Here is a 72089-nt window from a genome sequence, read left to right on the forward strand (position 1 = left end):
AGAGTGTTGGTGCAAGGACTTAGACTGCCGAAATTGTGGCAAGAAAGGTCACATTGAACGTGCATGTAAAAATAAAAAGGCCCAGACAAACAAACAGCACACTGAAAAGAAAAAAGGTGGATTTTTCAAAACCAAGAAAAGACATGTGAATCAGATGGAGCACGAACAAGGCGAACAGAGCACATGTGAGTCTGATGATGAAGATACCGTGCATGTGTTATCTGTTATGGACAATGATGATGAATACTGGGTCACACCACTGTTGGAGAACAAAGCAGTGCGGATGCAGGTGGACACTGGTACACGTGTTTCCATGGTATCAGAAAATGTTTACAAAGAGAAACTACAGCACCTGACTCTTCGACCAACTAAGTTGAAGTTACGGACCTACACTGGTGAGCCTGTTCCAGTGTTAGGAGCCGTGGACGTGACAGTGGAACATAACAAGCAGAAAGTGGTTCTTCCACTGTACATCATTCCAGGAGACCGCCCAGCCCTGCTAGGCCGCAGGTGGCTGAGAAGAATCAAACTGAATTGGCAAGAAGTGTTCGTGGTTAATGATGGAGAGGCAACCCACCTACACGAGATCTTAAAAAAGTACTCAAAGGTTTTTGATGGAGAACTTGGCAGCATGAAGGACATAACGGTTAATCTAACAATAAAAGAAGGAAGCACGCCAAAATGTCTGAAGGCTAGGCCTGTCCCCTACGCCATCAAACCTAAAGTAGAGGCAGAATTGGAGAGATTGGTGAAGAGTGGAGTATTGGAACCTGTGAGCACTAGTAACTGGGCTACACCGATTGTACCAGTTATGAAAAAGGATGGAGCTCTGCGGATGTGTGGTGATTTTAAAGTCACTGTGAACCCCGTCTTGATTCCAGAACAGTACCCTCTACCACTCATCGATGACCTCTTCGCGGGTTTGGCTGGAGGACAGAAGTTTAGCAAAATGGATTTGTCCCAGGCATATCTCCAGATGCATGTTGATCCAGAGTCACAGGAAATGTTGACCATAGTGACACACAAAGGACTGTACCGGTATCAGAGGCTCCCTTTTGGGATAACCTCTGCACCAGCGCTTTTTCAAAGGGCGATGGACCAGATCCTGAGTGGACTACCAGGTGTTCAATGCTACCTGGATGACCTGCTCATCACCGGAGCAGATGAACGGTCACACTTAAGAAACCTGGAAGCAACACTACAAAGACTGGAGGAATATGGTCTGAGGGTCCGGAAAGACAAATGTGCATTTTTCCAACCTTCTGTCGAGTACCTGGGGCACGTAATCGACAGCTCAGGGCTGCACAAGGCACCATCAAAGGTGAAAGCTATCGTGGAAGCTCCAGCACCGGAGAACGTGAGTCAGTTAAGGTCATTCCTTGGCTTGCTGACATACTACGCAAGGTTCGTGTCTGACCTTGCCAATAAGCTAAAGCCGCTGCATGGGCTTCTAAAAATCACAAATAAATGGAGGTGGACAAATAAATGTGAGAGAGCGTTCAAGGCAGTGAAGACAGCCCTCTCTGAGTCAGAGGTCCTCACCCATTTTGACCCCACATTACCACTTCAGCTGGCATGTGACGCCTCACCTTATGGTGTGGGGGCGGTAGTGTCACACATCATGCCATCAGGTGAAGAGAGACCAATCGCTTTTGCGTCAAGGACAATGAGCAAGGCAGAAAGCAATTACGCACAGATTGAGCGTGAGGCACTATCTATAGTGTTTGGAGTAAAGAAATTTCACCAATATCTTTACGGCAGAAAATTCACACTGCTGACAGACCATCAACCCCTCACCTCTATCTTTGGTCCTCATACGGGCATCCCGTCGCTTGCAGCCAGTCGTATGCAACGATGGGCTCTGTTATTGTCTGCCCACCAGTATGACATCAAGTATAGGAAGGCAGAGCTGCACGGAAACGCTGACGGGCTCTCAAGGCTTCCGTTGCCAGTCAAACACGCTGAGCCGAGACAAGCTGAGATCTTCTACTTCAAGGAAGTGACTGCTGCTCCAGTAACCGCGACTCATGTGAAGAAACACACACACACTGACCCGGTCATGTCGGAGGTTATGGACATCGTCACTCGTGGGAGGAGAGGAGAGATGACACCAAACCTGAAGCCTTACATGGTGAGAAGAAATGAGCTTTCAGTACAGTCTGGATGCTTGCTATGGGGCTATCGTGTCATCATTCCACCACCATTAAGAGAGAAAGTGCTTGACGAGCTCCACTCTGGACACTGTGGTGTCGTACGAATGAAGGAAATCGCACGCAGCTATTTCTGGTGGCCAGGTCTGGATGCGGCTATAGAGGAGAAAGCAAAGTCATGTTCAGCCTGCCAGAAAGTGAGAAACCACCCACAGCTGGCTCCATTACACCCGTGGGACTGGCCTGAAGAGCCATGGCAAAGAGTCCACATAGACTTTGCTGGACCGCTGGAGAACCACATGTTCTTAGTCGTAGTCGATGCCCATAGCAAATGGCCCGAGGTTGCCGTCATGAAAAGCACCTCCTCAGAGAGAACCATTGAAGAGCTACGGTCTATCTTCAGCCGCTTTGGTCTGCCACAACAGCTAGTTAGTGATAACGGCCCACAACTAGTGTCTGAAGAGTTCAAGACATTCATGGAAGAGAACGGCATTCAGCACATTAAGTCTGCTCCATACCACCCAGCGACTAATGGGCTGGCTGAGAGATTCGTACAGACCATGAAGCAAGCTCTCAAGTCCTCTCAAGGCACACAGTCCCTCAACAGACGTCTCAGTGCATTTCTCTTGTCATACCGAAACACACCTCATGCCACGACAAAGGTGTCCCCTGCTTCGGCTGTGCTCAAGAGACAACTTCGCACTCGACTTGACCTCCTGAGACCTCAAAAGACAAAAGAGGTTGTGCACCTTAACCAAAGAGCTCAAATGGAGAGACGGGCAAAAGCAAAGCTTCGGAGCTTCACAGCTGGAGACAACTTGCTCGCCCGGAACTACACAAAAGGTGTGAAGTGGATGCCTGTGACAGTTGTCGCAAAAACAGGTCCTGTGTCATACACCGTGGAAACCAGTGATCATCTCATCTGGAGAAGACACCTTGATCAACTGCTCCACACTTCTGGTCCCCGTGATGACTCGCCTCAGCCAACATCTCATGTTCCAGAGCAGGAGGCCGACCAAGAACAACATCCATCACCAGAAGAACCCCAGAACCAGCTTTCAGGAATGGACACTGTTCCAGGCACACCTAAACCTGCTCAGGTGCCTACCGGAGACATCATTTCTCCCAGACCAGGACTCATACCGTCCTCACCAAGAGACAATGTGACTGACATATCTACAGGTCGACCCCGAAGAGAGAGACGACCTCCAGATAAACTGACACTGTAGTCTAGAGACTAACCCTCAACATTGGGGCAGAATAATCCCCAGGGTTCAGTCCGGGAGTAGAGGTAGTCTCACCCTCTCTCCCTAGTTCAGGCAAAAGTTATATTGCTAAAACAAGTTAATTAAAAGTTAATTATATAAATAAGAAATATAGACATTAAGACTGTGGTATAATAATAAAACAAAAAAAGAAAGTATTTGAAGTAAAGAATTTTGAGTTAAAATACTGTGACATAGAATTGTTTATTATTTGTTTAAACTACGTTAAAACTAAAGGGGGAGGGATATGTTGTGTATTGACAGCTTGGGTTTATCCCTTTAAGAAGTACCGTCACGCCCTCTGGTGACGCACACACGTCACTGTAATGTCATGTCCTGAATTAAGCAAAATACAAGCCACATGTGAATACTCCCGGTCTCATGTTTCCTCATTATAATGTTGTAATACCGATGTGAAGTATAGTGAGTATACAACAGGGGCTATCAGCTATTTTACAGTTGTGACATAACACGTTCACTGCCAATGACGAGTTGACTCGTCAAACACAATCCAACCGTTCACTGCCAATGACGAGTTGACTCGTCAAAAAAAAAAAAAAAATTTTTTGACGGTGCTACGTGGATCAATGTCCCCCACGTCTCCTATAAAAATATTGGAAGTATTGAATGTGTATAATCTATTTTACCGACCAACTAAGTGGCGACAGTGCTCTCCCGACAGAGAGAAAGCCAACCAAAAACAGCCGCGGGAGCAAGCCATTCTCAAGGAAATGGCTTGGCGATTTTACAGTCATCAGTCACCAGACTCGCCCGAGAGTGGCCGCGCCAGCAGCAGCACACCGAGAGCGGAGAGCGGTGCTGGCGTGGGGGATTGCAAATTTGCATAATACATTATGGGTGAAACACACTTTGAAACACCCGCAGAAAGGCCAGAATCGCACGCAGGGGCGTCATGCAAGCCAAAAATCTGAGGGGGCGAACTCTGGCGCCGCCCGGAGGGCGGCAAAAAATTTGGGGGGTTGGAAGCCAGATTTAGAGGAATATCTAATTTTAAATTAACAGACTCAGCAGGTGTAACCATAAGGCTATTTTCCAAACTGCTCAGCCTCCTGGAAAGATCCATAATCACCAGACTAAGTACATTGCCACTGCCCAGGCTCAATGGACTTGACAAAAAAGGGAGACCACATGTTTCAAAGCAATGTAACACAATGTTTATTTTGGCTGGTATTGCCTTTTCAGAAGGTAGAAATCTTTCCTCTAGAGCAGGGGTTCCCAACCTTTTTTGTGCCAAGGACTGGTAGATACATGGGAAAAAAAAGTCGCGGACCGGTTGTCAATTCTAATGGTTTTAGTTATATATATTTACTCACCAGGTGGCGACAAAGGGTAAATAACAGCCTTTTGTGTTGTACTGTATGTAGCCTATACAGTATTTATGTTTTTGTTTTAACTACAAACATACATAAACGTAAACTTGAAACTATGTTTCAACTACCATACACAGCCTATAATAATATAGCCTATGTTTATAAAAAAAAAAAAAAAAAAAAAACTTTTTTTTTTTTTTTTTTTTTACCTCTCAAAAATCTGAGGGGGCAATTGCCCCCTCAGTTACAATGGGCATGACGCTTCTGATCGCACGCATTCCGAAAACCCAGAAACGAACGAGCCTCATTCTCATACTGTAGGCGAAAACGCTTTCACGCTGCTGCACACCGGCGCACAACGGTGGGGGGTTCCAAAAATAGACTGGGCATAAAGCCTAGAATCGCACAAAGCTTCATCAAAGCTCTCAACCGAAAACCCAAGAAACGATTGAGTCCCATCCACAGTCCACACTCGCCACACTCGCCGACGAGGGGCCGCCAGAGAGGGAGGCTGCTCACTGCTCAGACAGGCAGGAGAAACTGGCTTGTGACAAACGCCACCAGACACGCCCACGGAGGGAGGAGTTTAAAGGAGAGGGTGTTCAGAACTATATTGTTCAGATGTCTGATCTCTCACTGATGCCAAAAATAAATGGTTAAAGTGACTGTTCTGCCTGTTTGATTGAATTTCACAAAACTGCGATTATCTCAGCTTCCTGTCTCAGACGCTGAAACCATGCTGTACTCAACGGCTAATATCTACATAACTACTAACTCTACAAACTAACTCTTTTAGACAGAGAAAGCACACATTCTATTAGTACTTTTGTGAACTTCGTGTTCACAAAGTCCAAGCAGAAAATTATCCTCGGCTCTTGTAAAATGAGCCAGAATCCTCAAAAAACGGCTTGGCAGAAGCTACCTACAGTAAAAAAAAAAATAGCTGGCAGTGAATGTGTTAAAATGACTTTATTTAATAAAGTCAGTGGTGTGAGTCTGAGAGGAATTCAATCAATAGACAATAACATTGGTGTGTTTAAAATGAGATATTCCACTAAATATGGCTAAAACCGATTCAAACATGCAAAAAAGGCACATTTTTCTTCGCGGCCTGGCAGGCCCGGTTCTATGGGGGTGCAAAAGCATGCATTGCACCCTTATTTTAATTGTCTGCATGCTCAGTTGAAAAGTAAAAAAAAAAGTTTTATAAATGCTACAGCTGCACACTTACTGTTTAAACTTGAATTATAGTTGTTGTTTTTCTTTGTTCTTTGATGTGATTTTATGGCTTTTTGGCACCTATATGTAACCTTTTAAGGTTGAGATAATTGTATTATCATTATATGGTCCAAATATTTCAGTAAAGCACTTGAAACACTTGAAATATTCTTGCTTGGGTGGTATCATTCTACTTGAAATGATGGTCAAATGCATTATTTTTAGTAAAATAACATGGCCGGGCATCTGCACCCCTTCCTATCTAGGATGCACCCCTAGTCATCTTGTTCTGGTACCGGCCCTGCGGCCTGGCCTGGCCTTCAAAAAAAAAAAAAAAAAAAAAAATTGATGGGGCCCCCCTAAGAGCTTCGCCCCCTCTGGGCTGATAGGGTCGCTCCGCCCCTGCATATACATGAAGGAGGCATTTAACTTTCCAATTCTTTTTTTTTTTTTTTTTTTTAAGTTTGATTTCATTTAATAAAGCATTAAAAAGTAAAAATCAGAATTAAAACACATTTCAAAAACTTAAAATAGTTCACTTCATGGAGCAGAAGGTTGTTTGCCTCCCCCCCCCCCCAAAGGCACTTTGAAGAGCCGTCAAACGTAAGCTCCTCCACTGGCTGCCGAGCATGGAGCAGAATATTTGGCCGAGTATCCTCCTCTGTCCTTGCGCTCGGAGCACTGGCAGCAGAGGAGCGCGCTGCCCATCAACATGAGACCGGCCGAGCCCCAGCCGATGAAGAGCGACGCACCCAGCTCCCTCCTCTGCGCGTCCACCATGACGGGGTTGTAGAAGTTCCAGATGACTTCGTTGGTAGACCAAGACACTGGGATCAGGCAGAGGATACCGCCGACGATGAAGCACACCCCCGCGGCGATGGCCACCTCGCTCTTGTGCACCTCGTCCTCGATGCAGTTGGAGAGCAGCAGGAGCAGGAGTCCCAGGAGGGCCACCAGGATGGAGATCACCACCAAGGCCCTGGCCGCCTGCAGGTCACGGGGCAACGCCAGCATGGAGTCATACACCTTGCACTGCATCTGTCCTGGGCTCTGTTTCACACAGTTCATCCACAGGCCCTCCCAGTAGACCTGCGCCGTCACAATGTTGTTCCCGATGAAAGCGGACACCCTCCATATGGGCAGGGCGCAGATGATGATGTCTCCCAGAAAGCCGATGACCGCCAGGAAGATGCCGAAGACCTGGAGACCAGCAGACGCCATAGTGTTGCCTCAATTCAGCTGGGAACCAGTGGATGCCTCAGGTCTTCTAGTCTCATATGATAGCAGGAGCCGTATATTTGACACCCCTGACTTACACAGTTTCACAGCAGTTTCCTGCGGCGGCGTCACTATGATGATCAGGTGTGTGTGTGTGTGTGTGTGTGTGTGTGTGTGTGTGTGTGTGTGTGTGTGTGTGTATGTGTGTGTTGGGGGGGGGGGGGAGGTGGACATTGTGGGGTTACTATTTGCAGTGGAAAACCAACAGGTACTGTATGCAATTCAATTCAATTCAATACAATTTTATTAATCCACGAAGGCAATTAGGTTTAGGCCATCATAAAAGCAAAAGTAAGACGAGATGAGATGAGCCGTTGAGATGTGTTTTTCCCACCATCACAGATAGTCCATGGGCCAGACCAGATATCGGTACCATATGGGTGGGCAAAACTTTACCTATACTAAATTGTTTATAGGGTCAATATAAGTAAATTAATATATGATAGCCTTTCCACAGGAGTAGCTTTTCATATTTTTTGGACATTTTCTTATTTTCCCCTATTTAGTCCATGGGCCAAACACAAAAATTGCACATATCGGTACCACTCAAGTGGACAAATTCTAATCATGATTTTTGAACAGGTATATATCCATAGATGATATTTTAGTATGATAGCCTTTGCAGAATGGCAGCTTTGTCACAGTTATCGGCTCATGAAGTTAGCAAACCCCTACAATAAATTTGATTCTAGGTGCTGATCCATAACCTATTTTAGGCTCAGGACCTTTAACCATGTTCTATGAGAACATGTTTGACAACATTTGAAAGGGTAGCTTCTTAGCTTTCATTTGAGCTCAGTTGTGAGTCTGTCTGACAAATAAAGAGCTCACAGGGGCTCTTCAAAGTGTCAGTGACATTCATTTTTCCACAGTTTTCGCCTAAATTATAGTCTTTATTTCAGCACTGTGGCATCTAGGAACATCAGAGACACAAACAACAAACACTGGAATACTCATATAGGACTATAAGGATTCAGAAAAGGTATAATGAACCCATACTATCCCATCGTGAGGGGTGAATTTTGCCCTTTGAATTTGGTAGAAGAATGCCTTCTCGAGGGAAATGGGCCAGAACCCAAAATGTAAGATATCGGTACCATCCGGGTGGAGAAATTCTACTTGTGATTTTTTTAAATTCCTATGACCATAGTAGCTTATTAGTGCTTAACCACCCCTCTGAAATTATGGACTTATGGGAATTATGGGAAATCATCTTTCTTTCATTATATCCTCTCCCTGGGGTGTCTGGACTACTAACTGTTAATAGTACATGTCTAGATATAGGCATGCTATCCTATGATACTATACATACCATACCATACTATACTATACTAGATAGATATATGCTATACTTAATTGTCTACTAAATTGGCACATTTCCCAGTCAAAAAGAGGGTAAATTGGCACGCTTTTCAGTCAGAAATTGTTTTATTTGTGTTACGGTATATGTACAGCTACTTTCAAAATGTTTCCAGTCTTTCAACACAATATTAGGACAATCTACCCTTCCTGAGACCATGTCATCCACGAGGGCAACACCATCATCGTCATTCACATCTGAGTCTGTCAGCTGTGCAGCAAGCTCTTCTTCATTGTGTTGGTTGGCACATGCTTGTAGTTTGCACAGGTTTGTGCATTTCAGACCGTTATTGAGACATGTGCACTCTGGTGGTTTGCACAACCTCACACACTTGCAGGAGAGCAACTGCAAGACGGCACCTGGTGCTGGGGAACTGTGCATCCACTGGATTTCAAGCTGCCCCTCATCATCTGTGGTCCACCTATGGTCCTTAAAGTACAGTCCATTGTTGATATCATGGGAAACTCCTTTGTGAATCCACTCAGTCCAGATCAATATGAGTTTGTCAGCTTGTCAACTGCAACTGTTGCCCCGCCAGATGTAGCCAACCTGCATGATTCCATCCACAAAATCCAGCAGTGGAGGAAACTGCTCTACAGCGCTGCCAGCAAAGTCAGTCTGATCAAATTCTTGTTTGAGGAATGGATATAAACTACAAGACAAGGCCTTATATGTTACCTGTGAAGTAGTCTGCTTCAAAATCAACAAGAACCAATGGGAGGAGGTAACACAGCTCAAATCCTCTCAGGAAGAAGCGACACCTGCATGCTAATGCATGCTCTCCATGTAGCAGAGTCTGGCTTCAAGGCAATGATCATCATGGCAGACACAGATGTCCTGCTACTGACTCTGGGTTGGAGCAAGGACATCCCATGCCCAATGTACCAAAAATGTGGAACACAGAACAAGACAATGTTCCAGGACATCACCAAACTATGCAAATCACGCGGCGATAGTATTGCTGGCGCCTTGATTGGCATGCACATGTTCACTGGCTGCAACACTGTCAGCGTATTTGCAGGACACGGAAAAGTGGGCACCCTGAACAGACAGGACATATCAAGAAGCCTTCCTTGAGCTCGGCCGTGCTTGGGATGTCTCTAATGAGCTCTTCAAGAAGCTGCTGGAAATCATGTGCCACATGTATTATGTATATGTGCCCTCTACACACATTACAGATGTCAACCTCCTCCGATACCAACTTTTCTGCACCAGACGTGGGGAGGTCGAGTCCAGCCAGCTTACACCATTTGAGGATTGGCTATTAATGCATTCCATTCATGCAAAAGATTAGACTGCAATCTCTAGACGGTCTCTTCAAACCCAGCCATCTGTACCAAGCCCCAAGGACCATGGGTGGACCACAGACGATGAGGGGCAGCTTGAAATCCAGTGGATGTGCAGTTCCCCAGCACCAGACCGTTTTGCAGTTGCTCTCCTGCAAGTGTGTGAGGTCGTGCAAACCACCAGAGTGCACAGGTCTCAATAATGGTCTGAAGTGCACAAACCTGTGCAAACTACAAAAATGTGCCAACCAGCACACTCAGATGTGAATGACGATGATGGTGTTGCCCTCGTGGGTGGCATGGTGTCTCAGGAAGGGTAGATTGTCCTAATATTGTCCTGAAAGACTGGAAACATTTTAAATGTGGCTGTTCATATAATGTAACACAAATAAAACTATTTTTGACTGAGAAACGTGTCAATTTACTCTGTTTTTGACTGAGAAATGTGCCACTTTAGTAGACAAGCATAGTATATCTAGTATAGTATAGTATAGTATAGTATAGTATAGTATGTACAATATCATAGGATAGTTTGCCTATATCTATGTAATATTAACAGTAGTCCAGACACACCCTAGGCAACGGATAATGAAAGAAAGATGATTTCCAGGGAGGGCACTTTCCTAGTTTTGAACGACAGCAGTCCATAATTTAAGAGGGGATAAGCACTAATAAGCTACCAGTCATCAAGGTCTATCATATAAAAACATAATCTAGGGATGTACGGTATATGAATTTAAAAAAATCACAAGTAAAATTTGCCCACCTGGCTGGTACCGATTTGTTAAATTTAGGGCTCTGGCTCATTTCCCTTGAGAAGTAATTCTTCTACCTTAAGGGCCACATTCACCCCTCACGATGGGATAGTATGGGCACATGATACCTTTTCTGAATCCTTATAGTCCTGTGAGTATTCCAGTGTTTGTTGTTTGTATCTCTGATGTTCCTAGATGCCACAGTGCTGAAATAAAACTATAGTTTAGACGAAAATTGTGGAAAAACGAATGTCACTGACAGTTTGAGGAGCTCCTGTGACCTCTGTATTTGTCAGAGAGACACACAACTGAGCTTAAATGAAAGCTAGGAAGCTACCCTTTAAAATTCTATCAAATATATTCTCATCAAACATGAGTAAAGGTCCTAAAAAGAGCATAGAATAGGATATGCATCAGCACCTAGAATCCAAATTATTGTAGGGGCTGGCTAACTTCATGAGCTGATAACCGTGAGAAAGCTACCATTCTGGAAAGGCTATCATACTAAAATATCATCTATGGATATATACATGTTCAAAAATCATGATTAGAATTTGCCCACTTGAGTGGTACCGATATGTGAAATTTTGGTGTTTGGCCCATGGACTAAGAGGTTTAGTTCTGTGATGGGAACGGAAACCACCCACCACACCCTTTACAACGACACAGGAAGAAGTTCTAACCACATTTGTTCTCTTCAGCACTCTCAGTTGAAATTTCAACATTATTTTGAAATAATGTAAAAAAAATGAAAGTAAAACAGGGAGGTAAAAACACACAAGAAGCAACGATAAACAAGATCCATACATGATAAGCTACAGCTTCAGCCTACACCTTTTCGTCCTTTTATGTATAATGTACATTATTACTGCAGTGCATCTATGTGAAACTGACAAATGTACCGAAATAAATTGCTATTACTACTTACTAGTTCCGTTTTGTTGCTGTTATGATTGATGTGAGAGATAGATGTGAGGGGGGGTGTGGCTGACTGGATTTAGACTTAGAACTACATAAAGCTCTAACTGCCCAAACTTTGAGCCACTTGGATTCCAGCCGCCATGCATCTGATTATTCTGATCCTTGGGAGTGTGCTTCTCCCCAAAGGCAAGTATTATTTTATTTTATTTATTTATTTATTACATTACATTACATTACATTACATTACATTACATTACATTACATTACGTCATTTGGCAGACGCTTTTATGCAAAGCGACTTACAATAACACATTTTTGTCAGCAATAGAGCAATCAACTATGCAACAGTCTATGACAACTACAACTTCTGAAGGAATAACGTGGTAAAGGAATAAATAAATCAATAAATCATAAATATATATATATATATATATATATATATATTGCACCTGGTATCACTGCTATCATTTTTGGCAGTTTGTACGTGAAAAAACTACTACAATTACGGAGTTAAGCGGAGTATTGATCATAAGCAAATAATTTAAACAGGATGTGTATAGGAATGATTCGGGACCAAGCTTTTTGATCAATATAAGCGGTTGATCACTATAACCGTGATCACTATGAGCAGATTCCACTGTGTGTGTGTATATATGACTATATATGACTTCACCTGTTCTCTCAGCCTCCAGCCTGACATGCCATGAATGCATTCCTACTGGACCTTCAGGAATCTGCACAGACACAACCAATGATTGTTCCTCGCTCGATCAATGTGGATCTTTAAGAGTCGTTACATACCTTGGTATGTAGCAGGCATGGTTTTTATTTATGCAAGTAATACTCTTTTGTATTTGACATCATTTGACAAAGGCTACTGTTTGTTGTGCAGGTAATATAGAACCTCTCACTAATGTCACTATAAAGACTTGTGCTACGGCTGCACAGTGTCTGAGTGGCTCGGTCAACTTTGGATTCACCAGGGTTTTAATAGACGGCAAGTGTTGCTCCACTGACCTCTGCAACTCCCAACCTGCTCCTGGTAACTTCCTTAATGTGTTTTGATAATCACACGTGCACCCCGCAATCTCCACCCATGCCTCTAATCTGTAAAGGTGTCAATTAAGACGCTGTAATACGAATTTATTTGTTATATTCTCAAGATGCATTTTGTTGTAATTAGGGATGGGTATCGTTTCATATTTTTCGATACCGGTGCTAAAACGATACTTCTAAAACGATACTTCTAAAACTGTACCGGTGCCTAAACAGTGCCTGAAACGGTACTTAAAAAAAAGAGTTAAAGCATATTTAAATCTATTTTTTATTTAAAGAGGCTGTAAAGAGGATTTCAAACAATAATTTGATGTGTTTAAGAAACTTTAAGCCCTAGAATGTTAGTGAAGGTGCCCGTTTCGGAGCACCGGAGAGCGGATATTTCACTCAGCAGCTCGGGCATGGCACCTAAATGAGGCATCTAAACCTGGGTTGCAATTCGGTACCGGTAGTATTGGTTGTAAAAGTACCAGTACCATATTGGTACCTTGTTTCGGTACCCAACCCTAGTTGTAATGTGTTAGAGTGTGTGTGTGTGTGTGTGTGTGTGTGTGTGTGTGTGTGTGTGTGTGTGTGTGTGTGTGTGTGTGTGTGTGTGTGTGTGTGTGTGTGTGTGTGTGTGTGTGTGCGTGCGTGCGCGCGCGTGCGTGCGTGTGTGTGTGGCTCTGTTGAATTGTTCATGTATGGTAGCACTATAAACAATGTAAGCTTTATCTTACAGCGGCCCGTGATGACACTTCTCCCAATGATAAAAAGTGCTATGGCTGCAATGAGATGGGCAACTGCACCAGTGTTTTAAACTGCTTGGGGGATGAGGACCACTGCATCTCAGCAACAAGTAACAGGCCTGATATGGCACCAGACAACTCACTCTATTTCATATGACTCAGTCAGCTCATAGGAATGTTGAGTGATTCAGATAGAGAGACATGGTAAAGCAATAAAACAGTGGTTCCCGAGAAGGTTGAAAAAAATCAGAGTTCACTCTTGTTGCCGTCAACATGTTTACGCATTCTATGACCACACTGAACAAAGTTGAGTAATTACAAATTCATATATCAGACACCTTAGAGATGATGTGTGCCAAAAATATTTGTCCTATCTTTATGTTAACATACTTTACTAGCCTTTTGTTTGGGAGCTCGCTCTTCTCGTGGTGCAACCAGGAAGTAAACAGTTCTGGTCATGTGACAATTTACACTAAACATGTGACACTGCACATATTTCATTTCAAAAAATGTGGAAATGCATTGATACATCATTGAGTAGGCAACATGTTTAGAGCCTTATAACTGCAAATGTTTTACGGGCACTATTATGACCGGTGGGATTGACCAGTCACTAACATTGTTTTGGTTCTCATAGTGTCTCGGGCAGGTCAGGAGGTGACGATGAAGGGCTGCGCCTCCAAGTCCATCTGCACAGGTGTAGCAGCTGCACCAACTGCAGAGGCAATGGAAGCTCCCTTAAAACACATTCACTGCTGTGATGGAGAAATGTGCAACGGCGCCAGCAGCACCGGTGTTAGCCTCCTCCTCCTGGTGGCTCTGATGGTCTCTTTTGCCCTGTTCTTTTAACCGACGGCGACCAAATAACACCATTCAGTTCCCCTCCTCCTCACATCTGTATGCAACCCAGTCGCAAGCCAGGCCAGATTAGTACCCCCATTATTATTTACCCCACCCTAGTGAAATGTTATATGGTCTCTCCTCATTCTAAATACAGTTGAATCGCTTGCTTTGATAACTAAGAAAGAAAGTGTGCCATGCATTTGTCTCCAAAGCCTGATGCTGTTGATTTTGATCATGCCACTACCAACATTTCCTCCATTTTCTTTGTTTAAAACCGACCCGACGGCAGAATAAAGACCGCCTCTATTTTCATCTGATTGGACAACAGAGAATGACAGTGACAGGGGGGCGTTTTCACAACAAAACAGGGTCATTTTAAACTCGGAGCGCCCCAAGAGGAAGTGAAAATAATTACAGCTGCAGAAATCACATCCTGTCTGGTCAAGGCCAAACAAACAAACAAGCCATTTCATAGCAACAAGCATTCTCTCTTCAGACCATATCACTTTTGTTCATACTGTTGTTGTTGTTGTTGTTGTTGTTGTTGTTGTTGTTTTAAGATGTATAAAGGTCAGTGTGTTTACTTTTGCAAGCTATGTTTTTGCCCCCCATTAAAAATGTTACCTTAATAAATGTCAACTCTGAATATTCATTTCACTTTTCACACAGCTCAGATAAAGACAATCCAAAATAATGGAATACTTTTAAATAATTCTGCTCACAACAAAGCTAAAAATCAATGTGTTATTTGTATGACCGCTCGAGGTCTGTAGGCATTGATACACGTACTGTATCTCGAAATGTTGATATGTAAAGTATTTCTGATTCACAAACAGTGACATTCAACCAATTCAGAACATGCCAACATATTATTCTGGGCCTGGGAATCGTAGGAAACTGTGTTCCAAGTCTGTCATTTTTTACTTTCTTTTTTAAATCAGTGTCTGAGCTGCATAATGCAACATATAGTTTAACTGAGAAATAGGGACACTATAGGTGATACTAGCCAATAGAAGTACTGTCCATGTAGCAGTGAGTTTCTGTCAGTTGGCTTCCTGTACCTTGTGCTAAGGCTCATATTCTTGTTAATAATGAATAATGTCCAGAAAGTTCATTTTAGAAGGGCCAAGGTGAATCTCAGATGTGCATTGTTTTTTTTTATGAATTTTTTTTTCATTAAAGGGCATGGTGCAGGTTGGAGACCACATTGCATTAATATGTGGAAGGGTATAGCAATGGGATTTGGGTGAAAAAAACTTTTTTTCAATCACACATAGCTGCGGCCTAACATGGCCTGGCGGGGAGACAGAGATGGGCAGTATTTTAAATACATGTATTTCCAATACGTATTTCAAATACGATTGTGTTTTTTCTCATTTGTATTTGACTAAACCGAGAGGAATAACATGTAATTAATTTGTATCAAAATACTTTCAGACCTTGTATTTTGTGTATTTTAAATACATAAATACATTTTTTATTTCATGTCATTTCATTCTCAAATCGACACATTTTCAACATTGACACGGTTTCAACTGTGGTGCAATGTGAGCTGTCACTTCTACTCTGCCTCTGATTGGCTTACCCTGAGAACAAACTCAACCACATTCAGAGGCAGAGTAGGGTGGGTCTTGAATCAGGGCAGCTTGTGGCTTGCACGTCAGGTGGAGACATGGATGGAAACATGGAAGTAAGAGGTATCGAAAAACACCTGAACTGAACTGAAATCTCAGCTGACGCAGGCACCTGTGAATGTCACTCAGCAGCTCAATCTGACTGGTTTTCCTCTCCCTGTGGAGGGAGAGATAGGTAGGACTTGAGAAGAACTTTGCTTAGAAAAATGGTTTCAATACAATTTCTCAGGGAAGTGAATATCGTGGTTCAACAAAAGAGCTGTCAAAAGAGCAGTGTTAAGTGAAAAAGGCTGTCTTTACAAAATAATCAAAAGATGAAGGTGACTATTTTGATGACTATTGACTATGACTATGACTATTTTTGCCTAATAATATGCAACCGTGTATCCTATTAGAGAGACAACTAATATACTATATACATTTAAAAAAAAACATCAGTGCCCAGCTGAGCTCAACTCTACAAAACGAGTAAATATAAATACTGCTACAAAGCTGACAACCTCCCTGTTTCCATACATTAGCCATGGAAGTAGCAAGAATGAACGCCATACTGCGGCACTTTAACTAATGAGAAGAAGTTCCGTTTTGTGTCACACTGTTGAGTTTGAGGAAGTTGTGGGTCAGCCAGGTTTTTATTGCAGATGCTATTGCAGACATGCAGGTTTCGATGTGGTTGAGGAGTGGGTTCAGACAGAGATGGTTTATTTAGATGGTCAATCATCTCTTTAGTCCTCTGTGACAGTATTCTCCTTTGTACCCTCAAACACACTATAATTCTTCTGCTGGCCACTGAGCAGCTCCACGGCTCCAAGGCCTTGCTCAAGGGCACCTCACTGGTGGTAATGAGGGAGGGGCAAGCACTGCCTTTTCACTTTCTCACTGAGGCTATAACCTGGATAAATAAAGGTTCAATCAAAAAATAAATAAATGTTTTCCCCACCCAGATTTATCCTGCCGGTCCCGGCCGGGGATTGAACTTTGGATGATTTTGGATGATTTGAGCATCTGAAGTTCAGAAGAAGAAGTTCTAACCACATTTCTTCTTTTCAGGAGAAATGTTGAAATTTCAACAGGAAGACATGAAACCATAACGGCATACGTTTCACTTCTTGCTCTGTCATTTTCTGCTTGGGGGTAACTTCCACATTCAAAGGAAAACAGAACTAAGCAACTCCCTCCTCACCGGCATCACCTCCCGCTCCCTCCATAGACCCCAGATGGTTCAGAACTCAGCCGCCCGCCTGCTCACTTATATCCGGTCCGGTGACCACATCACTCCTGTTCTCCACTCTCTCCACTGGCTCCCCGTCAAAGAACGCATCAACTTCAAATTACTCCTCCTCACCTTCAAAGCCCTCCATAGCCTGCCCCCCCCTTATCTGACTGACCTCCTTCTCCCCCATCGCCCTAACCGAACCCTCCAATCCTCATCCACTGTTCCCCTCACCGTTCCACCATCCAAACTCAAGAGCTTTGGAGATCGAGCATTCTGCAGAGCTGCACCCCGACTCTGGAACTCCCTCCCCCAGCCTGTCAGAGACTCACCTTCACTCTCCACTTTCAAATCCAAACTAAAAACCTACCTGTTCTCCCATGCTTACAACCTCCCCTACCTACCCTTAACCACTTCCTCCACCCTCACCACCCCCTCTTTCCCCTTCCCTCACTCCCCTGTCCCTCCCTCATGCCCCCCCCTCCACTCTGTTTTCCATATCCCTGATTAGACGTGTTAATTGTTATTTGTATCTGTTGCCTGTTGCTCGTTTATATTTTTCTTGTTTTCTGTGGACTCCTATTCAATCAGGAGAGGCCAGTTGGTAGGATTAGACAAACTTTATTTAGCAATCGGCATGCATGGCAAATGCTTTGGCGCTTGACTCCATTGGCCAGTGGCGCTGCTCTTGAGGCAGAGGAGGGCACCTGCATAGGCTAGGAGATCCCCCCCCCCGTGGGGGATCAGGAGTCAAGACTCGTTGGTGGCGGACTGGGGAGGTGGGTGGGGCAAAACAACGCTTCGGAGGCCGGCTTCAAGGGAGATGGGCTGCCGTGAGCTGCTGCTGCTATGATCGGCCAAAGAGAGAGAGGTGACGTAGAACCCTTGCTATATATATGAGGATTAACTGACGTCATGTTTGACGTCATAGCAGACGTCATGCTAGGACTTTTGACTGACCACGTTATGCTAGAACTCGACTGTCGTCAGGGGATGATCGGATTATGCGTGAGTGGCCTTCTGCTTGAACTATGGTCTGGAGACCTCACTTGTAAGCGTCTTTGGGTCATTGAAAAGAGCTTTATAAAATAAATTTATTATTATTATTATTATTATTATTATGTTGTTGTTGTTGTTGTTGTTGTTATTAGCTGGATTCACTATAGCAGGGGTGTCAAACTCATTTTAGTTCAGACAAAGAAAATCAAAGCATAATAATCAACCTCAAAATGTAAAGAATTAGGCCTACATGTACATTTTGTATTGTGATGAATCTTTATAGTTCCCCAAGACCTAGCCCCAAACGCACTGGGAGTGAAAATTGAAAATTGACGCGCGTCAAATGACGCCCGTCAATTTCTGCCCCTATTCACCTTATGTTCATAATGGCCAAATTCTTCCGGGTTGTGTTAACACTTCCGGCGGTCGCGACGCGAAATACAAAAGAACGTCAGAAGAAGAAAGTTGTTTTTGTAGCGGACAGTGCAGGGGGTAAAACAAAGAACGTAGCCTACTACTTTGAGCTCGGTACACAGCAAGCAAGCGGAGTACCCACTGTCAGATAACGTCAGATAACGTCAGATAACGTCAGATAACGCTATCGTCGACAATGACGAGCACTTTCTTGTAAAACATACCTGGACTCCAACAAAGAAAGCTTCAGATGGTTTTCTCTTTACGTCTATAAGACCTGCAGACGTTAACGTAATTCCCTTGAATGCGAGAATTAACGAGCCAGTTACATGGCGTTGCATTCTTAGACATTGCCGTTTGCTTCTATTTGGTATGTTACATACAATTGGCTAAATTATTAGTTCATTCAGAGTTAGATGATATTGGAGCAGCCGGCCTTTTTCTTTTTCTTTTTTTTAGCCGGAAGTCGTGACACAACCACACAACCGGGTCAAATGGGCATGGCTACATAAGGTGAATAGCGCACTGCAAGCATCTGAAATGTATACACCACAGAATGACAGAACCATCAGTATTATATATATTATATATATATAATAGGCAGGCACAATGACCGATGAAAAAAAGTTGTTATACCGTCGTTTTGAACCCGTCATTCAGAGGCTGTTGGATCATCCTACCTGTCTGCCGGAAAAAAGGCAGCGCTGCGGGAGAAAATGACGCAATCCATTCTGTCCAAACTTTCACCAATCTAATCTCATCGTGACCTCCAGGGATAGGCTATATTTGTCTAGCCGATGCGTTTAGAATATTATTTTCACTTTGTTCAGACAGTCTTGCTATATAGTGTAGTGTATTTACATGCTTGTTGTATTTAAACTGTTGTGAGATTTGTTTGAGGAGCACAGCGAGACAGACGGGGATGAAAGTGGGCGGGGGGGGGGGGGGGGGAGCTCAGAGTACTTTGGTCGCTGCTGGAACCTCATTTGACGCTTCAAAATCGAAACAGGTTCGGAGTACGAGCGTCAAGGCAGTTTTAAGCGCGTCAGAACGCTCTTGGTGCATGTTCGGCCGTTTCAAACAACGGGTGGACTTCCAAACGCGAGTGTCTGACGCTCCCAGTGCGTTTGGGGCTCTACACTCCTATGGAGCTTCCCCATGGAGCTATTTTTTCACATAGGGTTATCTCAGCTACCATAAGCCCATCATATTAAATCTACTGTTTGTAACTGTGCATTACAATTGATGGCAACTATAGGCAATTCTTCTCTATAGGCTATAGGGGGTAATGGAAATAGTTTAGCCTTCACAAGCGCATCAATATTAGGTGTCAAATCCTGAACTTAATTGAATTGAATTCACACTTTGCAAAGTCATTGGACTGTTTGGTGGGCCGGTTCTGGCCCCCGAGCCGTATATTTGACACCCCTGACTTACACAGTTTCACAGCACAGCAGTTTCCTGCGGCGGCGTCACTATGATGATCAGGTGTGTGTGTGTGTGTGTGTGTGTGTGTGTGTGTGTGTGTGTGTGTGTGTGTTGGGGGGGGGGGGGGGGGGGGGGGAGGTGGACATTGTGGGGTTACTATTTGCAGTGGAAAACCAACAGGTACTGTATGCAATTCAATTCAATACAATTTTATTAATCCACGAAGGCAATTAGGTTTAGGGCATCATAAAAGCAAAAGTAAGACGAGATGAGATGACCCGTTGAGATGTGTTTTTCCCACCATCACAGAGGTTTAGTTCTGTGATGGGAACGGAAACCACCCACCACACCCTTTACAACGACACAGGAAGAAGTTCTAACCACATTTCTTCTCTTCAGCACTCTCAGCACAGTTGAAATTTCAACAGAAGAAGAAATGAAACCATAAGGACATAAGTTTCACTTATTGTTCTATTTATTTTCTGCTTGACAGTAACTTTCCACTCATCATGCTGGAAAGCCAGTGAATCGTTACTAATGTACTGTAACAATTTGGGGTCATCTCTAACAGCGCTCTATAACTGACTGACTGAAAAAATATGAGTGATGGTGAACCGCCAGACAACCACTTGGCATGTCAAGAAAGTGGATGAGAATCGGAGGGTTCGGGTGGGGCGATCTTTGGGTGATGCGTTCTTTGATGGGGAGCCAGTGGAGAGGTGTGATGTGGTGATTGGACCATGGTGTTTGTGAGCAGGCGGGCGGCTGAGTTCTGAACCATCTGAAGTCTATGGAGGGATCGGGAGCTGATGCCAGTGAGCAGGGAGTTGCAGTAGTCTAGGACCTAGTTCCTCAAAGCACGGCTTGCGAGAATTTTGCGGCTTTGGCGGCTCGATAAATATTCCTTTAAGAGCGCAGTGCATCATGTGTGTAATCGCCTACTGTGGCTAATGTTAGCGGCTAGCTAGCTATGTTACATGGCAGTAAAACACCACTGAATGACCAAATTGATATAACTTTTAACCATTTCGAGTAACACTGTTTCCATATGGATCACCAGCGTTAGTTTGTTGTTTATAACCATAACGTGGCTACCGTATATTTGTCACGTTCTCTATCTAACTCTGATACACTGAAAATACTGGGAGGCCAGTGGCGCCGGAACGAGTTTGCAATAAGGGGGACACAATTTTTTTTTTTTTTTTTTTTCAAAATTTATTATTTAGTTTTTATTTTATTTTTTTCGGCGCCCGTTAGGGCGCCGACGAAAAATTTACGTTTTTATGGACGTTTGGATGATTTTTAGCCATATTTAGATGAATATCTCATTTTAAATTAACATTAGGATTATACTGTAGTAATGTAATTATTCAGTATTTTTCCTTTTCTCACTCACTTGGTGACCTGCTCTCCCTTTAGGTAATTTTATAATTACACTACAACAGACAGCAACACAGGCAGAAACACTAAACTTATTATTATTATTATTATTATCACTTCGAAACACAGTGCAAAACTTGTCATCTCAACACAAAAATAAAATAACAATAACCGTATACGATTATAGCAGCAGCCCAATGACAGTGAGTGCAGTACAGAGTCCAGGTCTGTCTGTCTCTCAGGTGTAATAATCCCACAATGATCATGGCTTTAACAAGTGTCACAGGCTGTGTAAACAGTGTAAAGTGGGCTCTCTGTAACTTGATCCCTGGGTCTGTCTGTCTCAGGTGTAATAATCCCACAATGATCACGGCTTTAACAAGCATCACAGGCTGTGTAAACAGTGTAAAGTGGGCTCTAAGCGTCAGGGGCAGTTGCCCCCTCAGATTTAAAAAAAAAAAAAAAAAAAAAAATTTTTTTTTTTTTTTTAGGGGGACCAAATTTTAAGGGGGACAAAATGTCCCCATGTCCCCCTTGTTCCGGCGCCAGTGTGGGAGGCGGGCCATAGCCATAGCCATAGCCATAGCTCTGTTGATGATTTGATTTGACAGTTCTGGGCACTGGCGTTGGCGTTGGCCAATCCTGGCGTGTTCCACCCCCAAATCGATTGTGTTCTGGCGCAAAGCGAGTGGCTTCCAGGACGAACAGGCTCTCTGAGTCACGTGCCACTAACGTTATTTTAGAGCAGTGCAGTAAATACAATATTCCTGGAACGCGAGTTTAACGAAACAGTTACATGTCCTCTGCATTAACATCATATAAAGACATTACTGTTTCTTTTATTTGGTATGTTACATACTTATTGGACAAGTTATGTTAAATTCAGCCAGGGTACAAGGGAGTATAGGCGGCCATCTTTGCACCTTTCACAGCACAAGGTCACAAAGTGCTTCACAGAGAAACAGAGCAGAAATGAAAGTAAAACAGGGAGGTAAAAACACACAAGAAGCAACGATAAACAAGATCCATACATGATAAGCTACAGCTTCAGCCTACACCTTTTCGGTCCTTTTATGTATAATGTACATTATTACTGCAGTGCATCTATGTGAAACTGACAAATGTACCGAAATAAATTGCTATTACTACTTACTAGTTCCGTTTTATTGCTGTTATGATTGATGTGAGAGATAGATGTGAGGGGGGTGTGGCTGAGTGGATTTAGACTTGTCAGAACTACATAAAGCTCTAACTGCCCAAACTTTGAGCCACTTGGATTCCAGCCGCCATGCATCTGATTATTCTGATCCTTGGGAGTGTGCTTCTCCCCAAAGGCAAGTATTATTTTATTTTATTTATTTATTTATTACATTACATTACATTACATTACATTACATTACATTACATTATGTCATTTGGCAGACGCTTTTATGCAAAGCGACTTACAATAACACATTTTTGTCAGCAATAGAGCAATCAACTATGCAACACAGTCTATGACAACTACAACTTCTGAAGGAATAGTGGTAAAGGAATAAATAAATCAAAAAATAAATCAATAAATCATAAAATATATATATATATATATATATATATATATATATATATATATATAGATATATATAGATATACATACAGAGACAGAGATGCCGTGATCTCTCCATATAGACAGACATGCACCTAGTATCACTGCTATCATTTTTGGCAGTTTGTACGTGAAGAAACTAATACAATTACGGAGTTAAGCGGAGTATTGATCACTATAAGCAAATTATTTAAACATGTGTATAGGAATGATTCGGGACCAAGCTTTTTGATCAATATAAGCGGTTGATCACTATAACTGTGATCACTATAAGCAGATTCCACTGTATGTGTGTATATATATATATATATATATATATATATATATATATATATATATATATATATATATATATATATATATATATATATATATATATATATATATACGGCTCTGTCTATGCGAGACAGCTGTGTTTGAAACAGCTGGAGGCCATAACTTACTGTATGGCTTTTTTTAAGTCAATAACATTAATTTACTTTATATGTACTGTATTTGTGTAATACATACATTGGACGATTGGATGATTATGTTAGTTTGTCCAATTACTTTTGGTCCCTTAAAATGTAATTTTGGTCTCTTAACATGAAATGTAATTCCTACACTGTTCACCTGATTCAGATGTAAATGCCCTCAAATTAAAGATGGAATTCTGCAATGAAAGCACATCTTCTATGTCTGTGTGTGTATATAGATTAGATTAGATTAGATGTTCCTTTATACTCCCATACATCACCTACTGTGTGGAAGTGTGGGGAAATACATACATTACTCCAATCTTCATCCTTCAAAAGAGAGCCATAAGAATTATAAACAAAACCACTTCTAGAGAACTGACAAATCCATACTTCATCAAATTAAAAACACTAAAATTTAAAGACCTGGTTGCCTACAGAACGGTACAAATCATGTACAGAGCCAAAAACCAATGACTTCCTAACAGTATCCAAAAGCTGTTTCAAATGAGAGAAAGTCATCATGACTTAAGAGGAACCTGTTTGTTCAAAAAACAACTAGTCAGGACAAATACAAAATATCACTGTATCAGCGTTAAAGGAGTTAATCTGTGGAACAACTGTAGTGAGGAATTGATGTTATGTAGATCACTTAATCAATTCAAACGGAGGTTTAAAGACTTGATATTAAATAGATACAGAATGGATTCTATAATGTAACTATGTACGATTCAATTGTGAATGTTTGTAAATGTGTATGTGGGAGTGCGTGTGGGGGTTGGGGTTGGGGGGGTGGGTGGGGGGGGGGGTGGGTGGGAATCTGTGTGTGTGTGTGTGTGTGTGTGTGTGTGTGTGTGTGTGTGTGTGTGTGTGTGTGTGTGTGTGTGTGTGTGTGTGTGTGAGTGTGTGTGTGTGTGTGTGAGCGTATAAACACGCAAGTGTTTTAACATGTGTACATGCTATGCTACAAATGTACTAGGAACAACTCTAAAGTATGTGTGATATTATTATGGATATAATGTGAGTATGTACACATCTCTTACAGTATATATTAATACAGTAGTATAACATGTTATTACAGTATAATACTGTCATAAAAAGCCTATAGATATAAAACAGGGGGTAGGACTTGATAAGTATTAATTTCTTCCTACTCCTTTTCGGGCATGATAAACAAATGTAAATTGATTGTGAATTTGCTGTCTATTGTATGCTGTGAATTCCAATTGACTATGATTGTTTGGCACTTCTTGCCTATATATATATATATATATTTTTGTTGTTGTTGTTTTTACCATGTTCGAAATAAATCTAATCTAATCTAATCTAATATATATATATATATATATATATATATATATATATATATATATATATATATATATATATATATATATATATATATATATTAATCGCGATTAAATATTTTAATCGATTGACAGCCCTAATATATATATATATATATATATATATATATTAGGGCTGTCAATCGATTAAAATATTTAATCGCGATTAATCGCATGATTTCCATAGTTAATCACGATTAATCGCAAATTAATCACATTTTTTTAATCTGTTCTAAATCTACCTTAAACCGAGGTAGGCTACCTTAAACCTGAGAGCTTTGTGCAAAGATGCACTGTTGTATTAATATGGGTAGCTATTATCATTAGTATGGGTAAGTATTTGGCCATTGGTAATATTGCTATTATTGCTACTAGTTACTGGGAATACACATCTCTCAGGCTGCACTGTGTGAAGTTAATTGGTGCTATCCTCTACATCTCTCCAGCCACAGACAGGAGAGGCTGCGTGCATGCTCTCTCCCCCCTCTCTCTTTCTCTCTCGGTATCTCTCTCTCGCGTTCCCGTTCTCCGTCGGTCCCTCTCTCACTGCCTGTCTGCCTGTCTCGCTCGCTTTCTCTGCCTCTCTCCCTCTCTGTCTCCCCCCCCCCCCCCCCCCCCCCGTTCTCCGTCTGTCTGTCTCTCACTCTCTCTGCCACAGTGAGACGAGACAGACGGGGAGAGCTGACGCGCTCCCTCTCTCTCTCTCTCACCGAAAATGCAGGACATCTTTCTCAATTTGAAGCTGCTGAACTTGCCAATATACCCATTTTATTCCTCCTTTTCTGCTCACGGAGCTTTGTTTCTGCTTGGTATCAACGTTAATGCTTCCTGATTTCCAAAACTACGGCGCGGACCAAGGCTCAAACATCACAGAACCTGTGTTTGAAACAGCTGGAGGCCATAACTTACTGTATGGATTTTTTAAGTCAATAACATTAATTTACTTTATATGTACTGTATTTGTAATACATACATTGGACGATTGGATGATTATGTTAGTTTGTCTAATTACTTTTGGTCCCTTAAAATGTAATTTTGGTCTGTTAACATGAAATGTAATTCCTACACTGTTCACCTGATTCAGATGTAAATGCGCTCAAATTAAAGATGGAATTCTGCAATGAAAGCACATCTTCTATGTCTGTGTGTGTGTGTTTATATATATATATATATATATATATATATATATATATATATATATATATATATATATATATATATATATATATATATATAATAAAGGCAGGAGCGTCTGTACTATATGTATGAATATACTATGTCTGTGTACTTTGTGTATCTCGAGAACAGTTCGTCGAATCGACTTCAAACTCTGACTGACAGAGTGCACTGCCAAATTTCATGCAATTTGGACATGTGCATAATCTTAGTGCTACCTACTGGCAACACAAAAAGGGGTTTGACTCAAGAACTGTTTGTAAACACAGGTGCAAGCAAAACAGTAATGAGGGTTTCCAACTTCCGTAAAAAAGGCCCATTTGGCATAGCGCCACCTACTGGCAACACAAAAATGGGTTTATCTCAAGAACCGACTTTTGACTTCAAAAGTGGGGAGTGTGCTGCTGGGAACCTGAGAGAGAGCAGTGCCGAATGTCGTGCTATTCGACATAGCCCCACCTACTGGCAACACATAAAGTGGTTTATCTCGAGAACCCTTTGTCCAATTGTCTTCAAACTGGGGGGTGCGTAGCTGGGAACCCGACAGAGTGCAGTGCCAAATTTCATGCAATTCAGACATGCCCATAGGCATAGCACTACCTACTGGCAACAAGAAGAGTGGTTTATGTCGAGAATCGTTGATCCGATCGACTTCAAACTTGGGAGTGCGCAGCTGGGAACCCAATGGAGTGCAGTGCCAAATTTCATGCAATTCCAACACGTGCATATAGTTATAGCGCCACCTACTGACAACAGAAAAAGTGGCTCATCTGGAGAACCGTTTGTCCAATCGACTTCAAACGCCAGGTCCCGTATTCGAACCGACGTCTGTCGTGTCCCAGGTCCTTTCTGTGTGGAGTTTGCATGTTCTCCCCGTGTTTGTGTGGGTTTTCTCCGGGTGCTCTGGTTTCCTCCCACCATCAAAGACATGTATGTTACGGTTAATACTCCTGTCAGTGCCTCTGACCAAGGCAATGGCAAAAGAACTGGAGTTGGTCCCCGCGCGCTGCACTGCGGCTGCCCACTGCTCCTAGATCTAGGAAGGTTCCTAGTAGAGGATGGGTCAAATGCAGAGGTTGAATTCCCCCATGGGGATAAATAAAGGATAACTAAACTAAAATAACTATAAGGGAACCCAACAAAGTGCAGTGCCGAGGTTCATGCAATTCAGACATAGTGATCATCAGAGTGTATCACGTTATAAAGTATGTTATAAATATAGCCATGTTATAAACAACTAAGCAATGCTGGTGGTCCGTATGGAAACAGTGTTACTCAAAATGGTTAAAAGTGATATCAATTTGGTCATTCAATGGTATTTTACTAGCCTGCAGGGATAGCGGAACGCATCTGAACTTGGGGGGGCCGGGGGGCGTGTCCCCCCGTCGGGGGGGCGGTGCCCCCCCCCCCCCCCACACACACACACACACACACGTCTGTGAACCACCATCATTGATTATTATTATTATCATCATATAAAGATTTTGGTCGTTTGAAGCCAGATTCATATAGGAATATCTCATTTTAAATTAACATTAGGATTAGACGGTTGTGATGTCAGTATTCAGTCTTAACAATCATATATTTGCTCCTTTTCTCACTCACTCCTATGTCACCACCTGCTCTCACTGCAGGGTTTGAGATTCAACTTTTTTTTATCACCAGCCAATATGGCTGCTAGATTTTAAAGTTAGGAGCCAATTAATTTCAACTAGCCAAAATGTTTTTCTTGAAATAAACCAGAATATGAGGGCGACTGGGTTTTACAGCAGGGCTATTCAACTAAATTGTTCAGGGGGCCACATTGTCAGAAACCTAAGGGACCGGGGGCCGGACCGTTCCCCGAGCCAGTACACTTGACACAATGCGCCACCATATTTTTGCAGCCGCGCTGGAACTATTATTAATTAGGGGGTGCTGTAAGGAATGGAATCTCGGCAGCGCCGAAGAAAATTTTATGTTTTTTGGACTTTTATCCATATTTAGAAGAATATTTAATTTTAAATTAACATTAGGATTATACTGTTGTGATGTCATTATTCAGTATCTTCTCCTTTTCTATTATTAGTATTAGTATTAATATTAAATACTGAGTATCTCATGAAAAACTATTAATATTGCATCTTTTGTGTTTAGCTCCGTCTCACAGCAGGCCCGGCTCCAGAACCAAATTACAGAGGGGGCCTGCCCCTAGCTTGGGGGGGGCAAGGGGGGTCCGGGGGGATTCTCCCCCGGAAGAAGATTTTGTACATTTTAAAGTAAAATTCGTCAAACTGGTGCATTTGAGAGCAAAAGGAAGAGGCTAAATCTATGAGGAACTACAGACATCTCTAATGTGTTGTGACTTTACAAATAGGCCTAAACAATTAATATTAAATGTATTTACACATTGTGCACAAATTGCATTCATTGTGACAAATTTACAATAGTTAATTAATATCCAGCCAGAATCATTGCAAATGGAGGTTCAAAGTAACAGTTAGCAATAGCATTCAGTTAATCAATGCCTAATGACAGCCAGATTCCGTTTTAAACTTTAAAACAGAAAAACGGAAAAACGTTTTTAGCACACACACAAAAAAAAAAAAAAAAAATGAATGGGGGGGCCAGTTTAGGGAATGGGGGGGCCCGGCCCGGTCAGGCCCCCCTCCAACGCCGGGCCTGTCTCACAGAATTGTAACATTGTAGTGCAGCAAGAAAGGAAAACTACTGTAAACATTTGAACCACATTTCTTGTTTAGAACCTATAGCTAGCAACATCGCCATCTCCTGAAAAACATTAATATTGCACCTTTCTTGTGGCTACATCACAGCATCTACTGAAAAACATTTATAGTGGATCTGACTTGTTTAGTTCACTTTAGATTCACATCACATCTGAAAAACAACCAGTCGAGTGTAATAAGTAAATGAGGTTTAATTGTAAAAAAAAAAAAAAAAAAAAAAAAAATCTAAAAAAAAAAAAGATTTTTTTTTTTTTTTTTTTTAGGAACTGAAAAGTACACGGGCCGCGGCCCGGGTGGCCCGGGCGGTTCCGCGATCCCTGCTAGCCTGGTAAACCAGCCTGTCACTTGAACTCACATTTCATTTGGTTCTGCGTGACGGTCTGGCCCCAACTCTTCACCCAGTCCTTAGCAGGGGCGGGAGCATGGGCGGATGTAGTTGCCTTGACAGACAACTCCTTCAGCCAATCAGGGTCGGATCCAGTCACACCCAAATCCACTCGGGAGAATGGCAAAAACAAAAGCCGAGAAACTCCGCGGTTGCGGCGATACTCCTGTTCTTGTTTATTCAATCAATCAATCAATCAAACCTTTATTGTCAGATGCTTGGTCCATAGATGACACATACACAATTACAAAATAAGGGCATAATAAAAGAACAAAAGTACATTATAAAAGAGAGTCATACCAGAGTTTCCACATATGTGACTGGTATCTCACAGTGCTTAGCCCAGGATCAGTGAGCAACTTAATGATAACATTCTGAGACACGTTCAATCTACAGATGAACCTGTACCTCAGATTTCTCAGGAGCGCCTGGAAAGTGGCCACCCCCACCTTACAGAACAGGTCACTAGCACTGCTCCACAAGGGCTTTTTCAGTAAGATGCGCATGCAATCATTATAGGCAACCTGAAGTTTATGCATGCTTGTCTTCTTAAACTTAGCCCACAAGGGGGCAGTATAGAGAGGGGTACAGTAAGCCCTAAAGAGTGTGATCTTTATAGCATCAGAACAGGAGTGGAATTTCCTGACCAACATGTTAGCCTGAATGTATAACACACGCCGCTGTCTATACATATCATCATCATCACCCATATGGTCAGTGATGAAGTGGCCCAGATATTTGGTTTTGTCACAGACACATAGAGCATGCTCAGACAAAAGAAAGACAGGAAAAGCAAGATCCCGGTCCTCTTTCGTTCTACAGATCATAACAACACTCTTCTTAGCATTGTATTTAACATCAAATTGGACCCCGTAATCAGAACAGATATTCAGCAGATGTTGAAACCCAGCGCTGCTGGGGGAGAAGATTGCCAGGTCATCCGCATACATAAGGTGGTTAATCAAGGCGTTACCGAACATACATCCTGTTCTGCAGTCTCTTAGCTGGACAGAGAGATCATCCATATATAAATTAAAGAGGACAGGGGAGAGTAGCCCCCCCTGCCGTACCCCATTACCAACACAGAATATTGTTGTTATTGAGTCTATTTCTGCAATAACTGCACTTTATGGCTGTTTAAACTAGACAAACGCTGACATTACTTCTCGAGACGATCAGGCAAGGAGGCGGCCATTATTGTTTTGTTAGTGCAGTGCTAGTAGCGTTCCTGATTGGCCAACTTGCGCTGTCAATCACAGCGCAGTCGCTGATTGGCTCTTCCGCTCTTCCGCTTCTGCTAAACCCCCCCACTGGCTTTGGGGCCAGACCGTCACGCAGTATTTTACTGCCATGTAACATAACTAACGTTAGCCGCTAGCATTAGCCACAGTAGTCCATTACCCACAATGCATTGCGCTGTTAAAGGGCTCATGCTAAAAACGGGTCCATTGGAGTGAATGGAGATGTTGCAGCTCTCCTATGATGGCTCTGGCTCTACAGTAAATTATCACATGGGAAAAATAATTAAAAAACATTTTTCACATGAGTGGGAAAGGCGGGAGTTGGCCGTGACGTAGGATGCAACCAAATCTGACATTTTAGACGGCCCAAAAAAATCAACCCATAGATGGCACATTTCCTGCTGAAAATGATACAGCTGGTACAACTGTAACAGTTTGGTCTCAAATGTGGAGATTTTGACCAGAATCCTTCACACACCACACCAAAAGCCACATTGTTCTAAACCTGGGAAAAAAGTGTTTTGGGGTTTAGTCCTGCTTTAACTTGTCTGACTTCACCTGTTCTCTCAGCCTCCAGCCTGACATGCCATGAATGCGTTCCTGGACTTTCAGGAGTCTGCACAGACACAACCAAAGATTGTTCCTCGCCCGGTCAATGTGCATCTTTAAGAGTCGTTTCATACCTTGGTATGTAGCAGGCATGGTTTTTATTTATGCAAGTAATACTCTTTTGTATTTGACCTAATTTGACAAAGGCTACTGTTTGTTGTGCAGGTAATAGAGAACTTCTCAATGTCACTGTGAAGTCTTGTGCTAAGGCTGTACAGTGTGTGGGCGGCTCGCTCAACTTTGGAATCACCAGGATTTTAACAGACGGCAAGTGTTGCTCCACTGACCTCTGCAACTCCCAACCTGCTCCTGGTAACTTCCTTACTGTGTTTTGATAATCAGACGTGCACCCCGCAATCTCCACCCATGCCTCTAATCTGTAAATGTGTGAATTAAGACGCTGTAATACGAATTTATTTGTTATATTCTCAAGATGCATTTTGTTGTAATTAGGGATGGGTATCGTTTCATATTTTTCGCTACCGGTGCTAAAACGATACTTCTAAAACGATACTTCTAAAACCGGTACCGGTGCCTAAACAGTGCCTGAAACGGTACTTAAAAAAAAAAATTAAAGCATATTTAAATCTATTTTTTATTTAAAGAGGCTGTAAAGAGGATTTCAAACAATAATTTGACGTGTTTAAGAAACCTTAAGCCCTAGAATGTTAGTGAAGGTGCCCGTTTCGGAGCACCGGAGGGCGGATGTTTCACTCAGCAGCTCGGGCATGGCACCTAAATGAGGCATCTAAACCTGGGTTGCAATTCGGTACCGGTAGTATTGGTTGTAAAAGTACCGGTACCATATTGGTACCTTGTTTCGGTACCCAACCCTAGTTGTAATGTGTTAGTGTGTGTGTGTGTGTGTGTGTGTGTGTGTGTGTGTGTGTGTGTGTGTGTGTGTGTGTGTGTGTGTGTGTGTGTGTGTGTGTGTGTGTGTGTGTGTGTGTGTGTGTGTGTGTGTGTGTGTGTGTGTGTGTGTGTGTGTGTGTGTGTGTGTGTGTGTGTGTTGAATTGTTCATGTATGGTAGCACTATAAACAATGTAAGCTTAATCTTACAGCGGCCCGTGATGACACTTCTCCCAATGATAAAAAGTGCTATGGCTGCACAATTGCAAACTGCAACAGTGTTTTAAACTGCTTGGGGGATGAGGACCACTGCGTCTCAGCAACAGGTAACAGGCCTGATATGGCACCAGACAACTCACTCTATTTCATATGACTCAGTCAGCTCATAGGAATGTTTAGTGATTCAGATAAAGAGACATGGTAAAGCAATAAAACAGTGGTTCCCGAGAAGGTTGAAAAAAACCAAGTTCACTCTTGTTGCCGTCATGTTTACGCATTCTATGACCACTAGGGGTGTCACAATATATCGTCCCACGAAATTTCGCGATAGTAAAACGTCACGATATGTATCGTTGAGATGAAATCTCATATCGCAAAAAAAAAAAAAAAAAAAAAAAAAAATTCAAAAAATAGACTAAGAAACGTCTTTGTTGTTGAAGTTCAATGTGTGGAAAGTAGTTCAGTTGAACAAGTCTCTGAAGAGACACATGAGAAGTTATACAGGAGAGAAACCATTCAATTGAGTTTCTGGCAAAACTGTTTACTTGACAGGAAAAACTGAAGATGCATAAAAAATAGATTAAGAAAAGTCTTGTTGTTTGAGTTTGAAGAAAAACTGAAGATGCATAATGAGAATTTATACTGCTGAGAAACCTTTTAGTTCAAAGTAAATCTAAGTGACGGTGTAACTCATTCTATTTCAAGATAAGCCTTATCTCCAATCTCATGTTTTTTCTAGTTGTTATTGTAATAACAATTTCCCACAACAGCATGTTTTGTATTTGTGCATTTCAAATAAAATACTACTTTTCCAGTCATATATTGTCATTATTCAAGTTTAAAAAAATATTGTTAAAATCGTATCGTATCGTATCGTTATCGTGAACCCAGTATCGTGATACGTATCGTATCGTGAACTGAGTGTATCGTGACACCCCTAATGACCACACTGAACAAAGTTGAGTAATTACAAATTCATATATCAGACACCTTAGAGATGATGTGTGCCAAAAATATTTGTCCTATCTTTATGTTAACATACTTTACTAACCTTTTGTTTGGGAGCTTTGATGCAACTACGCTCTTCTCGTGGTGCAACCAGGAAGTAAACAGTTCTGGTCATGTGACAATTTACACTAAACATGTGACACTGCACATATTTCATTTAAAAAAATGTGGAAATGCATTGATACATCATTGAGTAGGCAACATGTTTAGAGCCTTAGGCTGAATTCACACGCCTTGCCTTTACCCACGCTTTTTAATAGGCGTCCGTTTTAGTCAACGAGGCTGTGTACACCGTGCGCCTGAGCGTGAACCCTGCGTGTACCCACGCCTTGCCTGTGCCTTGCCGATTTTATCGAATAGGCGTGAGTTCTATTTCGCTTAGTTCACACAGACAATCTACGCCTTGCCTTGCCTCAACCCACGCCTACGCCGAGCTGGCCGTGAACCTGTTACACGCTTTTGCGATCACACCGCACGCCGAACCTGGAGCCGAGTCACAAGCGCCTCTCCTCTCACCCGACTGTATTTTTTCACGTGTTGTCCAGAATTGTCATGGGTAGCCTCTAGGTAAAATAAATCTGATATATTTAATGTTCTATTGATGCTGGATATGTATAACCAGGTCTGACTATAGTCGGACATTTTAGAGAGGTGATCTTGCAAGAATATGTGCTGGCACAACAACATTGTCCATCTTGCTTCTTCGGTCGCTATTCTCTCTCATGAAGATTTGTTTGCCGACAGGGAGAAAGCCCCACGTGATAGCCACCCGTCAATCTCTCTCTCGCTCTCTCTCTCTGCTCAATACTGTTGTAGAAACTCAATTTTATTTTGAAATTCAGTTGACTTCGCCAGTTCCCACGGATATTGTCGCGTTTTTCTTTCATGGCTTGACAGAAAAGCCTGCCTGCACGCGCCTTGTCGGCGTGAAAATAGAACTCTCGCCTATTCGATAAAATCGGCAAGGCACAGGCAAGGCGTGGGTACACGCAGGGTTCACGCTCAGGCGCCCGGTGTACACAGCCTCGTTGACTAAGGCTGGTTTCACACCGACGACCCAAGCCTTGCCTTGCCTCAACCCACGCCTACGCCGAGCTGGGCGTGAACCTGTTACACGCTTTTGCGATCACACCGCACGCCTTTTGCACGCCGAACCTGGAGCCGAGTCACAAGCGCCTCTCCTCTCTCCCGACTGTATTTTTTCACGTGTTGTCCAGAATTGTCATGGGTAGCCTCTAGGTAAAATAAATCGGATATATTTAATGTTATATTGATGCTGGATATGTATAACCAGGTCTGACTATAGTCGGACATTTTAGAGAGGTGATCTTGCAAGAATATGTGCTGGCACAACAACATTGTCCATCTTGCTTCTTCGGTCGCTATTCTCTCTCATGAAGATTTGTTTGCCGACAGGGAGAAAGCCCCACGTGATAGCCACCCGTCAATCTCTCTCTCGCTCTCTCTCTCTGCTCAATGCTGTTGTAGAAACTCCATTTTATTTTGAAATTCAGTTGACTTTGCCAGTTCCCACGGATATTGTCGCGTTTTTCTTTCATGGCTTGACAGAAAAGCCTGCCTGCACGCGCCTTGTCGGCGTGAAAATAGAACTCTCGCCTATTCGATAAAATCGGCAAGGCACAGGCAAGGCGTGGGTACACGCAGGGTTCACGCTCAGGCGTCCGGTGTACACAGCCTCGTTGACTAAAACGGACGCCTATTAAAAAGCGTGGGTAAAGGCAAGGCATAGGCAAGGCTTGGGTCGCCGGTGTGAAACCAGCCTAAAACGGACGCCTATTTAAAAGCGTGGGTAAAGGCAAGGCATAGGCAAGGCTTGGGTCGTCGGTGTGAACGAAGCCTTTTGAAGCCGACAAGGCGCGTGCAGGCAGACTTCTTCTGTCAAGCCATGAAAGAAAAACGCGACAATATCCGTCGGAAATGGCGAAGTCAACTGAATTTCAAAATAAAATTGAGTTACTACAACAGTTTTGAGCAGAGAGAGAGAGAGAGAGAGTGATTGACGGGTGGCTATCACGTGGGGCTTTCTCCCTGTCGGCAAACAAATCTTCATGAGAGAGAATAGCGACCAAAGAAGCAAGATGGACAATGTTGTTGTGCCAGCACATATTCTTGCAAGATCACCTCTCTAAAATGTCCGACTATAGTCAGACCTGGTTATACATATCCAGCATCAATAGAACATTAAATATATCAGATTTATTTTACCTAGAGGCTACCCATGACAATTCTGGACAATACGTGAAAAAATACAGTCGGGAGAGAGGAGAGGCGCTTGTGACTCGGCTCCAGGTTCGGCGTGCAAAAGGCGTGCGGTGTGATCGCAAAAGCGTGTAACAGGTTCACGCCCAGCTCGGCGTAGGCGTGGGTTGAGGCAAGGCAAGGCGTAGGTTGTCTGTGTGAAAGAAGCGTTAGGCTTCGTTCACACCGACGACCCAAGCCTTGCCTATGCCTTGCCTTTACCCACGCTTTTAAATAGGCGTCCGTTTTAGTCAACGAGGCTGTGTACACCGGGCGCCTGAGCGTGAACCCTGCGTGTACCCACGCCTTGCCTGTGCCTTGCCGATTTTATCGAATAGGCGAGAGTTCTATTTTCACGCCGACAAGGCGCGTGCAGGCAGGCTTTTCTGTCAAGCCATGAAAGAAAAACGCGACAATATCCGTGGGAACTGGCAAAGTCAACTGAATTTCAAAATAAAATGGAGTTTCTACAACAGTATTGAGCAGAGAGAGAGAGCGAGAGAGAGATTGACGGGTGGCTATCACGTGGGGCTTTTTCCCTGTCGGCAAACAAATCTTCATGAGAGAGAATAGCGACCGAAGAAGCAAGATGGACAATGTTGTTGTGCCAGCACATATTCTTGCAAGATCACCTCTCTAAAATGTCCGACTATAGTCAAACCTGGTTATACATATCCAGCATCAATAGAACATTAAATATATCAGATGTATTTTACCTAGAGGCTACCCATGACAATTCTGGACAACACGTGAAAAAATACAGTCGGGAGAGAGGAGAGGCGCTTGTGACTCGGCTCCAGGTTCGGCGTGCAAAAGGCGTGCGGGGTGATCACAAAAGCGTGTAACAGGTTCACGCCCAGCTCGGCGTAGGCGTGGGTTGAGGCAAGGCAAGGCGTAGCTTGTCTGTGTGAACTAAGCGTTATAACTGAAAATGTTTTTACGGGCACTATTATGACCGGTGGGATTGAGCAGTCACTAACATTGTTTTGGTTCTCATAGTGTCTCAGGCAGGTCAGGAGGTGACGATGAAGGGCTGCGCCTCCAAGTCCATCTGCGCTGCAGGTCTAGCAGATGCAGAGGCGGAAGCCGGCATAAAACACATTCACTGCTGTGACGGAGAAATGTGCAATGGCGCCGGCAGCACCGGTGTTAGCCTCCTCCTCCTGGTGGCTCCGATGGTCTCTTTTGCCCTGTTCTTTTAACTGACGGAGACCAAATAACACCATTCAGTTCCCCTCCTCCTCACCTCTGTATGCAACCCAGTCGCAAAGCCAGGCCAGATTAGTACCCCCATTATTATTTACCCCACCCGCCGAGTGAAATGTTATATGGTCTCTCCTCATTCTGAATACAGTTGAATCGCTTGCTTTGATAACTAAGAAAGAAAGTGTGCCATGCATTTGTCTCCAAAGCCTGATGCTGTTGATTTTATCATGCCACTACCAACATTTCCTCCATTTTCTTTGTTTAAAACCGACCCGACGGCAGAATAAAGACCGCCTCTATTTTCATCTGATTGGACAACAGAGAATGACAGTGACAGGGGGCGTTTTCACAACAAAACAGGGTCATTTTAAACTCGGAGCGCCCCAAGAGGAAGTGAAAATAATTAGAGCTGCAGAAATCACATCCTGTCTGGTCAAGGCCAAACAAACAAACAAGCCATTTCATAGCAACAAGCATTCTCTCTTCAGACCATATCACTTTTGTTCATACTGCTGTTGTTGTTGTTGTTGTTTGAAGATGTATAAAGGTCAGTGTGTTTACTTTTGCAAGCTACGTTTTTGCCCCGCATTAAAATTTTTACCTTAATAAATGTCAACTCTGAATATTCATTTCACTTTTCACACAGCTCAGATAAAGACAATCCAAAATAATGGAATACTTTTAAATAATTCTGCTCACAACAAAGCTAAAAATCAATGGGTTATTTATATGACCGCTCGAGGTCTGTAGGCATTGATACACGTACTGTATCTCGAAATGTTGATATGTAAAGTATTTCTGATTCACCATGTTGGTTAAAACTTTTGATCTCTCAATCGTGTCTGTGTGGGTCGGTCGCTGATGCTGACGCTGTTCATGTTCTATGTTGCTGAGATGAGTGTGGTTTACAGCATGCTTCGGTCGCTTGTTCCTATTCTGTCGAACTGAAGTGGTGTGTGTGTGTGTGTGTGTGTGTGTGTGTGTGTGTGTGTGTGTAGGTCGCTGTTAAATCTCCTATGGTGCGTTTGCGTCACTACAGCTTTATCGCTTTATCGGGGGATGGGTTGGGCGACGGGCATGCGCAAGCATGGGCACGCACTGGCACAGACATAAATCGGCGCCCCTGATTCCATTCAAGTTTTAAGACAATGTGCAATACAAGTGCCAACTTCTTAGAAGGAAACCGCAAACAGCTGGAGAGATGGCGGAGCAACCGATGGAGCTGTATGGGAAGATGGCGTGGCGAAAAAGAATGGCGGCGGCAATGGCGGTTGAGTGTGCGAGTGAGAATGAATCAGAAAGTGATGAGGATACAAGGGATCTTGAAAATAAACGTAATCGTGTATCAAGTAGTAACTCAAGTGACGGTGGCTATCAGGAAGTGAAGAAAGTGAGGCAAGGGAGTGAGGGTTCGTATATTGTAGGAATGAGAGCGAAGTCAAAAGTGGATGGAATTTTCAGTAACCTGCATGAGTTGGGAAAGTTTATGGAAAAGAAAGTTGGTGTGGTAAAAGCGATAAGGGTAACTAGAAGTGGGTTGGTAGTAATAGATTGTGTGTCACAGGATCAGGGAATGAAAGTAATTGAGATAGGTAAGTATAAGCAGTGTATGGTTGAGTGCTTTAAACTAAGCAAAGAGCCGATGAAGAAAGGAGTAGTCAGTGGTGTGCCGCTTGATGTGGAGGTGGAGTTATTTGAGGAACAGGTAGAGAGTGTGTATGAGGCCAGAAGGATGTTTAGGTTTGTAGAAGGTAAGAAAGAGGATAGTTTATCTGTGTGTCTGTCTTTTAGTGAAGGGATTCCGGAAAGAGTGTTCCTGGACAGTGTGAGCTACAGGGTGAGGCCCTATGAAGGGGCGCCGCTCAGATGTTTCAGTTGTCCAGAGTATGGTCATGTAGCTGCGGTGTGTAGAGGAGATAAAAGGTGTGGTCGGTGTGGGAAGGAAGATTGTGATATGAGGTATGGCAATGAGTGTGAACAGCAGGTGAAATGCCTGCATTGTGAGGGAAAGCGCTATACAGGATCAGCACAGTGCCCAAAAAGAATCCGAGAAGGAATAGTGAGTAAAGTCAGAGAAAAGAAAGGGTTGTCATATGCTGAGGCTGTCAAAAGTGTGGAGAGGAAACGTGAGAGGGTGGAAAGAAATGAGGATAGCGTGGGTGTACAAAAGGAACCGAGAAAGGAAATGGACAGATCGAATCAGAGTAATGTTATCTGCATGGATAAGAAGCGATTCTTGGCCTTTATTGCTATGGTGTTGAACTGTGCTGCAAGTATAACTGGGAAGACTGAGAGGACTGAAATGGTGGTGGATGCTGCAAAGAGATTCCTGGATGTGGTGGACGTATCGGGAACAGATATCGATAAAATACTGAGGGACGCATTTGCGCAAACTCAGACAATTACGTCTGAGTGTTAGTATGGACAATATTTATGAATGGGAGCATTTTGGGAAGAAGAACTATAAAGAAGACATCAAATTCCATTTGACCTGTGGAGGGCAGTAATACGCCGAGTAGCGTCTACACTGCCGGAAATCAAAAAGAAGAAGAAGAAGAAGAAGTGCCAACTCAAAGAGCATGGAAGGAAAGAGAGGACACTCCAGCCATTTTTGGAAACAGAATGCGCCTCGCAGTGGTCAGCTGCGGTAACGCGGGCCCCTATAATCAGCCTCTCTAAACAGTAACTCAACGGGAGAACACTCTAAATTTCGTGGATTCACATCTTTTCTGGGCGTACTGTAAATCTTGATTGAAGTGGTGTAGTGCAGGGATGTAAAACAACAACCATATTGTGGAAACTAAGCAAAAATGTTCTTTTTTTTCTTTTAGTTTTTTCAAGATAAATAGTAAATGCAAAGGACCCGAGGTTAAAACCACGGCAACGCACTTCTGACGGAGTGGACGACAGCCGCATTAGCTATTTATCTTGAAAAAACTAAACAAAGAAAACGAAAATTTTTGCTTAGTTTCCACAATATGGTTGTTGTTTTACATCCCTGCACTACACCACTTCAATCAAGATTTGCAGTACGCCCAGAAAAGATGTGAATCCACGAAATTTAGAGTGTTCTCCCATTGAGTTACTGTTTAGAGAGGCTGATTATAGGGGCCCGTGCTACCGCAGCTGACCACTGCGAGCCTGTGCGAGGTTCTTTTGGCGCTGTCACGCTTCCAAAAATAAAAAATGGCGGAGGCTGCTGGGCGCTGATGTTGCAATGGGGCAATATGGAGCTGTCAGTTCTTTCCATAAAAGTTCTTTGGCCAACTTCACGCAGCATGCTCGCACAAGGCCGCGCCGCGCAGCGCACTTTGCGTGTGCTCGCACCTCGCACGTGCACGCGCACGCACCTCACACGTGCACGCGCAAAGTGCTCGGCGCGGCGCGCAAGTCCGAGGCTGTTTCTCAATACCAAGAATGCATTCTTGTTCTTGTGTTCTTGGGGAGAACGTTCTTGCTAGTCGTTCTTGGAAGAATGAACTTGCTAGGTCACAAGCACACATGACGCTGTTGGCAGTGAGACGATGCGTTCTTGAGGGTATTGCGCAATACCAGCGCAGAGGCAGCCTGCAGTCCTACACAAATAAAAAGCTCAGCTGATGTAGATGCAGCCAAATGTGCTCTGGAACTTTTTGCCATTTTTCGCCATAAATGTTCGTAAAGTGGCACTTATTGAAACCTACTACCCTGCTTGTAGGCATCAAACGTCATCAGAAATTAATTTAGTGATGAAATAAAACTTTAAATTGTAAAAAACTTTCCGGAGCTTATGGCGTCTTCTCTGCTGCGTTCTGCCTCTGCTTATGCCGAAATGCATGCTGGGATATCTGCCTTGCCAAGTTGACACAAGACACCAACCAGAGCATCCTCGGTAAAGTGGGCGAGAACACATCCGGGAATTTTAAGCGTTCTTGGCGAAATGTGAACTTTGTATACAATCCATGATTGGAACAGTACTTGGGGTGCGACTGATGACGTTTCACGGGGACACAAGAACGCAAGAACACACAAGAACGCTTACTGAGAAACGGCCGATCGTATGTGCTTCAGCCCCCCTCGTGGGAGATAGCTTCCCGCGCGTCTGGAGAGATAGATGTGAGGGAGGGTGTGGCTGAGTGGATTTAGACTTATCAGAACTACATAAAGCTCTAACTGCCCAAACTTTGAGCCACTTGGATTCCAGCCGCCATGCATCTGATTATTCTGATCCTTTGGAGTGTGCTTCTCCCCAAAGGCAAGTATTCTTTTATTTTATTTATTTGTTTGTTTATTTATTTATTTATTTATTTATTTATTTATTTATTTATTTATTTATTTATTTACATTACATTACATTACATTACATTACGTCATTTGGCAGACGCTTTTATGCAAAGCGACTTATAATAACACATTTTTGTCAGCAATAGAGCAATCAACTATGCAACACAGTCTATGACAACTACAACTTCTGAAGGAATAGTGGTACAGGAATAAATTAATCAATAAATAAATAAATAAATCATAAATATATATATATATATATATATATATATATATATATGAGGGCAGCTATGAAGAGGATGAAGAGAGGGAAGGCGGTCGGCCCAGATGACATAGCAGCGGAGGCCTGGAGATGCTTAGGAGAGTTGGCAGTGGACTTTCTAACAAGACTGTTTATCAACATCTTGGTTAGTGAGGAAATGCCAGAGGAGTGGAGGCAAAGTGTACTAGTGCCTATTTTCAAGAACAAGGGAGACGCACAGAGTTGCAGCAACTACAGGGGCATAAAGCTGATGAGTCACACTATGAAGCTTTGGGAAAGAGTAGTGGAGGCGGACCAATGACTGGGTGAGGGCGAAAGTGGGAATAACTGTAGAGCAAGGAATGCTGGAGGAAGTAAAGAAGAGGAAGCTGAGAAAGTATGACCACTGGAAAAGACGAGGCGATAGCCTAGTGTTGGCAACAATAGAGGGAGAGGTGTGCGCGAAAGGACGGCGGGGGAGAAGGAAGACAGAATGGATAGACAACATCAGAGACTGGAGAGGAGATTTGAAATCTGCAAGAAAGGCTGCCATCGAAAGGAATGCCCACGGCCCATCATAGGACTAAGGCAAACTGAGCTGAGCTGAGTGGAGGCTAGATTAAGAGGAGAGGTGAAGATTAGTGAGGAGCAGTATGGGTTCATGCCAGGAAGAAGCACAACAGACGCATTGTTCGCCCTGAGAATGCTGATGGAAAAGTATAGAGAAGGCCAGAAGGAGTTACATTGCGTCTTTGTAGACCTAGAGAAGGCATACGACAGGGTACCAAGAGAGGAGGTGTGGTATTGTATGAGGAAGTCTGGAGTGGCTGAAAAGTATGTGAGAGTAGTGCAGGACATGTATGAGGGCAGTGGTGTAATGTAACTAAGTATAAATACTCAAGTACTGTACTTAAGTATTTTTTCTGAGTATCTGTACTTTACTTGAGTATTTATATTTCTGTCAACTTTCACTTTTACTCCACTACATTTCTCAAATAAAATGGATACTTTTACTCCACTACATTTCCCCCAAGCATCTTAGTTACAAAGTAAAATCAGAAGAAATTGCGTAGCCTGCAAGCGATCAGGTTTGGCAAATCAGTGCTCCTAGTTTGCAAGTTACATTAATCACGATCCACACGCCATTCCATTTGGTGGCTGTAAGCCCATGCAGATCGATGGCACCACCAAAGAAGGTGAGTGAAACCCTCAGGCAACATGGTTTTTGCAACTGTCACGTGATTCGTACAATTGCATAGATGTGACAAATGTTAAAAAATACATCTATTTACTGTTCTTTTAGACCAGGATCATCCCGCTAAGCTCTCACACGGCAGGATATTTGGGTGATTCTGAACGAAAATAGCAATTTCATTTACCTTCCAGCTTCTCCAGGCTTGCTCCCACCAAAGTCCCTGACCTTCTCTGAGGTCAGCTCGAGAGACTTCAGGGTGTCGTGGGAAACCGATGCCACTAACGTCCAGTCCTACCTGGTTCAGTACAACCCGGCAGAGGACATCGACGGCCATTTCCGTCTCACATCCATCGTCCCCGGGGATTCCCTCAGCACCATCCTGACCAACCTCACCCGCCTCACCCGCTACAAAGTCAACATTCACGCTCAGTATGACTCAGGAGACAGCTTGCCTCTGACCGGCTACCAGCATACCTTAGGTCAGCTGCTTCTTTCTTATACACACCAAATGTATTTATACAGTAGTCTGTGTGCATTTACATTTAGGCATTTAGAGTGACAACCCTGATAGCAGTGGTGTAATGTAACTAAGTATAAATACTCAAGTACTGTACTTAAGTATTTTTTCTGAGTATCTGTACTTTACTTGAGTATTTATATTTCTGCCAACTTTCACTTTCACTGGGTGATTCTGAACGAAAATAGCAATTTAATTTACCTTCCAGCTTCTCCAGGCTTGCTCCCACCAAAGTCCCTGACCTTCTCTGAGGTCAGCTCGAGAGACTTCAGGGTGTCGTGGGAAACCGATGCCACTAACGTCCAGTCCTACCTGGTTCAGTGCAACCCGGCAGAGGACATCGACGGCATTTTCCGTCTCACATCCATCCCCGTCCCCGGGGATTCCCTCAGCACCATCCTGACCCACCTCAGCCCTCTCACCCGCTACGAAGTCAACATTTATGCTCAGTATGACTCAGGAGACAGCTTGGCTCTGACCGGCTACCAGCATACCTTAGGTCAGCTGCTTCTTTCTTATACACACCAAATGTATTTATACAGTAGTCTGTGTGCATTTACATTTAGGCATTTAGAGTGACAACCCTGATAGCAGTGGTGTAATGTAACTAAGTATAAATACTCAAGTACTGTACTTAAGTATTTTTTCTGAGTATCTGTACTTTACTTGAGTATTTATATTTCTGCCAACTTTCACTTTCACTGGGTGATTCTGAACGAAAATAGCAATTTAATTTACCTTCCAGCTTCTCCAGGCTTGCTCCCACCAAAGTCCCTGACCTTCTCTGAGGTCAGCTCGAGAGACTTCAGGGTGTCGTGGGAAACCGATGCCACTAACGTCCAGTCCTACCTGGTTCAGTACAACCCGGCAGAGGACATCGACGGCCATTTCCGTCTCGGATCCATCCCCGTCCCCGGGGATTCCCTCAGCACCATCCTGACCCACCTCACCCCTCTCACCCGATACGAAGTCAACATTCATGCTCAGTATGACTCAGGAGACAGCTTGCCTCTGACCGGCTACCAGACCACCTTAGGTCAGCTGCTTCTTTCTTATACACACCAAATGTATTTATACAGTAGTCTGTGTGCATTTACATTTAGGCATTTAGAGTGACAACCCTGATACATTACATTACATTACATTACATTACATTACATTACATTACATTACGTCATTTGGCAGACGCTTTTATGCAAAGCGACTTATAATAACACATTTTTGTCAGCAATAGAGCAATCAACTATGCAACACAGTCAGTAGCTGTGTTTCCATTACAGTTTTTCGCAAAATAATTGCGATATTTCTACAACTTCGACAATGTACAATTGCGACTTGTAGGCGTTTCCATTGAAGTTGAGTTTCGCAATTCCCGTTACCAGCAGCTGCCACAGTGATTACGCACGCGGATCTGCCCCATATCCCGTCCCCTGCATGCTCAAATCCAACCAATGGTCAATGCAAATCACCACATGAAGTTACAACGCATATAAACGAGCCTGATTATCAATTCAAAAGAACATGTTGCGGGCTGCGGTGAATGCAGTGAGCGCGACAGGCAGAGGAAAAAAGGTAGCCTACAACTTGTCCCATTTTAGAGATGGAGGAGGGGGGGAAAGGCTGATATGGTGCAATAGTCAGAATATCGTGTATTATAATTATAACATTGCACCTGAAACGTGTGTAATGTATTAATCACTTCAGTCAACAGCACCGCACCGGTGTGCTTTTCATCCCGCCGATCATCTCGCCGCTGTGCCAAATGCGCGCACACAGGCATGGATCGATTTCTCCCATTAAACATGATCTATTTTCCGGCTCCGCTTTTGCACAACACGTCTTTCTGCTAGGTAGCGTTGCTTCAAAGTTTTCCACTTGCTGCGAAGGTTTTGCCACGGTTTATCGAACCCTTTCTCCCTCATTTTCCAAAGGAGAAGATAAGTCACATGATGTGCAAATGCGGAAAATCTGTTTCCATTACACTTTTGCGATAAACTGCTATATCGACACGTCTGAAAAACCACCTCATGAGAGCGCAAAAACGTTTTGCGATATTTGGGAGCTTTTTCGAAATTTACGTGTTTCCATTACCCAATTTCTATTGCGATATTTAGATTTTGCGCATTTCTGACGGTAATGGAAACACGACTTATGACAACTACAACTTCTGAAGGAATAGTGGTACAGGAATAAATTAATCAATAAATAAATAAATAAATCATATATATATATATATATATATATATATATATATATGAGGGCAGCTATGAAGAGGATGAAGAGAGGGAAGGCGGTCGGCCCAGATGACATAGCAGCGGAGGCCTGGAGATGCTTAGGAGAGTTGGCAGTGGACTTTCTAACAAGACTGTTTACATCTTGGTTAGTGAGGAAATGCCAGAGGAGTGGAGGCAAAGTGTACTAGTGCCTATTTTCAAGAACAAGGGAGACACACAGAGTTGCAGCAACTACAGGGGCATAAAGCTGATGAGTCACACTATGAAGCTTTGGGAAAGAGTAGTGGAGGCTAGATTAAGAGGAGAGGTGAAGATTAGTGAGGAGCAGTATGGGTTCATGCCAGGAAGAAGCACAACAGACGCATTGTTCGCCCTGAGAATGCTGATGGAAAAGTATAGAGAAGGCCAGAAGGAGTTACATTGCGTCTTTGTAGACCTAGAGAAGGCATACGACAGGGTACCAAGAGAGGAGGTGTGGTATTGTATGAGGAAGTCAGGAGTGGCTGAAAAGTATGTGAGAGTAGTGCAGGACATGTATGAGGGCAGTGCGACGGTAGTGAGGTGTGCAGTGGGAGTGACTGAGGGGTTCAAGGTTGGGGTGGGATTGCACCAAGGGTCGGCCCTCAGCCCATTCTTGTTCGCAATGGTGATGGACAGGCTCACAGACGAGGTCAGGCAGGAGTCCCCGTGGACTATGATGTTTGCAGACGACATAGCAATCAGTAGTGAAAGCAGGGAGCAGGTGGAAGAAAATCTAGAGAAGTGGAGACATGCGCTGGAGAGAAGAGGGATGAAAATAAGTAGAAGTAAGACAGAGTATATGTGTGTGAACGGGAGGGAAGATGGAGGGGGGGTGAAGATGCAGGGAGTAGAGGTACCAAAAGTGGAGGAGTTTAGATACTTGGGGTCAACCGTGCAGAGTAGTGGGGACTGTGGCAAGGAGGTAAAGAAGAGAGTGCAGGCGGGGTGGTGCGGGTGGAGAAGGATGACTGGGGTGATCTGTGACAGAAGGGTACCAGCGAGAGTGAAGGGAAAGGTCTACAGCAGGGTAGTGAGACCAGCCATGCTGTACGGTCTAGAGACGGTGGCACTGACAAACAGACAGGTGGCAGAGCTGGAGGTGGCAGAGATGAAGATGTTACGCTTCTCTCTGGGAGTGACGAGGCTGGACAAGATAAAGAACGATTACATCCGAGGAACCGCCCATGTCGCGCAGTTTGGACAGAAAGTGAGAGAGGCAAGACTGAGATGGTATGGACATGTGCGGAGGATGGAGGTGGGGTACATCGGGAGGAGGATGCTGGAGATGGAGCTGCCAGGAAAGAGGAGGAGGGGAAGGCCCAAGAGGAGGTTCATGGACGCAGTGAAAGAGGACATGCAGGCAGCGGGCGTGACGGAGGACGATGCAGAGGACAGAAACCGATGGAAACAGATGATCCGCTGTGGCGACCCCTGACGGGAATAGCCGAAAGAAGAAGAAGAAGATATATATATACTGTATATATATATTAGGGTGCATCAAATTGCAATGCAAAAATGAAATCTCAACATATCAAACTGTCTGGGGTTGCATTTTGTTATGAGACACATAGTCCAAATAGTCAGTGACTAGAAGTCACGACTGGTGAGCACTCTCAAAAGTTTCAAAAAGTTACGGTGCACGGCTCAAAAATAATAAGAGAGGGGCAAAAAACCAGCACTCAAAATAATTCCTTTTGGTTGTTTTATTTACCTTCAAGCAAGATGACAATGTACGTTTCGGCGTGGAGCCTTCCTCAGCAACTGCGTCTCAGCATCTGCTGAGGAAGGCTCCACGCCGAAACGTACATTGTCATCTTGCTTGAAGGTAAATAAAACAACCAAAAGGAATTATTTTGAGTGCTGGTTTTTTGCCCCTCTGTTATGAGACACATAAAAATGACTTTTGCAAAGTTTTGGGAAAATTGATTGAGATTTAGGGGTGAAAAATACGAAAATCTGCCTTTTTGGGTCAAGGCAAATTTTAGAAATGCATAGATTGCACATTTTGAATAGAACAAGATGTATTTATTTTTTAACAGAACATTTGAATTTGAATAGAACATTTATTTATTTGAGAACATTGAAGCAACCTAGAACCGAGAACATTGAAGCAACCATTGAGCAACCTAGAGTCCTAGTCCTGGTCCAGCTTGCGCTTGCAGCTGCACAGTTTTGGCTGTTTAGAGCGGTCATGCTCCACTGCTTGCAGTACATTCTGCAGATGCTCCTCTCCCCTGGCTGCTGCCACGAAGTCTGATGTGAGTTTGACGCCACGCTCGGCGCAGTCATTCACAACATTGATGGCATGTACATTCACCGCACCCATCTGGAATTCCACACTGGTAGCCCAATCCTCTACATCAAGCGAAAGAAACGCTAGATCAATGTGCAGCTGATACATGCCGAACCAGCAGTCTGGGTTGGCGAGGTCGGCCAAGCTGGTGGTCGACGAGAGGGTTGGGGACTTCGGCTTGCCGAAACCAGTGCCAAAGCGGAGCTGTGGGGCTCGCATTGGGACATCAGCCGGCTTGTGCTCGAAGATGGCATTTGCAAGTGTGCGCCGCTCGCCAACTGGCACCTCGGTGCTGAAGAGTGCCAGGGGCAGCATCTCGCCTGTCGGGTACCATAGGTGCCGCTCCAGCGCCTTAATTGCTGATGCTGCCATGCCCTCGTCAATAGATTTGTAAGCATACAGGTGGCGGTAGAGTGTGAGATCATTCCATGCTGCATCTACGGCCGTGTCGCAGGTCAGCCACCACGTTGCGTAGATGTGCGTGATAAAGTTGGCAAACGCCCGAATCTTCAGCACCTGCTGCCGCGTGGTGATGGTGCCCTGAGGAAGCAATGCAATGTGCTGCTCCATCAAGGCCAGTTTGAGTGTGTCGAGCAGCTTGGCCATCCATCGCGCCTTGTGCAGTGCTCCCGGCTGTTGGAAGGTAACTGGAGTGTGCGCTGGACCGTCTGTACCCAGATACACACGACACAGCTGCACGAACTCACGGTAGTCACCTCGCTTGTAGTCAAGCACTCCTGCAGCACACTCAATGAATTCACCACGCAACTTGACCAGGAACAGTGGTTCAGCGGCATCTGGAATGTAACAGGACAATGGGTCGCTGTCCTTGTGTGGCACCAGGTTCCAGTTATCCAGTTATCCCGCAGACGTGTAAACAATGTAACCTCTGGCGAGTGTGACGTCTCCACCTTGAGGTCAGTGAAAATGTGGCTGAGGAGCACCTCGCCGATGTGGTGCCGACACCCAGACCAGAGCAGTGGTCGACCCATTGAGAGCTGAATGGCGATGCAGGCTGCCGTGAGATGGCCAGTGTTTGATGCGGTGGTGTCAAATGCCATGTTGACAACCTGGTCAGCGCAGCACCACTCCTGCAGCAGCTTTGCACGTCAGCCGGGCGATGATCGTTCCACATGCTTCGTCTGTCCCCTTCATGAATGCTGGCACACCGAGCAGTTTGAGCCACTCCGCATCTCCGACCACCACTGTCAGACGCTCCTCTAACTGGCGTACATTGTTGAGCATTGGCGTCAACTTACTGTCCCAGTGTAGGGTGTGTGGTGTCCACTGCTCGTGCCGTTCCTCACTGATTGCCTCCAGCACGTGGCGGCGTGCTCGGTCTGCTGTCGCGTAGGATGTAGAGACCTTTGCAGAATTACCACCTGACTCCTCGATCAGGCCGCGCGTGAAGGCAGCCTGCTGCATTGGTGTGATCTTCAACCGTGTAGCCAGTGACACAAGACTCGGCCGGCTGAAGATGTTGGATGGAATGAAGGCTGTGGTGCCAGTCTTCGAACCACTAACCCCCCCTCTCCCCCCACGAGAAAGATCAGCTCTCAAGTTCTCGTGGCAATTATGTTTTCCCCTCCCCCCTGTAACTCAGACAGGAATGGTTATGTTAGGCTAGGGGCCCAAAGCAGAGAAAGTTGAAGTTTAGAACATTCTTGTGGGAATGATTAATTTAGCAGAGATAATGAAAATGAGACGGAGAAAGAGGAGAGAGATGTGCCTAGGTGGATTATGAGACAAATGGCCCTGGGCACACATACTGTACCTACCCCGCCCCCCCAATCAGTTTTATTTATTTTATTTAACCTTTATTTATACAGGTGAATCACCTTGAGACCTAGATCTCATTTTCAAGTGCGACCTGTTCAAGCAGCATCCAGACAGAAAGTTACAGTAACAAATGTTGACAGACAATATGACAACAGTATACAGTACCAGTACAGACAATAAATAAAATAACCAAAAGGCTAACAGAGACACATTAGACAAAAAAGGGGGGATGTTAAAAAGGAGATGGTCAGTTGTTAAAACAGGAGCACAGCGAGGCAGGGATTTCAAGGTTGCGCAGCAGTAACTTAAAGCTAGGCAGTGGGATGAGGCTGGACAGCTTCAGTGTCTGTTGAAGCGTGTTCCAGGTGAAAGGGGCAGAGTAAGAGAACACTTTTTTCCTCCTCTCAGTACGGACAGGTGGGATGGTGTTTTTGTGCTGCCACACAAAAACAAGACATTCTTGTTTGTCAACGAGTGCAGGCACGAGGGCCATGCCCAATATCACAATGGCAATTGCACAATATCACCTGAATTCACCTCACCACACCCATCACCTCAACTCAACTCAACTCAACTGAGGGTTTACAGATCAGAGTCAAAGGCCAATCTTAGAAAAGCACTTATCTGAATATGGATTTTGGATTATATTTAAATCCCAAAATCTACTGGCTGGTCACACAGTCTGTTTTATGAGTCAGTGGTTCCTAGCTGCCAGCTAATAGCTGGCTAGATAGTGTTAGTGTCCGAGTATAATAATAATAATTAATTGATTTGATTTATATACAGTAGCTGTTTCAAGACACTCAAAGCGCTTCACATATCAGAGGAGGGAGGGGGAGGGATCTCAACTCATCCACCACCGATGTGTAGCACCCACCTGGGTGATGCACGGCAGCCAGTTTGAGCCAGAAAGCTCACCACACATCAGCTACCATGATGGAGAGTTCAGGACTGAATTTGCCAATTAAGTAATGAGGGATGATTAGGTGGCCATGATTGAAGGAAGGCCTGTGTGGGAATTTGGCCAGGGCACCGGGGTCACACCCCTACTCTTGCGAAGAGTGCCGATGGGCTCTTTAATGACCACAGAGAGTCAGGACCTTGGTTTAACGTCTCATCTGAAGGACGGTGCTCACTCACAGGACAGGTTCCCTGTCTCTGCCTTGGGGCATTGGGGAGATTATTCATCAGATCAGATTATTCAGACCAGAGGAGAAGAGCACCTCCTACTGGTCCTCCAACACCACTTCCAGCACCAGTCTCCCATCCAAGGAGTATCCTAGTTCCAGACCTGCTTAGCTTCCCAAGAAAAGACAGTAATGTAATGCAGGAGCCACTGGTATAGCAAGCAAGCTAATTTAACAGTGGCCAACTAAAACCACAATAGTAATTTTGAGACACTTTTGGCTCCAACCTCTGCAGTTATTTCACATTAGACTACATGCAACATGTCGACCCATCCATCTATTAGCACGCTAACGTTAATTTCTAATGTTTTAACTGGAAAGTAGCTAGCTAGCTAGCTGTAGCTAGCCACACACAAGTTTACCTGAGATGCTCCAGACGAAGCATGTGGAACGATCATCGCCCGGCTGACGTGCAAGCTGCTGCAGAGATAATTTTTTGGAAGATAATAAAATTGTGAAGGTGAATTCTTTGCCACATGGCTTGCTGCTGCTTCTTTTTTAAACCAAACATTGAAACCTAAGCCCAAAGTGATGGAACCAGAGAATGGCATAAAATGAACCAATTTATCATGGCTCCCCAGTGAAGCCAGTTACCCCCTGTTGCCGAAAAAGCTGATGTGCCGTTATACCCCTAGATCACCACGTACTGCAAAAATATTTAGCATGTGTTGTTTTTCCATGGATGGTAACACTTTTAGCACCCAGACAGATCAATATTCTGAAAATGTGTATTTTGATGCACCCTAATATATATATATATATACCGTATATCCATATATATATATATATATATATAGATATATAGATATATAGATATAGATATAGATATAGATATATATCTATATCTATATATATATATATAGATATAGATATATATATAGATATATATAGATATATATCTATATCTATATATAGATATAGATATATCTATATATATATATAGATATAGATATACATACAGAGCCGCCGCCATCTCTCCACAGACAGAGATGCCGTGATCTCTCCATATAGACAGACATGCACCTAGTATCACTGCTATCATTTTTGGCAGTTTGTACGTGAAGAAACTAATACAATTACGGAGTTAAGCGGAGTATTGATCACTATAAGCAAATTATTTAAACAGGATGTGTATAGGAATGATTCGGGACCAAGCTTTTTGATCAATATAAGCGGTTGATCACTATAACCGTGATCACTATGAGCAGATTCCACTGTGTGTGTGTATATATATATACGGTATATATATATATATATATAGCCTACGGCTCTGTCTATGCGAGACAGCTGTGTTTGAAACAGCTGGAGGCCATAACTTACTGTATGGATTTTTTAAGTCAATAACATTAATTTACTTTATATGTACTGTATTTGTGTAATACATACATTGGACGATTGGATGATTATGTTAGTTTGTCCAATTACTTTTGGTCCCTTAAAATGTTTTTTTGGTCTCTTAACATGAAATGTAATTCCTACACTGTTCACCTGATTTAGATGTAAATGCCCTCAAATTAAAGATGGAATTCTGCAATGAAAGCACATCTTCTATGTCTGTGTGTGTATATAGACGGTTTTCACCAGAGCGCAACCCCACAGCACTTCCTTTTTTTCAGCATTCGGCAAACTGCAGAAATATTCACTCGACATCGTTACTTTTGTTTTCGCTGCTCAGCTGTATAGACGGTTTTCAGGGAATGGTCAGTCCTGCACTTGAATGTTTTTTTTTCTTTTATGTCCATAGCAAACACTGCAACAGAAAGTGAGCGGGGGTTCAATTTAGAATGTTTTTGTTGTCAAGTTAAAACCGTCTATATATATATATATATACAGTATATATATATATTTATACTTAGTCTAATAAAGGCAGGAGCATCTGTACTATATGTATGAATATACTATATTACGGTTCGTCGATTCGACTTCAAACTCTGACTGACAGAGTGCACTGCCAAATTTCATGCAATTTGGACATGTGCATAATCTTAGTGCTACCTAGTGACAACACAAAAAGTAGTTTATCTCGAGAACCATTCATCCGATCGACATTATCAGAGTGTATCACGTTATAAAGTATGTTATAAATATAGCCATGTTATAAACAACTAAGCAATGCTGGTGGTCCGTATGGAAACAGTGTTACTCAAAATGGTTAAAAGTGATATCAATTTGGTCATTCAATGGTATTTTACTAGCCTGGTAAACCAGCCCGTCACGTGAACTCACATTTCATTTGGTTCTGCGTGACGGTCTGGCCCCAACTCTTCACCCAGTCCTTAGCAGGGGCGGGAGCATGGGCGGGCGTAGTTGCCTTGACAGACAACTCCTTCAGGCAATCAGGGTCGGATCCAGTCAAACCTAAATCCACTCGGGAGAATGGCAAAAACAAAAGCCGAGAAACTCCACGGTTGCGGCGATACTCCTGTACTTGTTTAATTGTTGTTATTGAGTCTATTTCTGCAATAACTGCACTTTATGGCTGTTTAAACTAGACAAACGCTGACAATACTTCTCGAGACGATCAGGCAAAGACCATTATTGTTTTGTTAGTGCAGTGCTAGTAGCGTTCCTGATTGGCCAACTTGCGCTGTCAATCACAGCGCAGTCGCTGATTGGCTCTTCCGCTCTGCAGCTTCTGCTAAACCCCCCCACTGGCTTTGGGGCCAGACCGTCACGCAGTATTTTACTGCCATGTAACATAACTAACGTTAGCCGCTAGCATTAGCCACAGTAGTCCATTACCCACAATGCATTGCGCTGTTAAAGGGCTCATGCTAAAAACGGGTCCATTGGAGTGAATGGAGATGTTGCAGCTCTCCTATGATGGCTCTGGCTCTACAGTAAATTATCACATGGGAAAAATAATTAAAAAACATTTTTCACATGAGTGGGAAAGGCGGGAGTTGGCCGTGACGTAGGATGCAACCAAATCGGACATTTTAGACGGCCCAAAAAAATCAACCCATAGAGGGCACTTTTCCTGCTGAAAATGATACAGCTGGTACAACTGTAACAGTTTGGTCTCAAATGTGGAGATTTTGACCAGAATCCTTCACACACCACACCAAAAGCCACATTGTTCTAAAGCTGGGAAAAAAGTGTTTTGGGGTTTAGTCCTGCTTTAACTTGTCTGACTTCACCTGTTCTCTCAGCCTCCAGCCTGACATGCCATGAATGCGTTCCTGGACCTTCAGGAGTCTGCACAGACACAACCAAAGTTTGTTCCTCGCCCGGTCAATGTGCATCTGCAAGAGTCATTACATACAGTGGTATGTAGCAGGCATGGTTTTTATTTATGCAAGTAATACTCTTTTGTATTTGACATCATTTGACAAAGGCTACTGTTTGTTGTGCAGGTAATAGAGAACGTCTCAATGCCACTGTGAAGTCTTGTGCTACGGCTGCAGAGTGTGTGGGCGGCTCGTACAACTTTGGATTCACCAGGGTTTTAACAGGCGTCAAGTGTTGCTCCACTGACCTCTGCAACTCCCAAACTGCTCCTGGTAACTTCCTTAATGTGTTTTGATAATCAGACGTGCACCCCGCAATCTCCACCCATGCCTCTAATCTATAAATGTGTCAAGACGCTGTAATACTAATTTATTTGTTATATTCTCAAGATGCATTTTGTTGTAATTAGGGATGGGTATCGTTTCACATTTTTCGATACCGGTGCTAAAACGATACTTCTGAAATGGTACCGGTGCCTAAACAGTGCCTGATACGGTACTTAAAAAAAGAAATGAAAGCATATTTAAATCTATTTTTTTATTTAAAGAGGCTGTAAAGAGGATTTCAAAAATAATTTGATGCGTTTAAGAAACTTTAAGCCCTAGAATGTTAGTGAAGGTACGTGCAGTGCCCGTTTCGGAGCACCGGAGGGCGGATATTTCACTCAGCAGCTCGGGCATGGCACCTAAATGAGGCATCTAAACCTGGGTTGCAATTCGGCACCGGTAGTATTGGTTGTAAAAGTACCGCTACCATATTGGTACCTTGTTTCGGTACCCAACCCTAGTTGTAATGTGTTAGAGTGTGAGTGTGTGTGTGTGTGTGTGTGTGTGTGTGTGTGTGTGTGTGTGTGTGTGTGTGTGTGTGTGTGTGTGTGTGTGTGTGTGTGTGTGTGTGTGTGTGTGTGTGTGTGTGTGTGTGTGGCTCTGTTGAATTGTTCATGTATAGTAGCACTATAAACAATGTAAGCTTAATCTTACAGCGGCCCGTGATGACACTTCTCCCAATGATAAAAAGTGCTATGGCTGCAATATGATGGGCGACTGCACCCGTGTTTTAAACTGCTTGGGGGATGAGGACCACTGCGTCTCAGCAACAGGTAACAGGCCTGATATGGCACCAGACAACTCACTCTATTTCATATGACTCAGTCAGCTCATAGGAATGTTTAGTGATTCAGATAGAGAGACATGGTAAAGCAATGAAACAGTGGTTCCCGAGAAGGTTGAAAAAAATCAGAGTTCACTCTTGTTGCCGTCAACATGTTTACGCATTCTATGACCACACTGAACAAAGTTGAGTAATTACAAATTCATATATCAGACACCTTAGAGATGATGTGTGCCAAAAATATTTGTCCTATCTTTATGTTAACATACTTTACTAACCTTTTGCTTGGGAGCTCGCTCTTCTCGTGGTGCAACCAGGAAGTAAACAGTTCTGGTCATGTGACAATTTACACTAAACATGTGACACTGCACATATTTCATTGAGACTCTTTAATAATACAAAAAAAAATGGAATGAGTAGGCAACATGTTTAGAGCCTTATAACTGCAAATGTTTTTACGGGCACTATTGTGACCGGTGGGATTGAGCAGTCACTGACATTGTTTTGGTTCTCATAGTGATTGCAGCAGGTCAGGAGGTGACGATGAAGGGCTGCGCCTCCAAGTCCATCTGCGCAGGTATAGCAGCTGCACCGACTGCAGAGGCAAGGCAAGCCGGCTTAAAACACATGCACTGCTGTGACGGAGAAATGTGCAACGGCGCCAGCAGCACCGGTGTTAGCCTCCTCCTCCTGGTGGCTCCGATGGTCTCTTTTGCCCTGTTCTTTTAACTGACGGAGACCAAATAGCCTACCAATGTCAGTCAGAGAGAGTAGCAGTTTTCACACCTTCAAGGGGCTGTTAAAGTCATGGCTCAGATCAAATCAAAACTGCGACCACATCTAAACCCTTTTGTTTCATGTGTTTGTTTCTGTATATGTATATCCTTGAAAGTCCAATGTCTACCTTAGTCAATGTCCCTAATGTTTCCTGTTTTTGCTTTATTTGTATTACATACCTGAATTGAAAGTCTGTATGTGCCCACCTGAATTGGAAAGTTAAATGCCTCCTTCATGTATATGTATGTCTCCTCTCCTCTTTACCCCATATGTACAGTATGTATATGTCACTTACATTGTACCCCTGTCAGTTGCCCTATGTATGCACTCATTTTTCTATCTCTTCTTTTTAAACTTTTTTGTACCTTACCTCTCTACCTGTCGAGGGACTACGGATGGAAATTAGCTAAGGCTACAATCCGGCACATTTACATGCAAATGTTCATTAATGTTGCACTGTCCCTGAAATAAATAAATAAATAAAATAAATAAATAACACCATTCAGTTCCCCTCCTCCTCACCTCTGTATGCAACCCAGTCGCAAAGCCAGGCCAGATTAGTCAAGTCAAGTCAAGTCAAGTTTATTTGTATAGCACATTTCATACACAGAGGCAATTCAAAGTGCTTCACATAAAATGGTTGACAGGAAAATAAAAGAAAAGAAGAGAGTAAAACGGACATTTAAAAGCATCACAACAAAACTTAAATAAAAGAGTATAAAAAGTGCATTAAGCAACTTCATTAAGCACACAGGAAAAGAAAAGAAAAGAAGAAATAAAATGGACATTTAAAAGCATCACAACAAAACTAAAAAAAAAAAAAAAAAAGAGTATAAAAAGTGCAATAAGCAGCAGGTTGCAGAAAGAGCTAAAACTTATAGAGGACTCATTGGGTTTGCATAGTAGCTGTCAGCAGTTAAAAGCGACGGTAAACATAAAAGTCTTTAGTCTATTTTTAAAAGTAAGTAAGGTTGGGGCAGATCTGAGGTCTTCAGGCAATTTGTTCCAGCTAGCAGAAGCATAGTGGGTAAATGCAGCCTTCCCGTGATTTGATTTGATCCTAGGGACAGTTAATAAGCTGGACCCTGTTGACCTAAGAGTTCTAGACGGTTCGTAGCGTGGGAGCAATTCAGCTATGTATTTTGGGCCTAGGCCATTAAGTGATTTATAGACTAATAACAGTATTTGAAAATATATTCTCTGACACACTGGCAACCAGTGTAAGGACTTAAGAACTGGAGTGATATGATCAGCTTTCTTAGTCTTCATTAGAACTCTAGCAGCAGCATTCTGAATGAGTTGAAGTTGCCTAAGTTCTTTTTTGGAGAGACCAGAAAAAGGCTATTGCAGTAGTCTAACCTACTATAAATGAAGGCGTGAATTAGTTTTTCTAGTACCCCCATTATTATTTACCCCACCCGAGTAAAATGTTATATGGTCTCTGCTCATTCTAAATACAGTTGAATCGCTTGGTTTGATAACTAAGAAAGAAAGTGTGCCATGCATTTGTCTCCAAAGCCTGATGCTGTTGATTTTACCATGCCACTACCAACATTTCCTCCATTTTCTTTGTTTAAAACCGACCCGACGGCAGAATCTAGACCGCCTCTATTTTCATCTGATTGGACAACAGAGAATGACAGTGACAGGGGGGGCGTTTTCACAACAAAACAGGGTCATTTTAAACTCGGAGCGCCCCAAGAGGAAGTGAAAATAATTACAGCTGCAGAAATCACATCCTGTCTGGTCAAAGCCAAACAAACAAACAAGCCATTTCATAGCAACAAGCATTCTCTCTTCAGACCATATCACTTTTGTTCATACTGCTGTTGTTGTTGTTGTTGTTGTTTTAAGATGTATAAGGGTCAGTGTGTTTACTTTTGCAAACTACGTTTTTGCCCCCCATTTAAATTTTTACCTTAATAAATGTCAACTCTGAATATTCATTTCACTTTTCACACAGCTCAGATAAAGACAATCCAAAATAATGGAATATTTTAAATAATTCTGCTCACAACAAAGCTAAAAATCAATGGGTTATTTATATGACCGCTCGAGGTCTGTAGGCATTGATACACGTACTGTATTTAGAAATGTTGATATGTAAAGTATTTCTGATTCACAAACAGTGACATTCAACCAATTCAGAACATGCCAACATATTATTCTGGGCCTGGGAATCGTAGGAAACTGTGTTCCAAGTCTGTCATTTTTTACTTTCTTTTTTAAATCAGTGTCTGAGCTGCATAATGCAACATATAGTTTACCTGAGAAATAGGGACGCTATAGGTGATACTATAGAAGTACTGTCCAGGTAGCAGTGAGTTTCTGTCAGTTGGCTTCCTGTACCTTGTGCTAAGGCTCATATTCTTGTTAATAATCAATAATGTCCAGAAAGTTCATTTTAGAAGGGCCAAGGTGAATCTCAGATGTGCATTGTTTTTTGTTATGCTATTTTTTTTTTTTTATTAAAGGGCATGGTGCAGGTTGGAGACCACATTGCATTAATATGTGGAAGGGGTATATAGCAATGGGATTTGGGGGAAAAAAACTTTTTTCAATCACACATAGCTGCGGCCTAACATGGCCTGGCGGGGAGACAGAGATGGGCAGTATTTTAAATACATGTATTTCAAATACGTATTTCAAATACGATTGTGTTTTTTCTCATTTGTATTTGACTAAACCGAGAGAAATAACACATAATTCATTTGTATCAAAATACTTTCAGACCTTGTATTTTGTGTATTTTAAATACATAAATACATTTTTTATTTCATGTCATTTCATTCTCAAATCGACACATTTTAAACATTGACACGGTTTCAACTGTGGTGCAATGTGAGCTGTCACTTCTACTCTGCCTCTGATTGGCTTACCCTGAGAACAAACTCAAGCACAAATCAGAGGCAGAGTAGGTGGGTCTTGAGTCAGGGTGGCTTGTGGCTTGCACGTCAGGTGGAGACATGGATGGAAACATGGAAGTAAAAGAGGTATCGAAAAACACCTGAACTGAACTGAAATCTCAGCTGACGCAGGCACCTGTGAATGTCACTCAGCAGCTCAATCTGACTGGTTTTCCTCTCCCTGTGGAGGGAGAGATAGGTAGGACTTGAGAAGAACTTGGAAAATATGTTACTTAGAAAAATGGTTTCAATACAATTTCTCAGGGAAGTGAATATCGTGGTTCAACAAAAGAGCTGTCAAAAGAGCAGTGAAAAAGGCTGTCTTTACAAAAGAATCAAAAGATGAAGGTGACTATTTTGATGACTATTGACTATGACTATGACTACTTTTGCCTAATAATATGCAACCGTGTATCCTATTAGAGAGACAACTAATATACTATATACATTTAAAAAAAAAAACGTCAGTGCCCAGCTCAACTCTACAAAATGAGTAAATATAAATACTGCTACAAAGCTGACAACCTCCCTGTTTCCATACATTAGCCATGGAATTAGCAAGAATGAACGCCATACTGCGGCACTTTAACTAATGAGAAGAAGAAGTTCCGTTTTGTGTCACTGTTGAGTTTGAGGAAGTTGTGGGTCAGCCAGGTTTTTATTGCAGATGCTATTGTAGACATGCAGGTTTCGATGTGGTTGAGGAGTGGGTTCAGACAGAGATGGTTTATTTAGATGGTCAATCATCTCTTTAGTCCTCTGTGACAGTATTCTCCTTTGTACCCTCAAACACACTATAATTCTTCCATTTCAGTTTTAGTTGTTTCTCAGCACATCTAGATAGATAGATAGATAGATAGATAGATAGATAGATAGATAGATAGATAGATAGATAGATAGATAGATAGATAGATAGAGTACTTTATTCATCCCCGAGGGGAAATTCTGGCGTTACAGCAGCAGTAACATCAATGACAGCAACAAGAGCATCAATGACATTAAACAATTAGACAATAAAAAAAGTTACACAAATAAAAAAAAGTTACACAACTAAGGTAAGGTGCAGAAACAGCAGTATTAAAATATTGCAATAAGAAAAGAAACAAACCAATACGCGAAAATATACAATATACAATATATACCACTTTACTTCCACCGCCTTTACATCTTACGTTTCCCAGAAACTGTAGGTAAATTAAATCAAATCAACTAAAAACTCCTAAATAGTATTGAATAATACTATTATTTATATTTCTATTATTTCTATAACTAAACTAAAGCTGTATAGTTTGTTATTTATATAATGATTGATATGACTATACATACTATACATAGTGAGTGTGCAATGTGGGCATGTGCACAGTGCATTGGATTCAATGTTCAGGAGGGCGGGAGGGGAGGGGGCGGTAGGGAGAGGAGGGCCCTCCTCTCTCTGCGTGTCCAGGAGTTATTGTAAATTGTTATTGCGGTGGGTACGAAAGACCTCCTGTAACGCTCCTTGCTGCAGGGAAGCTGACGGAGCCTCTGACTGAAACCGCTCCGTTGTCCAGCCAGCAGGTCGTAAAGGGGGTGTGTCGTGTCATCCATGATTTTGAGTATTTTTTGTAGCATCCTTCCCTCCACAACCACCTCCAGGGGCTCCAGAGTGGTCCCCAGCACAGAGCCCGCTCTCCTAAAAAGTTTGTTCAGTTTGTTAGAGTCGCTGGCTCTGATGCAGTTGCCCCAGCAGGTGGCTGCAAAGAGAATTGCGCTTGCTACCACAGACTGATAAAAGATATGCAGCATCTTGCTGCACACGTTGAAGGATCTGAGCCTCCTCAGGAAATAGAGTCTGCTCTGCCCCTTCTTGTAGACAGCCTCGGTGTTGCATCTCCAGTCCAGTTTTTTGTCCAGGTGGACGCCCAGGTATTTATAGCTGTCCACACTCACCACCTCCTCACCCCCGATGGAGATAGGGTTCGGCTCAGTGCTGGTCCTCCTGAAGTCCACAACCATCTCCCTGGTTTTGGACACGTTAAGGAGGAGGTGGTTTTCTCCGCACCAGTCCACAAAGCGGCTCACCAGATCCCTGTACTCCTCCTCCTCTCCATCTCTGACACACCCCACAACTACAGAGTCATCTGAATATTTCTGCAGATGACAGGATGTTGAGTTGTATTGGAAGTCAGAGGTGTATAGGATGAAGAGGAAAGGTGAGAAGACAGTCCCCTGTGGTGCTCCTGTGCTGCTGACCACCCAGTCGGACACACATCCCTTCAGTCGCACAAACTGTGGTCTGTCTGTCAGGTAGTCGATAATCCAGGAGGTTGTGGAGGCGTCCACCTGCATCCTTTGAAGCTTCTCACGCAGTAGTGCAGGCTGGATGGTGTTGAAAGCACTGGAGAAATCAAAGAACATCATCCTCACAGTGCTGCCTGCTGTGTTGAGGTGAGAGTGGGCTCGCTGGAGCAGGTAGATGATGGCGTCGTCGACTCCAACCCTGGGGCGGTACGCAAATTGCAGTGGGTCCAGGTAGGAGTTCACCTGGGGTCTGAGATGAGCCAGCATCAGTCTCTCCAGGACCTTCATGATGTGTGATGTCAAGGCCACCGGTCGAAAGTCATTCAGGGCAGATGGAGAGGGCTTCTTAGGAACCGGAACAAGGCAGGAGGTCTTCCACAGCACCGGAACCCTCTCCTGGCTCAGGCTAAGGTTGAAGAGGTGCTGTAGAACCCCACATAGCTGTTCTGCACAGGTCTTCAGGACCCTGGGGCAGATACCATCCGGACCGGCTGCCTTGTTCTGGTTTAGCCTCCACAGCTGCCGCCTCACCTGTTTGTTGGTGACAGACAGTCTGGTGGTGGGGGTAGGGGGGGTAGAGGGGGGGATCAGCGGGTGGGGATGGTGGTGCTTCTTGAAGTCTCTGTTGGGAGGGGGGAGGGTCGTAAGGGGGGGGAGTGGTGGCCCTGAGTGAGCTGGTTGAGAGAGAGGAAAGAGAGTGAAACGACTGTGGGGGCAGGGAGGCAGGGGGGGGGGGCAGAGTGGCTGGGGGCAGAGGGTGAGCCAGCTGAGGGTCCTGTGCCGCTGAATCTGTTGAAAAAGTTGTTCAGCTCGTTTGCTCTGTCCAGGTTACCCTCAGCCTGATCCCCCTTTGCTTTGAATCCCGTTATCTTCTTCATACCAGACCAAACTTCCTGAGTGTTGTTCTGCTGAAGCTTGTTTTCCAGCTTTTTCCTATATGACTCCCTGCCCTCCTTCAGCCTGACTTTCAGCTCTCTTTTTTTCTGTGTGCTCCTCAATAATTCCCTGTCCCCCTCCCTGAAGGCTCTCTTCTTTTTGTTCAAGAGCTCCTTCAGCTCACTGGTGATCCAAGGCTTATTATTGGGGAAGCATCGTACAGACTTGGTGGGAATTATGTTATCAACGCAGAATTTAATATAATCTGTTACGCAGTCATTCATGGCGTTGATGTCCTCTCCATGTGGCTCACAGAGCACATTCCAGTCAGTGATTTGGAAGCATCCCTGTAGAGTCTCACTTGTGTCCTGTGACCACCTTTTCACAGTCCTTGAGGTTACAGTCTGCCGTTTAACAATGGGTGTGTATTGGGGGGTGAGACACACCAGATTGTGGTCGGATCTCCCGAGGGGGGGTAGGGGAGTGGAGATGTATGTCAAGTCAAGTCAAGTCAAGTTTATTTATATAGCCCTAATTCACAAGCATGTCTCAGAGGGCTTCACAGAAAGTATGTCTAGCTGATTCTAGCTAACACACAGTAACAAGAATATACAGAATAAAGATAACATTTGAACATTTGAAGAAAGCAGGAGAGTGGAGGAGGGAGGGAGAGGGAGGAGGGAGGAGAGGGGGGAGGTGGGGAGAAAATAGGAAATGTGGAGGAGGAGAGAACAGAGGAGGAGAGATGAGGGTGCAGGGGAGGGAGAGCCAGGGTAGGGGTAGGGTCTAGGGTTGGGGGAGGGGAGGGAGTAGGATACGGGCCCGGATTAGGGCGAGGGTGGGGAGAAATGGGAAATGTGGAGGAGGAGAGAACAGAGAAGGAGAGGGTGCAGGGGAGGGAGAGCAGGGGGAATGTGAGAGGGAGGAGAGGGCAGAGAGGAGGAGAGAACAGAGAAGGAGAGGTGGGAGGGCGCAGGGGAAGGAGAGCAGCGGGAATGTGAGAGAGGGGAGAGGACAGAGAGGAGGAGAGAACAGAGAAGGAGAGGTGGAAGGGTACAGGGGAGGTAGAGTAGAGGTAGGGTGGGAGTAGGATACGGGCCCGGATTAGGGCGAGGGTGGGGAGAAAATGGGAAATGTGGAGGAGGAGAGAACAGAGAAGGAGAGGTGGGAGGGTGCAGGGGAAGGAGAGCAGGGGGAATGTGAGAGAGGGGGGAGGACAGAGAGTAGAGGTAGGGTCTAGGGTGGAGGGAGGGAGTAGGATACGGGCCCGGATTAGGGCGAGGGTGGGGAGAAAATGGGAAATGTGGAGGAGGAGAGAACAGAGAAGGAGAGGTGGGAGGGTGCAGGGGAAGGAGAGCAGGGGGAATGTGAGAGAGGGGGGAGGACAGAGAGGCAGAGAAGGAGAGGTGGGAGGGTGCAGGGGAAGGAGAGCAGGGGGAATGTGAGAGAAGGGAGAGCAGGAAGTGGCAGGGATTCAGGAAAATAGGGGAGAAGAGGAGAAGGAGCAGAGGGGGGGAGAATGAGGAGAGAGCAGGAGAAGGGAGGGGGGGCGGTGGGATGTGGGGGAGGAAAGAGCATGGAAAGAGAGGAGAACAAGAAGGGGGAAGAAGGGAAGAAGCGGGGGAAGAGGGAAAGAGAGGGGGGGGGGAGAAGATCAGACAACTGACTACTCTAAGCATTAACCAGAGCTAACTGGGACATAGTATCTAGCTAATCTACAGCCTAATCTGGCCTATGCATCTCTAACGTTTGCATAGAGTAAATCTAGTGTTTTATTTCCTCTAGTGTGGCATGTAACGTATTGCTTGAAGTTAGGGAGTGTTGTGGAGAGGGAAGTGTGGTTAAAATCCCCAGAAATGGCTAAGAATGCATTCGGGTGCTTAGTTTGTAGCCTAGCTGTGACTGAGCTGATGACGTCACAAGCCTCTTCGGCAGCAGCTGATGGTGGGATGTACACTGTTATACAGATGGTGCTTGTGAACTCCCTCGGCAGATAATATGGGCTACATGGGCTATATGGGAAATATAATTTCTCCCTCACTTCAGCTGTTAATCACCTTCTGTGAGGGTTTTTGACTTGCAGCCAATAAGAGAAGACTCTGGAGATGATGTGCCATGATGGCTGCAGTTATGGAAATCGCCTGTTCCACGGCCTCCCCAAATCGTGACTGACAGACAGGGAGACACCGCCCACCCACCTAGGCGCCATCGGCTCATACTACATCACAGATGCTCAAGTGACATCAAGATTCAAGATTCAAGATTTTTATTGTCACTCCGTAGTACAAGTATCACGTGTGAAATTCTTGTGCTGTGGACTCCGTTTACAACATAAATATAACAGGGCATAATGAGTGCAAAAACAACATCACTGATGACATCACAACTACCTGAGTACATCACAATTGGACAAACACAGTTGCTCGAGTGACATCACTGATGACATCACAATTGTCGAGAGACATCACTGATGACATCACAATTGCTCAAGTGACATCACTGATGACATCACAATCACGACACACACCGCCGGAGAAGTGATGTCCTACTCTGCCTCTGATTTGTGGTTGAGTTTGTTCTGAGGGTAAGCCAATCAGAGTCAGAGTCTGTGGCACAGACCTCATTTGCATAGAGTAATCTGGAGCAATACTTTATGCAAATAAGCATAGGTTTTTGATCGGGACTTGAAGATGGAGAGTGAGGGTGAGTCTGACTCAGACTGGGGGAGGGAGTTCCAGAGATCGGGAGCTGCTCGAGAATGCTCGATCTCCAGCTCGAGTTTGGGTGGAGGAACAGTGAGTGGAACAGTGAACGAGAATCGGAGGGTTCGGGTGGGGCGATCTTTGGGTGATGCGTTCTTTGATGGGGAGCCAGTGGAGAGGTGTGATGTGGTGATTGGACCATGGTGTTTGTGAGCAGGCGGGCGGCTGAGTTCTGAACCATCTGAAGTCTATGGAGGGATCGGGAGCTGATGCCAGTGAGGAGGGAGTTACAGTAGTCTAGTCAAGTCAAGTCAAGTCAAGTTTATTTGTATAGCACATTTCATACACAGAGGCAATTCAAAGTGCTTCACATAAAATGGTTGACAGGAAAAGAAAAGAAAAGAAGAGAATAAAATGGACATTTAAAAGCATCACAACAAAACTTTAAAAAGAGTATAAAAAGTGCATTAAGCAACAGGCGCAGCAGTTGCAGAAAGAGCTAAAAAAAACTTATAGAGGACTCATTGGGTTTCCATAGTAGCTGTCAGCAGTTAAAAGCGACGGTAAACATAAAAGTCTTTAGTCTATTTTTAAAAGTAAGTAAGGTTGGGGCAGATCTGAGGTCTTCAGGCAATTTGTTCCAGCTAGCAGAAGCATAGTGGGTAAATGCAGCCTTCCCATGATTTGATTTGATCCTAGGGACAGTTAATAAGCTGGACCCTGTTGACCTAAGAGTTCTAGACGGTTCGTAGCGTGGGAGCAATTCAGCTCTGTATTTTGGGCCTAGGCCATTAAGTGATTTATAGACTAATAACAGTATTTTAAAATCTATTCTATGACACACTGGCAACCAGTGTAAGGACTTAAGAACTGGAGTGATATGATCAGCTTTCTTAAGCTTGAATTATGCTCACCCTGCCGTGAAGGGCGCGTGGGTGGAGCGCGGGCCGGGCGCGTCAAATGACGTAAATTTGTTGGGCATGGTTATTCGCTAGCTCCGTCGGGCGCTCGCCTTGTGCATGATTTTTTTTCTAACAGCGGGAGCTTCTCTCCAAACATGGCCGCTTTCAAGCCACTGAGCCCTGAACACTGAGCTGTGTTTTCGCCACATTTCTTGACCCATGTGGTAGGCTATAAACTTTGATTTGCAACTGTTCATTTTTAGTCATTTCACCAAGTAAATGTGTTGTGTTGAGAGCATTATTGAGAGAGATTAAAAGCATCACAGAGTGGCTATCAGGGCTGAGAAGTAAAACGGCTATTCAGTAAAAACAAGTTTGGTGATTCCTTTATGTGCTGATGTGGGGTCGTTTGAGAGTGAAAGCGCACTCATCGTGCATTCCTTTATAACTGGGGACTGGTAATCTTACGACTTCAAAGGTCATGAGCTGGGCGGTGACGTCATCAGAGCTGGTATTTCCCATTCCAAACTCGTAGGAGCTTCAGCAGCCCCAACCTAAAAAATCCAAGATGGCTGCGCCACGCAACAACAGTAGTAGTAATCGTAGTAATGTTGTTTAGCACTTCTGTTTTGTTTGTGTCTCATTAAATCAGCTGTATACACAGCACTGCCTAACTTCTATCTGTGTGGACATGAGGCTGCAGTGTTTGTATGCGCAAAATGCCGCGAAATGCCATGTTGTCAATTGTTATTGCTAACAATGGCTAGCCTGGCTAGTGACTGGATCTGACCAATGAACAGTGAACTTCCCAGCTCAAGTTTTCTGCAAATGGAACGCTAACAAAACGGATGTGATGTCATTTAGCCTCCACATCCCAGTTATTTTGCGATAAAGGAACGCACGATCAGTACTGCACATAATAGCGTTTCATTGCGACTTTTCCACGGGCTGTTCTCACTATTTACCATTGTACAATACATGCTGATCACTTTCTGAGTATAATGGCATCAACCCCAGCGCGGGGTCTGCACGGAGACTCGCGGGGCCCCACCCCCAACGAGCTTGGTCGAGTATAATTCAGCCTTTAGTCTTCGTTAGAACTCTAGCAGCAGCATTCTGAATGAGTTGAAGTTGCCTAAGTTCTTTTTTGGAGAGACCAGAAAAAAGGCTATTGCAATAGTCTAACCTACTATAAATGAAGGCGTGAATTAGTTTTTCTAGATCCTGTCTGGACATGTATCCCCTAATTCTTGCTATATTTTTAAGATGATAAAAAGCTGATTTTCTAATTGACTTAATGTGGGAGTTAAAGTTGAGATCGGAATCAATAATAACTCCAAGATTTTTGACTTGATCCTAGGACCTAGTTCCTCAGAATTTTGCGGCTTTAGTTGGCTACTAGCAATCCTTTACAAGACAAAAGAACTATTAAACGTGCAGTATGTACTTTTGTGCTGCTAGGGGTCTCAAACTTAAAACAATAAGAGAAGGTATACGTAAGTGAGTAAGTAATTCTTTATTTCTATAGCACATTTCACAGCACAAGGTCACAAAGTGCTTCACAGAGAAACAGAGTAGAAATGAAAGTAAAACAGGGAGGTAAAAACACACATGAAGCAATGATAAACAAGATCCATACATGATAAGCTACGGCTTCAGCCTACACCTTTTCGGTCCTTTTATGTATAACGTACATTATTACTGCAGTGCATCTATGTGAAACTGACAAATAGACCGAAATGAATTGCTACTTACTAGCAGTGTTGGGCAAGTTACTTTCAAAATGTAATATACTACATATTACTAGTTACTTTGAAAGTAATATGTTACTTTGCAATATTACTGTCTGTGTAGAGTGACTCATTACTTATTACACTACTTTTGCATTACTTTCACCAAAACAACAGCAGCAGCAGAATAACATCGCCGCCCTGGAACATCCAGAAAAATAATTTCAACCGCCTTGAAATCAGTGTAAACAATCCAAAATTCTAAATGTTATTATTTTCCTTTGTTATTGTCATCTATAGTAGTTACTTGAATAAACACACACAGTTTGATTGTATATTTTTTATGTGCTTTGATTTTTTTTAACTCAATTTGTAACTTGAGTTACTTGAGAAAGTAACTGGTATAATATTACTGAAATCCTATAAGTAATAAGTTATATTACTGAGTTACTGCTAAAAGTAATATATTACATGTAATATGTTACTTTTGTAATGAGTTACCCCCAACACTGCTGACTAGTTCAGTTTTGTTGGTGTTATGAATCGATTGACGTGAGAGCAGTGGCGTAAACAGAAATTAAATTATGGGTGGGCCTGGATAAAATTGGTGGGGCAATTGCATGACGAAATTTTGCGCACGAAGCACGCAAAATTCCTAGATGTCATGAAGTCATCATGCATTAGACTCTGGAGATGATGTGCCCTGCGTTTTTAAGCTACAAAACCATTAGCTAGCAAGGCAGGAGCAAGTTTGCCTCTAGAAAACCACCAATTAAAAAAAAATAAAAAATGGGTGGGCCAGAGCAAGAGGTGGGTGGGCCTGTGCCTACCCAGGCCCACCCGTAGAAACGCCCACTGCGTGAGAGGAAGATGTGAGGGAGGGTGTGGCTGAGTGGATTTAGACTTATCAGAACTACATAAAGCTCTAACTGCCCAAACTTTGAGCCACTTGGATTCTAGCCGCCATGCATCTGATTATTCTGATCCTTGGGAGTGTGCTTCTCCCCAAAGGCAAGTATTCATTTATTTTATTTTATTTTATTTTATTTTATTTTATTTTATTTTATTTTATTTTATTTTATTTTATTTTATTTTATTTGTGCATGAATGAATGGGAGATTATAGGTTATAAGGCATTTTGTATGAAAGCGCTATATAAATCCAAATATAAGTCCATCTACTATATATATATATATATATATATATATATATATATATATATATATATATATATATATATATATATATATATACTTAGTCTAATAAAGGCAGGAGCGTCTGTATTATGTATGAATGTACTCAGCGATGGGCGAAAATACATAAAAAAGTATTTTGATACAAATTACAAATAGTTGCTCAAAAAAATTATCACAATACAAATACAAAATACTGGACTGAAAAATGTATTTGAAATACTATTAATCATTTTGAGCCATTTCTTTAAGGAAAAATTTCCTAATTCTCTTATTCCAGCATCTCAAATGTGACATTTTCTTGTTTCTTTAGATGGTAAATCATCTCTTTAGTCCTCTGTGACAATATTCTCCTTTGTGTAATGTACCCTCTAACACACTCTTCCATTTCAGTTTTAGTTGTTTTTCAGCTAATTTCTCTCCCACTTCAACTGTTATTCGCCTTCTGCAGAAGCGTCATGCCCATTGAAACTGCTTTTGCCCCCTCAGATTTTTTGGGGGGGAAAGAGAGAGAAAAAAGCATGGCGGTCATTAGTAGTAGAGCATCAATCCTCTTTTCAAACACGTGAAATTTAAATGTTAGTTATTATACGCATAGTTTGCATAGTTAGTTAGTTGGCTTACATGTACCTACCATGCAACTAAATTTATGTTAGCCAGAGCTGCTATGGCAGTGAGCTGTTAGTTTTTACCACCACTATCACAGGTTAGCAAAACACTGAATTCCATTTGATGTCTCCAGGTCAAGATGCAGTTCTTTAAAATCATTTGCATTGTGGATTTTTTATGTGAATAACATTTTGCTTGAAATAAGATTTAGCTATTTCAAGAAAAGTGGCAGTAATCTAGAAGCTATAGTGTAGAAGTGAGTGACTAAGCTAATAACCATAAAAGCACAAATAACTGACCAAAATCTCTAAATAAATATACAGTAACCCTAGTGAGAAAAGGAGCAAAATATTGATGGTTAAAACTGAATAATGACATCACAACAGTCTAATCCTAATGTTAATTTAAAATGAGATATTCCTCTAAATCTGGATTCAAATGGCCAACATTTTAGAAATAGCTAAATGGACTGACTGACTGATTGATAGATAAATCAATCAATCATGAGTGGATTCAGCACACTTTATCTGGGCCGATTGATTGAATCATTGCAGATCTATTCAGACCTTAGGTCGCCACCAAATCTTTTTTTTAGCCGGGGACCTTTGGTCGCCGCCGAATGTTTATCTCTAAATAAATGAGGGAGAGAGGGATGGGGGGAGGGAGGAGGGAGGGAGGGAGGGGGGTGAGACAGGACCAGGGTTGGGGTGGGTCCCAGCGATGAGTAACAGGACAAAGATAAGCATGCGTTTGAAAATGGTGTCAAAGCAATGTCCCTGTTTACAAGTCACAGAGGGGGTTAGTGCATACTGTAGTGCAGGAGAGACAGACAGTTGCTGCAGGAGCATAATGGAGCAGCAGGGAGCCATTGTTCTCAGGTAGACAGGTAGTCTACTAACCAGTCTGGTCAGCCAGAAGGACACACTAATGTCTCTGGGGGGAGGCGAGTGGTCTGATGTTCCTGGGTGGGAAACGACGGCTGCCCCTGTTGGTGGGGGGTCCTTCTCTCTTTCTTTCAACACACACTTCAACAATCTTCAGAGCAAAATCAAAGCCAGAATAGCCTTCCTCTTTCACTCACGCTGCCAAACACACCCTTGTCAAAATGACAGTACTCCCAATTCTTGACTATGGCGACGTCATCTACAGAACGGCTTCAGAAACGGCCCTCAAGAAACTGGACACTCTCCATCATTCGGCCGTCCGCTTTGCCACCAACGCACCCTTCCACACTCACCACTGTAAACTTTATGATCTGGTAGACTGGCCCTCCCTCAAAACCCGGCGATCCCTCCGCTGGCATCACTTTATATACAAGACAATAGTAGGCAAGACACCATGCTACCTCACCTCTCTCCTCCATATAGCCTCTGCAATGCATACAACACTAGGTCAAGTGAGCACATCAAGCTCACCCTCCCCAGCTCAGTCAGATACAGATCTGGTTTCGGCCGCACCTCCTCCCGCTTTGCAGCCGCAAACGATTGGAACGCACTCTAAAGCACCCTCAAACTCACAACCCTGACATCACTTTCCATCTTCAAACAGAAACTCACTCAACTCTTTGTTGACCGCTGTACCTGTTGATTAGCTCTGGATCTCTCTCACACACACACACACACACACACACACACACACCACACACACACACACACACACACACTTACACACACGCACACGCACACGCACGCACACACACACACACACACACACACACACACACACACACACACACACACAACCCCCCCTTTCAGTTTAGTAGTAGTGTAGCACTTCAATTCTGTGTATATCTGTATATTCTGTCTATATTTGTACATATGCTGTTACTTGTCTATATGTTTACATGTTTATTTGTACACTCTTGTCTATATTTGTACACATGCTGTTACTTGTCTATATGTTTATCTATTCCTACTGGGCTCTCTTGGTCAGGTCATGTTTGCAAATGAGAACTGGTTCTCAAACAATTCACCTGGTTAAATAAAGGTCAAATAAAAATAAATAAATAAATAAATAACTATACTCTTTGGCTGTGTTCAGAGTCAGACCATTGATTGGTTCAGACCGGAATTTCAGACCGGAAACAGCGACATGACACTTTTCCCCGCATAGGACGAATCAGCGTGATGTCACTTGCGACCCAGAAATGCGGAACCCCGCGGCAGTTAATAGTATGAATTGTGAAACAAACATTAATATCGCTTATATTTTGACATTCTGAGTGAGAGCAGAAGTAGCTCAAGAGTTTGATGTATAATATATGCATGTCGTGTTAAAGTTGTGTGAACTGTCACAGTTTTTAAAATGTAAACAGAGTTAACTGGCTAGAGTCAGACACTCACGCCTCGCACCACTTGTGCTCCATAGGGTTCCATTGCCGTTGCCACCCAGTAAAGCGGTTTGTTTACCAAAATGCTGCTTGGCTGATCCCTCGTATAGAGGGAAAAGGTTATGAGAGTGTATCACGTTATAACGTATGTTATAAATATAGCCATGTTATAAACAACTAACCAATGCTGGTGGTCCGTAAACAATGTTACTCAAAATGGTTAAAAGTTATATCAATTTGGTCATTCAATGGTGTTTTACTGCCATGTAACATACCTAACGTTAGCCGCTAGCATTAGCCACAGTAGCTCCTTACCCACAATGCATTGCGGTGTTAAAGGGCTCACGCTAAAAACGGGTCCATTGGAGTGAATGGAGATGTTGCAGCTCTCCTATGATGGCTCTGGCTCTACAGTAAATTATCACATGGGGAAAAAAAACATTTTTCACATCAGTGGGAAAGGCGGGAGTTGGCCCTGACGTAGGATGCAACAATATCGGACATTTTAGAGGGCCCCAAAAAAAAAGATTTCAACCCATAGAGGGCACTTTTCCTGCTGAAAATTATACAACTCATACAATTGTAACAGTTTGGTCTCAAATGTGGAGATTTTGACCAGAATCCTTCACACACCACACCAAAGCCATATTGTTTAAAAGCTGGAAAAAAAAGCGTTTTGGGGTTTAGTCCTGCTTTAACTTGTCTGACTTCACCTGTTCTCTCAGCCTCCAGCCTGACATGCCATGAATGCGTTCCTACTGGACTTTCAGGAATCTGCACAGACACAACCAAAGATTGTTCCTCGCTCGGTCAATGTGGATCTGGAAGAGTCGTTACATACATTGGTATGTAGCAGGCATGGTTTTTATTTATGCAAGTAATACTCTTTTGTATTTGACCTAATTTGACAAAGGCTACTGTTTGTTGTGCAGGTAATAGAGAACTTCTCAATGTCGCCCAGAAGACTTGTGCTGCGGCTCATCAGTGTCTGAGTGGCTCGGTCAACTTTGGAATCTCCAGGGTTTTAATAAACAACAAGTGTTGCTCCACTGACCTCTGCAACTCCCAACCTGCTCCTGGTAATCCTGCAATCTCCACCCATGCCTCTAATCTGTAAATTTGTCAATTAAGTAATACTAATTTATTTGTTATATTCTCAAGATGCATTTGTTGCAATGTGTTGGTGTGTGTGTGTGTGTGTGTGTGTGTGTGTGTGTGTGTGTGTGTGTGTGTGTGTGTGTGTGTGTGTGGGTGGGAGGGCTCTGCTGAATTGTTCATGTATCCTCCTGGGTCCCGACCCCATTAGGTGCATTGGATTCTTGATTTATCTTTGCTATTTGGGATTACTTCGGAAAACTAAGTACTTAAAAAAAAAAAAAAGTAAGTTGAA

The 72089-nt window shown here is 43.3% G+C and overlaps 2 protein-coding genes, 1 long non-coding RNA gene and 1 pseudogene across 5 annotated transcripts; 3 read left to right on the forward strand and 1 right to left on the reverse strand.

Moving 5' to 3' along the window:
- Positions 1–6561: 6561 nt before the first annotated feature.
- On the reverse strand, positions 6562–7185 carry LOC310791334 (claudin-like protein ZF-A89 pseudogene; annotated as a pseudogene). Its single transcript has one exon. The product of its transcript is annotated as a claudin-like protein ZF-A89 pseudogene (transcript).
- A 4453-nt stretch (positions 7186–11638) lies between these two features.
- Positions 11639–14825, forward strand: LOC310791336. The gene is made up of 5 exons (XR_014553431.1): positions 11639–11750; positions 12250–12369; positions 12457–12606; positions 13342–13458; positions 13986–14825. It is a non-coding gene; the product is annotated as an uncharacterized lncRNA (long non-coding RNA).
- Positions 14826–22500: 7675 nt separating this feature from the next.
- On the forward strand, positions 22501–36952 carry LOC310791333 (phospholipase A2 inhibitor and Ly6/PLAUR domain-containing protein-like). Its single transcript, XM_083653022.1, has 5 exons — positions 22501–22593; positions 30744–30860; positions 30948–31094; positions 31845–31958; positions 36118–36952. The coding sequence occupies exons 1-5, from the start codon at positions 22548–22550 to the stop codon at positions 36318–36320; spliced, it is 627 nt and encodes a 208-aa protein (XP_083509148.1). The 5' UTR covers positions 22501–22547; the 3' UTR covers positions 36321–36952.
- Positions 36953–40371: 3419 nt separating this feature from the next.
- LOC310791330 (collagen alpha-1(XII) chain-like) lies at positions 40372–56020 on the forward strand. Of its 2 annotated transcripts, none has more exons than XM_083653019.1 (8): positions 40372–40558; positions 42215–42502; positions 42758–43039; positions 43286–43576; positions 53207–53323; positions 53411–53557; positions 54268–54384; positions 54913–56020. In XM_083653019.1, exons 1-8 carry the CDS (start codon positions 40513–40515, stop codon positions 55122–55124), a joined length of 1500 nt encoding a protein of 499 aa, XP_083509145.1. In that variant the 5' UTR covers positions 40372–40512; the 3' UTR covers positions 55125–56020. The 2 variants fall into 2 exon arrangements, with proteins under 2 accessions (XP_083509145.1, XP_083509144.1); XM_083653018.1 differs by having other exon boundaries at positions 40374–40558; positions 42749–43039.
- Positions 56021–72089: the final 16069 nt, after the last annotated feature.

The sequence above is a fragment of the Poromitra crassiceps genome (genome assembly GCF_964638095.1).
Source record: "Poromitra crassiceps genome assembly, chromosome: 16".
Classification (NCBI taxonomy): domain Eukaryota; kingdom Metazoa; phylum Chordata; class Actinopteri; order Beryciformes; family Melamphaidae; genus Poromitra; species Poromitra crassiceps.

Coding starts and splice junctions, on each gene's coding strand:
- LOC310791333 (XM_083653022.1), top strand. CDS start 22,548: ATGCATCTGATTATTCTGATCCTTGGGAGTGTGCTTCTCCCCAAAG. Junction 30,861..30,947: donor AAGAGTCGTTTCATACCTTG/GTATGTAGCAGG, acceptor TTTGTTGTGCAG/GTAATAGAGAACTTCTCAAT. Junction 31,959..36,117: donor CCACTGCGTCTCAGCAACAG/GTAACAGGCCTG, acceptor TGGTTCTCATAG/TGTCTCAGGCAGGTCAGGAG.
- LOC310791330 (XM_083653018.1), top strand. CDS start 40,513: ATGCATCTGATTATTCTGATCCTTTGGAGTGTGCTTCTCCCCAAAG. Junction 42,503..42,748: donor CGGCTACCAGCATACCTTAG/GTCAGCTGCTTC, acceptor TTTACCTTCCAG/CTTCTCCAGGCTTGCTCCCA. Junction 53,558..54,267: donor CAACTCCCAAACTGCTCCTG/GTAACTTCCTTA, acceptor TTAATCTTACAG/CGGCCCGTGATGACACTTCT.